Source organism: Lissotriton vulgaris, unplaced genomic scaffold (genome assembly GCF_964263255.1).
Source record: "Lissotriton vulgaris unplaced genomic scaffold, aLisVul1.2 SCAFFOLD_2302, whole genome shotgun sequence".
Taxonomy (NCBI): Eukaryota; Metazoa; Chordata; class Amphibia; order Caudata; family Salamandridae; genus Lissotriton; species Lissotriton vulgaris.
In genome coordinates this window covers 279,178-351,266 of record NW_028242786.1, presented here as the reverse complement: position 1 = coordinate 351,266, position 72,089 = coordinate 279,178, and the positions used below count along the sequence as shown (strand labels likewise).

The 72,089-nt window shown below is 41.7% G+C and overlaps 1 protein-coding gene across 1 annotated transcript; it reads right to left on the bottom strand.

Annotated features, from left to right (window-relative positions):
• Positions 1-19,747: 19,747 nt before the first annotated feature.
• On the bottom strand, positions 19,748-60,491 carry LOC147668842 (proto-oncogene Mas-like). The gene is made up of 2 exons (XM_086948409.1): positions 60,261-60,491; positions 19,748-20,890 (listed from the first exon to the last, which is right to left on the bottom strand). The coding sequence occupies exon 2, from the start codon at positions 20,868-20,870 to the stop codon at positions 19,950-19,952; it is 921 nt and encodes a 306-aa protein (XP_086804535.1). The 5' UTR covers positions 20,871-20,890; positions 60,261-60,491; the 3' UTR covers positions 19,748-19,949.
• Between the last annotated feature and the right edge of the window lie 11,598 nt (positions 60,492-72,089).

The following is a 72,089-nucleotide window of genomic DNA, read 5'->3' as shown; positions in this document are numbered from 1 at the left end:
GGGTGAAGAGAACGAATCGCACTTACTGTTTTCTTGTTCTGAATACCTAACTTCCTGCCGAGGGTGCATTCCCCCCTTATGCAAAGAAATGGGAATACGCCCATACCAGACAGCTCTTTGGATTTAAAAAAAAATGATACATCTTTTAAAACGGTTTTGGTCGTAAGTAATTGTTTAGAAGCTGCTTGGTATAAACGAAAAATAATTTAAAAAATAACTATTTAATGCATTGGAGGTAGCCCGCATGATCTCTAAAACTCATACTTTTTCTCTTTTTTGTCTTGCTCTGGTATATTTAGCAAATGTTTTATTAGCTGTCTGGTGTAAAACAAAAATTCTCTTTAGACCGGACAGTTATTATTTAAATGTTCATGTGACTATCCTTGCAGACAAACAATGTCCTCATTAAGTATATTTATAGCAAGTTTTTTGTATTGGATTTGTGTAAGATTTAATTTATCTATTGCATTCCAGATAATGTAATATTGGGGTTATTTATACATGGCGAAATCGGATCCACCGATTATTCAGGGTGGAAGGAAAAAATAAAGGGGTCTAAAAATATCACAACAAGCCCTGGCATCATGGAAATACCTGGTATTAGTGATAGTACAAATGTGGAGCGTGATGCACTAGTCCATGGGGACACGACACAACCGATAGGGGGCCATTCAACTATAGGGGTTACTGAAGGGATTGTGAATACAGAGTCTAATATCATGCTCGACACATTAAAACTCTTATTACGTCCACTTGAGGAGAGGCTGAGTAAAGTGGAGACCTATTTAAAACGGATTGAGAGGGACATAAAGGGAATTGCTGAATCTTCCGTAAAAAATGTCAACCCTAGTGCACTTCATACACTACCGAAGTCTAAGGCCACTAAAACTGCAGAGGCATCAGTACCACCAAAGGACCCACCAGTACCGAAAATTACTGATGGGATCCCTGAGGTAGCCAAAGATAAGGATGCAATGGAACCTAAAAGTAAGCCAAATAAAAATAGTGTTCCACAGGATAGTGTTCCACAGGACAGTAATGGTAAACATTATGGCAAAGAAAGCACTTCAAAGACCATTAATCTCCCCCCAGAGGTTTGCCCATTTGTGGCTATTCTGACTGGAGTGCCGGAATTGGCGCAAACATGAGGTAGAAAGCTCAGCAACCCTATGGAACAGGGTGGTTCAATGGTTGAATGTTAACAGACCATTACCCCCGCATATGATGGGCAGAATCCTTAACATCAGGCGAGTTCCCTGGGTAGGGCATTTAGCAAAAATATAAATGGGGACTGTATAATAATACATTTTGACAATCCTAGAGTAGTGAAACATATCTGTAACTGGAGGTTCCCTAGTTTAGGTACCACTATTCGTACTTTTCAACTGACCTACTTCTACCCACCAGGCCACTTTTCGTCTAGGGCAGATGGATGGACAATGGTGCAGCGAAATGGTAGGGGGCCACGAGGTGGAGGTTGGTTAATGCCGCCTCTACATCTAGATTATATCTCCACCAACAATCGCTTCAATTGCTTAGATGCAGTTGACTGACTGCAAGATACTCTTCTCCCTCTTCCCTCACTGTCACCACGTCAAGAGATTGTAGAACAGGTACCCGAACATCACAGAGCATCAGATTTAGAAAAGGTAGGAACCAGGGACACTAATGGAGTAGTACGTCCTAGTACAAACCAGGTGGTTGACCAAATGCGGATCACTGTTACTATAGATCAGCCCCCGAGTGAAGGTATAGTAGACGAGGTCATAGTCCCAAAGACAGGAACAGTCTGTTCAGACCTACCAGTAGTGGGTAGGTATGACGGTTCCCGAATAGGGGCAAATAGAAGCCCAACTACACCTCCACCATCGAGTAGTAGTGGTACAAACGAAGGGTTGTCCTTAGTTAAAGTAGTTTCATGGAACGTAGCAGGAGTGAGCACAAAAACAAGTGACCCTGAATGGAATAACTATATGAAAACCTTTGATATCTGTGTTTTGCAGGAAACTTGGGCTACAAATCAAATACACAGAGTTGGATACAAAACATATCAGATAGACGAGGTTCCATCAACCAGAGGACGAGCCTCAGGTGGCTTATTAATATGGGTCAGTGTATCTATTAACATTGGCATAAACAATTTAAATGTGGACTCTCTTGATTTACTTGGCTTGGAAATTACCACTGATGATAAAAGGGTGATATATCTTATTAATGTCTACAATAGACCATGTCCATCTTATAAGGAGACACCATGCATCGACAAATTAGAAAATCTTATGGACACCTTGGGACCAGAAGCAAGTGTAATTATATGTGGGGACATGAATTGTAATTTCGAACCCATTATAGGTATGTATAAATTGTATGAAGAAGAGGATGTTGCTAATGGAATACCATCTTTGGTTAGTAATGGGGCAGCTGCTGGAATCACCCTAGCTCTTCAGATTACAAGGTTACTCACTAGTCAAGGACTGAGAGCATGCAATGGGCGCCTGCCATCTGATAGCCCGAAAGCACCCACCTTCAAGAGGCGTACATGTGAAAGTAAAATAGATTATGTCATTGTCTCATTTGATCTATGGCCACACACAAAAGACGAAGGTAAAGTAAAGATTTGATAGTGATCACCGCCCCCTTGAAACTAGCTTTTTACTGAGTTTACTAAAGGGTTCAGAAGTTAGCGAGGGAGGTCAAAGCCAAATGCAATTACCCACGACAGACAACATTATTCTTAGTAATAATAGACGGTCAGTAAAATGGGCATACATCTTGGAAAAAGAAGAGCTATTGGCCAATATTTATTGCTCCCTTGCAAATATATTTGATTCATATAACCCTGTCGAATGCGATTCAGGTGAATTTATTAAACTGTATAAAGCCTTTTTTAACAAATTATTAGAACTCATGACAAAAAAGCCAAAAAAGGGTCTGGTGTTGTGAATGCATTGCCTACTGGTAAACCTTGGTTTAGCAAAGAATGCAGTGTCGCAAAATCTACTCTAATTGACGCACTTAAAACAAAAGGAGCGCTAGAAGTAAAAGAAAAAAGGAAATGATATAATAAAGTTCTGACTAAAGCTAAGTCTTCCTGGGACGAAGAGCTCTGGTCCAGTATGTTGTCAGCGGCTAAGACAAAGGACCAGAAGTTATTCTGGGAAATAGTAGCTAAGGGAAATAAAAGGGAGAAAGGCTCGAGAGAGGTCTTCCTAGATGAAGCAACGTGGATAAACCACTTTATGAACCTTTATGCGGCGCTAGCGCCCGGGGGAGTAGTGCAGGAAAAGGGAGCTTTACCTGTTGTAGATGATGTACACCCACAGATAGTCTTTAATTTACAGGAGACAGAGCTAGCTATTAACTCGGTCAAACAGGGGAAAGCCCCTGGACTTGACAAGATCCCTGGTGACCTTTTTAAGCATGACTTGGCTGTATGGGCACCATATTTAAATCATCTGTGTAATACTGTTGCGGCTGGCGAACCAATCCCGGATACATGGAATGGCGCAGAAATTATCACCATTTTTAAAAAGGGGGATAGGAGCGATCCAGCTAATTATCGCCCCATAAGTCTTTTAGATATAACCCAAAAAATATATGCCAGGCATATATTAAACAGTATTAATGCATGGTTGGAACAAGAATAAGTTTTAACAAAATACCAAGCGGGCTTCAGAGAAAAAACAGGAACCATAGATCAGGTATTAAGGTTATGCTGCTTGTATTGGAAATATGTCATCATTCGCAAAGGCCACTTGTATGTGGCATTTGTTGACCTACGAGCAGCATTTGATTTGATCTTATCCCCCGAGACCTACTATGGGAATCCTTGAAATGTCAGGGACTCCCGGGGGATTTATTAAATTTGGTGAAGGGTCTGCACAAGGAGAATTACGCTAAGGTTAGGTGGGGCCCAAATGGGGAACTTTCACAATCTATCCCAATAAAAAGTGGAGTACGCCAGGGATGCGTGCTGGCTCCTACACTCTTCTCCCTCTTTGTTAATGACATCCCCTCTTATATGGAGAAGTGTGACAATGATTCACCTAGATTGGGGGGTGAACGGGTTCTGTCTCTCCTTTTTGCAGACAACACCATCCTTATTTCACAAACACCGCGGGGTCTCCAGAATTTATTAGAAAGGTTCCAGTCATATTGTAATCTTAAAGGGTTAGAAATTAACATAAAAAGCAAAATACATGGCACTGAGCCCGCACAAAAGTTTTAGAAAAAACCTAATGCTAAATGACCAGAAATTAGATTACGAGCAGAATTTTTCATGTTTAGGTGTATTAATTGACTCACTACTAGCATGGAGACCGCAGCTAGAAAAAACGAAAATAGTGTTCAAACAAAACTGCCTACCAATTTTAAAAAGACACAACAACTGTTCGAACAAGGCAGTTACCCCAGCTTTGGAGATCTTTAGGTATAAGGTTCAATCAGCAGTATTATATGGAGCGGAATTATGGGGACCAGTATGCAGGAAAACCTTTGAACCTCTTGAGAATACGTTTTTTAGGGGATTACTAAAAGTGCCTACCAACACCCCGCTGACACCACTAATTTTGGATCTGAATATTAAACGTACCGACCAACATGCAATGTTGAGACCATTATTGTTGTGGGTCAGATTATGGACAACCCCCGAACTGAACGAATACAAAAACGGGTTGAAAGAAGTCATGGACCTAGATACAGGCAGCAAAATTTACTGGTTAAAGCACGTAAGATCCTGGCTAGTTAAATTAGGACTAGCCCATTTTTGGTGCGACCCAGAATCCATGAGTGTGGGTTCAAGAAAAATTGTTAAATTGTCCTTCTGGTCCTATATAAGTCATGATTCTGTATACATTAAAATCCATGGCCCCTTAACCGAAAGGTTTTTAATGGTTAAAGATGTGGCACATTTTGAAACATTTTTGGATGAGGTACAGCTGCCACTAGCAAAAACTTTGTATATAAAATATAGATATGGAATACTGAGAACTAAAGTCCTTGAGAAAAGTTGGGTAAAGACAAACAGTGATCTCTGCACTTTATGTCCTAATAATGCAAAGGAAGATGTCTTACATATATTATTTTTTTGTCCCAGTTATGCGAAGTCTAGTAAAAAGTGGATAGCGCCGCTATGTCGTATTATTGGTTCAAATTCCTATATGGAGGCTGGTAGAATCTTAAAAACAGACACCAGTCAAGTAATTGTGTTTGGCATCAGTAGATTTCTTCTTGCTGCTAATTTTATTAGATTGAAATTGGGTCTTCATTTCTAACCACATAACTTGTTGAAGCCCTCTTAAACTAATACTATTATGATCTTTACATATGCCATAAGCAAAGGATGACCGAGTACCCAACTTTGCGGTTGGGCATAACAACCATGCATTACTTTTTACTATTTCATCGTTATTATGCCATGGTGGTTATAAATTTAATTGTCTTTTTAGCTTGTAAATATGTTGATTATTTTTAACTTTATATTTATTCAAATTGTGTGATGACTTCTCTGACCGTAATCCCATGACTCAAATGAGATGATGTAGACCGGGATGAATTGAACTGATAATGTAATGAAATTCTAAGTAGACCCTCCATACCCCATTTGTATTCTTGAATATTATATAACTGTATTTTAATGTATTTTAATTGTATATCTTTTATGATGCAATTGCAACAAAATAAAGTTTATTGACTATACATGTATTGTTGCGAAGGCACAGGTCACCTTATATTTTGTATGGTAGCAAATGAGTACATGTCATATGTTTTTAATTATTTTAATCATGTGATACATTATTAATAAGTAAAACAAATCCATATATCATTCAGTATTTGACCTACAGGATAAGGTTGTGTTACAATTTTAAATGTTAAATGTTTTATGGATGTATACTTTGATGGTTGAAATAACTGAATCAGGGCTTCTATGGGAATTCACAAGGGCCTATTATCAAGCCCGTTATCGCCGCTTTAGCAGCAGTTTCCTTCCGATAAAAGCGGCAATAATGTATCGCCCTTTCTTGATAATACGGCCCAGAATTTCTATTTCAACAGAGACAGTACTCCTGGTCCAGGAAGATCAGTGCGCACAGGGTAAAAAGATTGTGTGGGGTTTCCTGATGACAAATGCATGTGCAATTCGATAAACATTGAATTATTTTTACAAATACATTTCCATATCTGACATTTTCATAAGTCAGATGTCAGGTTAACAAAAATGACATAGGCTGACTGAATGTCAAATTACAAATCGGACCCTGTTGCTGTGATGTCCTACAAATGGATCACACCTGATTCTGTGGAGCAGTCACAAGAGTGGTTCAGAAGGAGTCCGGGGGGGAGAGGAGTGGGCGATTTAGGGCTAGGCGAGCTGCTGTATTTTGCACTACCTGCAGCTTTGAGAGTAGACCTTCCGTTATCCCAACCAGTATGGAATTGCCATAGTCCAATCTACTCACTAATAGTGCCAGAATTAGAGATTTTCTGGCTGGGAGAGGTATCCACGGGAATATGTCCAAAATCCTCCCCTTGAAACCTGACAACTTCTGGGGAACCAGAGAAGAAAATATACAAACACTGGAAAAGTTATGCATGATTTCCTGATTTGGCAAACTTTGTGCTTTTTTGCTGCAAGAGTCGATGTACCTGCAGAAATGCAAAGAGAAGTTACCTGATTTCATTGAACTCTGTCCAGCTTTTTGACAATATTCCACAGGCCGTGTTTAATTTGAGCCGGTGACTTTTCATTTTTTAGGACTGCCATTTATTTTTCTGCATCAAGCAAGAGAGGGAAATATACAAAAATGGAAATGACAGAGAAAGTGAAGATGAAAAAAACTGTTCCAAACGGAGCAAGCAGGAGCCTGTCAGAGTGGAATAAAGACACATGAACTGGCAGGTAGTGGATTAAGGAGGCATGAAGTGGATTTTAGACCACATAGCCTTGGTATTCAGCCCACCAACATTGAATTGCACCAGCCATAGTCTTCTGAGTAGAGTCTGGGGCACCAAGCACTCCTTCTTTTACAAGTTGAACACTGTCTGTAGGACCTAGGAAAAATCCTAAAATGTGTTAAAAGAAGGTGCCACCTTGGTGCCTAATTTGTCTAACGTTGCCCCATTCGGAGACTTCTGCTATGAGATGCAAGGCCATATCAGGATAGCCTATTCACCTGCGGAAGCCAGCACAGTCACAGTATTCATCTTGCTTCAATGATCGATTCTGAAGGGATATCTTTTGAATAAGGCTGACTGTCAACCTGCAGCATCTTGCTCCATTGGTGTTCAGCTTCATATGGTTTCTAAATCTCTTTCATAAGTCATGAAATTGGCAAACAAACAACATTAACTATAATATTGTTATGGTGTTGCTGTTCCCTTACCACAAGCAATTTTCTCTAAGAAAGGCATTAAAGCTAGTGCTAAACAGCCATGGGTACACTTTGGATTCCTTTAAGAAACCTGTTTACTTAACGGAAAGAAGATATGACTTTATTGGGTCTCAGCTGCAACTCATAGGAGGACTGAGTCTCTTCTATTTCTTAACAAACCAACAACTAATGCTTGGGTCTGAACAACAAAAGAAACATAACATTTTTTGTATTTATTTGTATTTATTTGAAGCATTTGATTTATTTTTACCTAGCAACATGAGCAGTGCAATACTTAAGAATCATAAACTCTACATGAACACATGTTTAAAAAAGTAGGGGGAAGAGATTGTACAAGACAGGTAATTAATCATGAAAGGCTCCTTATATTACATTTCTGATAATAATTACATAAAAGAGATCACTCCTCAAGCCAAAACAATTTGCAATTGCATACATCATATCTGCTCAGTTCAATCTCTAATTTCCGCATATATATGCCAGGTTTGATCATGGCATTCAGTCAAAATATTTGAGTTGGAAAGGTCGACTTACACTAATATCGTGTTTTAAATATCATGACGAAGACATATCGACAGCAAGAATTTGTGGTCAGAAATATAGAGTTAAGAAATATATGTTGTTTAAAATATCGCTTTTTTTAGTGTTATGTATTTTAGTATATATTTTAAATGTATGTGATGTATTATTTTTGTATTAGTTTGTTTATGTTTTTTGATAAAAATGTTAAATCTTTAGTAAATATTGATTTTATTTTAAGTAAGTTTTGCGTTTTTTTGTTTCGTAGTGGGTTGTGGGTTTATAGGAGAATAGGGTGGGAAGTAATTTAATGATAACACATTATTGAATATTTTTCATTTATTCATATTTATTTAATTTAGATTTTATAGTGTAATTGTGTTTTTTTGGGGGGGTAAATATTAGGTGCAGGTTGTAGGGTTTATAGGGGTATAGGGTGGGAAGTAATTTATTTGTAATCAACACATAATTGGTTGTTAATTAATATTAAATAATTAATCGACAATCAATTACGGTAATTCTGTAATTAATTTTAGGTGTCGGTTGTGGAATTTATAGGGGTAAAGGGTGGGAAGTAATCTATTTTTAATTAATTAGGAAGAAGTTGTTAATCAATTAATTAATTGAAAATTAAATATTTAAATTGTACAATTAATTTTAGTTGTGGGTTGTGGTGTTGTTAGGGTTTCAGAGTGGGAAGTAAATTATTTTTGATAAATTAATACTTTGTTGATAATTAATGTTAATTAATTAATTTATAATTAATTACGGTCATTGCTCAGTCATTTTATTGTGTTTGGATTTTGGGTTCATAGGGGTGAAGAGTGGGGAAAAAACTATTTTACTTACTTTATAATTAGTTATTAAAAACTATTAGTTATTAAATTGAAATTAGCTTTAATTTACTTTTTTTGCTGTTTAATTTTAGGTGTGGGTTGTGGGGATTATAGGTGTAAATGGTGGGAAGTTAATGACATTTTATGTATTTTAATTTGTTTTTTAAATAATATTATTTGTCTAATTGATAATTAATTATTTAAATTATGCAAATAATGTATTTTTATTTTTGATGTGGTGTGTGAATTGTGAGTATTGATGTACTGAATGGAGTGGGAAAAGTAAATTTACCCCTCCGCTATCCAACACATTCCCTACTGTAACACTCACTGGAGTGGGAATAGAAATGTTTACCCCTCAGCTATCCAACACTTTCCCTACTGTTGCACTCATTGGAGTTGGAATAGCAATTTTTACCCCTACGCTATCCAACACTTTCCCTACTGCTCCACTGACTGGAGTGGGAATAGTGAATATGCAGGCACATGCATCAAGCGATTTGGGAATCGCAAACGGTGCGAATCGCAAAATTCGGCCGTTTGCGATTCCCAAATCACTATTTGGGATGCATCAACTTAAAAGTGAATAAATCGCTATTTTAGCGATTTTTTCAAGTGCGATTGCTTTTAAGGAATCGCAAATTTGCGATTCCTCAAAAGCAATGCATGAAACTAAAAAAAATAGCGAATTCGCAATTAGAGAGAAAAAATTACCATGAGGTTGGACCTCATGGTAATTTTGCGAAATGTTAGAAAAATGCAATTTTTTGCATTTTTTTAACTTACATGTTGTGCACACACATGCCCTTAGGGCATGTGTGTACACAACATATGTGCATTGTTTGATTTCAGGGGTGCAACAGGGTGTCCTTTGGACACCCCTGCACCCTTGAAATCGCAATCTCAATTTGCGATTAGCTAATTGCGAATCGCAAATTGAGATTGTCTTCCCATTCATTCCTATGGGCCTCTAGGCCCATAGGAATGAATGGGAAGGGATTCCTTAATTGTGATTCGCAAAATGCTAATCGCAATTAAGGAATTCTAAGAAATCGCAATTTATTTAGCGATTTCTTGATGCATAGGCATTTGCAATTCCTTAATTGCGATTCCTTAAAAATCGCAATTAAGGAATCGCAAATGCCGAGTTTGATGCATGTACCTGTTTATCCCTCTGCTACCCAACACTTTCCCTACTGTTGCACTTACTAAGTGGGAACAGTAATTTTTACCCCTCCGTTATCCAACACTTTCCCTACTGTTGCACTCATTGGAGTGGGAATTGTATTTTTTATCCCCCTGAAAGCCAACACATTCCCTACTGGTCCAGTGAAAGGAGTGGGGATAGTAAATTGTATCCTTCCGCTATCAAACACTTTCCCTACTATTGCACTTACTGGAGTGGGAATAGTAATTTTTACTCTTCCGCTATCTAACACTTTCCCTTCTGTTGCACTCATTGGAGTGGAAATAGTCATTTTTTCACATTCCGCTATCCAACACTTTCTCTACTGTTGCACTGACTGGAGTGGCAAATTTAGTTTTGAAGATTTTTGAATAGTTAGTTTAAAGATTTAACTTATATTAGATTTTACGTTATTGGTTTATATATATATATCATGTGATCAAGGCTATCACTAGCCGAAACGCGTCATGGCGGACTGGTGCTGGGCTAAAATCTAAAATAAAGAAAAACTTGCACCTTCTGTTCCTGTTGTTTTGTGTTGCTATAATCGCTGCGCTTGCCGGCTTTGGGAACTCAACATACCTCATATATATATATATATATATATATATATATATATATATATATATATATATATATATATATATATATATATATATATATATATATATATATATATATATATATATATATATATATATATATATATATTCGTTAAATTTGTACATTATTTTAAAATTATAAAATACATAAACATTGTTAGTTTACTAATTGTTCTATATTGAATATATATATATATATATAAATATGCAGACACAAAATCCCGGTACACGCTAGTACCCGCTCTCGAGTGGGTCGTCTCTGGGGTCCCGGAAGCCCAATTATTTCTCACCACGTTCTCCTTTTCAAAAAGTACGTAGACGACACACCAGGAGTTTGCTGTGATGTGGAAGTTTATTGGCAGCAAAAAAGCAAACAACGCGTTTCAGCTCACGGCTTGTTCACGTTTGCTGAGGTTTCAAAAACACAGTCCTTTTACATTATTTAACCCTCATCATAGAGGTAGGACTACTCCAAAAACACCAATAGTGCACAGTGTGGGGGACATTTTGGAACGGGAATTAGCAACCTTCAAGTCCGATGTCATTCACAATGATAACCAAAATAATTATAATAATTAAACCTTTTAGTATAACATCACAATTGTGAAGAAAATAAAATAAAATGGTTTAAATTAATTCTATTCCGCATGTGATACTGTTGGAATTGCATGATTTACTGTTTAAGGAGAACTGAGATAACGCCCAAGTGGGCATAGTCTGGTAGTAATACTTAAATAAGAGGTCTGACTGAACTGTTTAAGTTAATCACAGTAATATCATCGACATAACAATTTGCAGAAATTTTGCAAAAGATTGTTTGTTTATCCGAAATGATGTAGACTTGTCATTTGCTCATGACCCATATAATCAACATCTTGCCTGATAGAAAACAGATTATACCTGTCATTTAATAGATTTATGGGGGTAGATGGAATAAAGCCCCAGTGGGCATGGTCTTTGGATAATGATCTTAAGAACAGTCTACCAATGTGAAACAAACAGATCCTAAAAACATGGTTGTTTCTAGGGTATCAATTTATGAAGTTGATATAATTGTAATTTGTTCATGTCGATTTGATAAAGTTATTTCAGAGTCTTTCAATATGTAATTCAGAAATCCAGCCCAAGTGGGCGAGGCCATTAGTCATATATGAGTATGTACTTGCAGCGAATTCCACAAATGGTTGTCTTCAGACTTTTCCATCTCAGTTCTATAATAGTTCTCCAAAATTGATTTCCAACATATCATAATGGTTTTGGTTATGATCGACAATCTTGTGCGTTAAGGTTCCAAAGTCCAGCAATTATACAAACAAATTCTGTGAATTAAAACATGGAAAAACTGTTTTAAAAAAGACGACTTACAGTAAGCAGCTAAATATTTCTAAATGTCTTTCAAACTCTTTCATATTTACATTTTTACAGTATACATGGTTCTTTTATTGCTCAAGGTGTACAGATAATTCTTCATGGTTATTCAGACCCTGAGGGAACATGGTTTCGAAATCAATAATGTACCTTGATTCCATCTTCCTAAGGCATGTTGTTCTGTCACCACCACGTACTCCTAGATCTATCTTGTCCAGCACCACCATTTTAAGCAGATTCTCATTTTGGAAATGGTGCTCAAAAAAATGCCTGGCCACAGGGTATTGTACGTTGTGATTTCGAATTGCCCTTAGGTGCTGCAACACCCTCTCTTTTGCCCTAAGTGTGGTGCTTCCTATATACCACTTATCACATGGGCAGATAAGTAGATATACACAATATGTGGTGTTACAATTTAGATTCTTTCGTATTGAGAACACCCTCCCTGTACTAGGCACAGTTATCTCTTTGCAGTTGGTGCTGTTACGACAAGCTTTACACGATCTGCAGCATTTAAACCCAGACGTGTCAATGGGTTTGTTCTTGCTAGTTACAGAATTCGGGCTGAGCTCATCCCTCAAGGATTTGCTTCTTACACCTGCAACCAAGAAGGGAGAATAACAGAGGTAAGAGAGAACTGCAGAGCCACAAGCAGGACTTCCAGGTGTTCCTTTTCAGACAATCTGCTACATCACATATAAATGCAGAACATATTGGTGTCACAGGGATGGGCAAAATCAGTTTTGCATAATTCATACATTTACAGAAGTCTGTAATACCAAGACATTTGCAATTTCAAATATATCTTTAAACTTCTGCAAACCACCAAGTTGGGGAAGTTTCCTTTTATTTTAAGACATAGAAATTGTAATACTGGCCACTGCTCCTCAACAAACATACATCTCACTCAACTCACTGTCAATTCCTATAGGATGTGATTTCTGGCGGTGGTGGAGGGGATGGATGTGTTAAGCTTCTCTTCCTACCGAGGTGTGGGCTATCTGTGGTAAGCAGATGCGAAATCTGCAGGTACTGGAATAACACAAAAGGCAGAATGTGATGAGGGGCCCCGGAGTCTCCCATGTCTCACAGCTATTCATTGGTGGTAGCTTGAATGGGGGCGCCCCTAGCGTTTTCGGAGCCCCTGCAAGGGTGGGGCCTGCAATATTTCCCTGCATGGAGGCAAAGGAATTACACAGTCTCCCTCGCCTCCCCCCTCGAAAAGTTGCTTCATGAGCGCTTTCTCAGTCCTGGTCATTGTAATTCCCCTAAGGCAATAGGCATCATGATAATTACCCGACAGGGCCTGACAAGGCTCTGCAAAATGGTTTTTATTTCCTTTTTCAGTGTCAGAGGAGTAACTTCTATATCCTACTCAACACCAACTCCCTCAAAAGACACACCGTGAAGATCAGGTACCGGCTTGACTCCACCTTCCCAGATGTCACCTTCTTCACAGAGACTTGGATGAACTCCAGCTCAACCCCAGATATCGCAACCTCTATCCCCGATAGATACAAAATCATCCACAAGGACAGTGTTAACTACCCAAGAGGAGGCATCGCCATTGTGCACAAAAACACCATCTACCTCACAACCAGCTCCAATAACCACTGTCCCGACATGGAGCACCTCCACTTCCTGAGATCTAAACCAACCCAAACGCCACCCTCTGTGGCACCCTCATCTACAGACCTCGCAGGCCCCCCTTCATCGAATCCATGGCCAACTTCATTGCTCACCACGCTCTCGCCTCAACGGACTACATCCTCCTTGCTTCAACTGAATAATTCCAAAAACACAACACCTCATCCCTACTGGAGACCTTTGCCACCATTGGACTCAAACATCTGGTCACTATGCCAACCCACTCATGAGGACACACCCTCAATCCCATCTTCTCTGCAAGCAACAACATCTATGTTAGCCACACCTCTGAGCCACACTGGACCAACCACCACAGTGTCCACTTCTAATTCACCAAATCCACCATACGCCACCACGCCTACCATGATCCTTGAAGAAGGTGGAACAGAGACACAGAAGACCAGCTCACCACCTCCCTCAACAAGACCCCACCATAGACATCCCCATACGCCAACACCTCAGCACTTAATCCCACTGCTGGATCTCTGATTGTGCCAACACACTGGTCTCCCCTCAAGAATCCCTCAGGCAAGCAGTCCACCAATAAAGTCAGGTGGTTCTCCCCCGCCATCCAAGAGTCCAGGCGCACCTGCAGATGGCTCAAAAAATCAGCAGCAAGATCATGGCAGACTACGCAACCCTAAAATTCACTGTCACCATAAATCACCGCCTCATCAGAACAACAAAGAAAGCCACCATTGAGGAACGCATCAATATCAATGCACACAACAGCAAAGAACTCTTCGCCGTAGTCAAAGAATTTGCCAAACCCAGCACAGAGAAAGCAGACATGCCCTGTCCAAAGACCTCTGTGACACCTTCCCCACATTCTTCCACCCCAAGGTCAAGGAGACCTATGACACCTTCGCAAACCAAGACTCAACCACCCAACGCACAAATACTGCACCCAATGGCTCCAGTTCCCAGCAGACCTTATCCAACTAGACAAACCTCACCTCAAGATCATGAAGAGCATCCACTCCAGAAGCCCCTCGGATCCCTGACCTCACCACATCTTCAACAGAGCCAGCTCCTCCTTTGCACCAGTACTCTGCCTGCCATCAACTGCTGTATTGAGTCCACAACTTTCCTTGAAGACTGGGAGCATGCAGAGATCAACTGCCCACTGAAGAAACCTACTGCCGACCCGACAGATCTCAAGAACTATAGACCCATCTCTCTGCTCCCTTCCCAGCCAAAGTCATTGAGAAAGCCATCAACGCATGACACTGTGAGTTCATGGAAACAAAAACATCCTGGACCAGACGACATTTGCATCATCCTTGACTGAGGCAAGACTGCAGCCCTTCTCCTCCTGGACCTCTCAGCAGCCTTTGACGCCGTGTCCCAACACACCCACTGCACAAGACTCCAAGAGGCCGGCATCTGCGACAAAGCCCTAGGGTGGATCTGCTCTTTCCTCGCCGGCTGTCTGCAGAGAGTCAGACTGTAGCAGGGATTCTCTTACAGAACTGTGCATAGAGATCAGGAACATCAGTGAATTAGGGTGACCCAAAACTCACCTCAGTATCCAAAATCCCCTTACCGGGCTAGCTACAGTGTCTCATTGGTCGTAACAAACTACCAATGACTTAGACAAACCAGAACATGAACTTAGATTACCTCAGGTATCGTGGAACACATGAACACTCTTTCGCTCTATAATAATTTCAAACCAGAACGGGGAATAAAAGAAGACACGTGCAATTTTGAAATATTTATTATTCAATGCAAGGTTCTCAAACGCAGTATATTATATAATACCAGAATACATATTATAAAAATCTGAGTTATCAGCATTGTCACTAATCCATAATAAGCAAACGGTGATAGCATATTATAATGCAAAAATCAATAGAAATCTGTATCACCTATATTTCGCGCACCCTATTTAGCATACTATATTATATCTAAGAAGGTCTCATTTGGGTTTTAGCAGGGTGGGCCCATACCTCTAATTCTCAGTAGGAGGAGATCACATCATCAGCTACCAGCTCTCTGCATGTGAAGCACCATCAAGTGTGTTTTTGCATTCTCAGTAACTCTATCTTAAACCCGCTTAAAGCCCAATGTTGGCAGCAACTTTATTTGTGTTATGTCTAATGTGGTGCGAGGATCAGGCCTCCCAGCAACCTTGTGTTAGGTTATTCTTAGAGGGTTCCGCTCTCAGTGTGCAGACAGTGTACCAAGTGTACCAAGCACAACTGATATCAGAGCAATAACATATTATTCTCAAATAAATCACATCTTTCGTCTAGGTTGAAAGCTACAATAACAATTATGTGTCGTGTGCAAACTGAAGCCGAAGGAAAATATGTTGTTTAAACATTTAATAAACTCATGCTAACTTAACACAGTATAAAGAAAAGCAGTAACTATATGACAAGACTTCCACCATTCAAATCACAACCCACAAAGATCAGCTGCATTTTCCGAGCCTCACCCTCTTCAGCATCTACATGGCTGAACTGTATCCATCGTCAGCAGCCACAAACTCAGCATCGTATCCTGATGCTGACGACACTCTCTCACTCACAGACCAACCCACAACTGCCAAAAGAAATAGTAATTTTTACTCTTCCGCTATCTAACACTTTCCCTACTGTTGCACTCATTGGAGTGGAAATAGTAATTTTTTCACATTCCGCTATCCAACACTTTCTCTACTGTTGCACTGACTGGAGTGGCGAATTTAGTTTTGAAGATTTTTAAATAGTTAGTTTAAAGATTTAACTTATAATAGATTTTATGTAATTGGTATATATATATCCCTACTAACATAATAAAGAGAGAGCCCAAACCTTTGAGGCGGGTAGTCTCTGGAACCACAGTACCAATCACAACACCCAATACAGCGTTGGAAAGGCCAGTTGCAGCAGAAGGACATAGGCTATGCAGACGCCTACCATATACATTTAAAAGGTAAAAGAACCGTGCCAGCAAAGTAGTCCCTTGTGGGCGTGTCTGTGTTGTGCTGTGGGCGTGTGCTGGGGGCGTGTGGTACGTTCTGCCCTTCATGCCATGTCTCCTATTGTGTGCTAATCCCACCCTGCTCCCTTTAAATACCCCTGCACCCCATAATCATAACCCACCTTACTCCTTAAAATACCCCAACACCCTTAAACACTAACCCTATAAATATACCCTGTACCCCAAAAACCCAAACCTATCCCTAAACCCTAACAATACCCCTGTACCCCAAAACCCAAACCTAGCCCTGAACCCTAAAAATACCACTGTACCCCAAAACCCAAACTTACCCCTGAACCCAAATACCCCTGTACCTCAAAACCCAAACCTACCCCCTGAACCCTTAAAATACCCCTGTACCCCAAATCCCAAACCTACCCTGAACCCTAAAAATACCCCTGTACCCCCAAACCTAGCCCATGAACCCTAAAATACCCATGTACCCCAAAACCCAAACCTAGCCCTGAACCCTAAAAATACCCCAATACCCCAAAACCCAAACCTAGCCCTGAACCCTAAAAATACTCCTGTACCCCAAAACCCATACCTATCCCTAAACCCTAAAACTACCCCTGTGCCCCAAAACTATATCTGAACCCTTAAAATTCCCAAACACCCCAAAACATATACCTCAGTACCCCAAAACATATACCCCTATACCCATCCTTACCTTATCCAAACATATAAAAAAAACATGCTTTTACCATTCATGCATTTACAACGAATTTCGTTGTAAATGTATGCGTGGTAAAAGCATATAAAATGTAATGCCATGTGTTATAATGGCATTGCGGAGTCATGGTACTTTCGTAATGAAAGTATGCGGAGTGATGGTATGTGGAAAGAAAGTTGCGGAATGGGTGTTTACCTTCCCCCGGTAAGTACATTTGTGGCATGGCGGCCCACATCTCCAGCAACACTCATTTTTTCACCACCCATTTGAAAAATGCACAGGTCTCTCATTGATGGACAGCACCGACATACATTTTTAGACACCTCCCGCAACAAGGTCTAGAATTGCGAACTTTAGAGCAGGGGAGCTACCTTCAAATCTCCGCATCAGCTCAACATCCTGTGATTCCAGGCAAATAGCTCTGTCTCCCTGTGCCTACCACAAATGAATGTGTTCTTCTGTAATGTAAATTGTGCTCATGCCATGTTGTCGAGTTCGCGCTATATAATATTGCAAGGAAAAATAAAGTAGGGATACTCAAGTTCACACACTACTGAACGCGCACTCTTAAGTGCATCAGCAGTGCACTGTGAATCGGAGCGTTTCACAGGCCTGTCACAGATAAGAAATGCTATCAAAACAAAATCCTACAAAGCTATATACTACTGGCCGGCAGCACTTCATACCCGGACAACGTCGGGACGGGCTGCTAGTATGTATATATATGAATATATATATACATACTAGCATATATATATATATATATATATACGTTAAATTTTTACATTATTTTAAAATTATAAAATACATAAACATTATTAGTTTACTAATTGTTCTATATTATATATATATATATATATATATATATATATAATTATTATATATGTGTGTTTAACTTTTTAAATTAAGTTTATTTGTTATATTTGTTAACATGTATATTAAATATATTTAAATTGTTTAATCAATTGAAATTTTTAATATATTTAATATTTATTCATTTATGTTATATAAATATAAAAGCAACATTCTGTACAACTATATTTATGACATTATTTTATTGTTTTTGATATTTTTGTACTTACCATTATGAGTATAGGATGTAGATATTTTTAACAACACTATTTTGGTCACAATGTTTTTGTATGGGGATATTTTGAATGTCAGTATTTGGCAGTGTAGCTTTATTTATATGTGCCAGTTAGGTAGAGACTCAGGTCTGCCAGAACTTCTTTCTTAAAGACAATTGCTAATTTACTATCCTTTAACAACACGAAACGTAGAGCTCTTGAATAGTGAATACCCTTAGATCATGCACATATGTTTATGAAATGTGCCATAGCCCAGAGTTGTACCAACTGCAGTCAAACATGTGAAAGTGAGAAATTTGCTGGTTCCATTAAGAATTTGGTTAACTGGCGACTGTCTATTAGTGAAACCAATGACAGAACATGCTGAACAAGAGCTTTAATCAAAGTGATGATCGGCCTCAGTTAACTAATATTCATTCTATCTTTACATGTCAATTTTAAACACTGAGCCAAATGTAAAACTTTACTCCTACACAGAGCCATAAAACTAAACTTGCTTATACATGCTTAGGTTAAGACGTACAATGTCCATAACTGCTGAACTGTTGGTAAGATTTATGTAAAACCACCTAGAATTGACGTATCATCTTCATTTGACGTTGTTGTTCTATGTCCTAAGTAGACCTTTTTTGATTTAATATCAAGAATTTGTTTCTTAATGCCCTTCTATCATTTCACAAATTTTTGTTGGAACTTGATTGCGCATTTCAACATGTAATAGTAGTTTTGTAGTGTCATTTTGAGGTTAATGTATCAACTGCCAAGTAAATATATTTGATGTACGAAAGTGAGAACAATAAAATGAAGCAGTTGTAAAGGATACAAAGAGAATGGAGATATGTTCCATTTGATCCCAAAAACATATAAAGCTGCAACGTTAATCACACAATTTCACATCTGATACAAATAGTGTTTAGTCATCACATGTTGCAACCACTCTACTGTCCACAGTGTCTCCCGTCGTGTTTCTGAAAAACACACAATAACTCCAATTGCATATATTTCTCTGTGGCTACATAAGGAGACACTTTAATTGACACAACTTGCTCCCAGGATAAGTCTTGATCCACATTGTTATACAAACACTGCAGCAAATTCTTTTCTTAACCAGAGGCTCATAGATGGCAACCTCAATAGAGTATTATTATCAGACAATATTGAAACTAAACTAAACCAATAACTCCTTTCTTGTTTCTGAAGCACTATACTATCTGTCCTTGCATGGGATTCATTTACTACGTTGGCATACTACTAGCTCAATTATATCAAAGCCTATTCTTCTTTCCATAGTCAATCCCTTCACTACAGACTGTTCTTCATTGGTAATCCAGTCTGTTTACATGAAGTTTGTTACTTGTCACTCATTCATCACAAAGTCTTGTGCATGCTGGTAAATGAAATTAGAAGTTTCAGACAAGACAAGTTGATTTATTATCAGATTGCTTTTTTTGCGCCACACATATTTTCCTGGCAATTATTTTTTTTAAAGTCAATAACCATTTTTAAAAATTAAAATATTGTGTGCCCATAATCTGTCCAGACTGCCCCTCTCAAGTTGTTTTAATGTCAATCTCAGGGTATCTGGATAAAAAGAGGGGTGATTGATATATGATATATATGGACAGTGTGAAAGATGCCTAGAAATGTGGGGCACTGCATATTATTGTTGCTAGAGTGACTCAGAATGTTCTTTAAATGCCCTCTTTAGAGCAGTAGGGATGGAACATTTGATCAGTTGACCTCTGAAACTTCCCACAAGGAAATAAATAACAGGGTTTAGACAACTGTTTATGGTGCAGGATAAAATGGCTATGTGTAAATATTCAAAATAGTAGATATCAAACCGGAGCAGGAAGTTGAACAGTGACAGAGGAGCACAAAGAATCAAAAAGGCAACAACAGTGCTAAGGATGAGTATGTACACTCTTGGTGGATGATGTCTTTGAGATTTCCTGCAGATCTGAATGGCCAATGCCATGTTGCACAGAAGAATCAATGGCAGGCAAATCATTAAATTTAAAATTGTTTGTAGCGCAGAAAATATTAACTGAATCTCCTCACTATCACAAACATACTGCACTGTAAACGGAGCACAAGCAAAGACCCAGGTAGCAGCACATACAATGGTGGACTGGTGCTTGTTCCTGCGGCATCTATACCAGATGGGGAACTTGACCGAAAGCCACCTCTCCAGGCTGATGGCAGTAAGAAGGACCTGGCTGGTGATGTACCCCAAAAGAAACAAATCCCCCTGAACGTCAGTAAAGAGATATTTCTTAATGATTCCATGAAAATGCAGTATTAACAATGTTATCAACAGGATGAACATGAGGAGGTAGATTAAATCTGCAATTGCCAGGTTTAGAATGTAGACGGTGAATGGTCTCCTACGGATCCTGAAAGCAAGGTACCAGAGAACCACTGCATTCCCGAAGACCCCAAATAGAGCGATGCCAGCAAAGAAGCAAAGGAGGATCTGATATTTGATATCAGCTTTGGGTCCTGTGGCATTATATCCCACATCATACATGTAATAATCTTCCAAGTCTGGAGCGTTGGTAGTGGTGTGATGAAGGTAGGACATGGTCATAACTCTAGGGATTCTTTCACCTGCAACCAAGAAGGGAGAATAACAGAGGTAAGGGAGAACTGCAGAACCACAAGCAGGACTTCCAGGTGTTCCTCTTTAGACAATTTGCTACGTCACATATACATGCAGAACATATTGGTGTCAAAGGGATGGGCAAAATCAGTTTTGCATAATTCATACATTTACAGAAGTCTGTAATACCAAGACATTTGCAATTTCAAATATATATTTAAATTTCTGCAAAGCGCCTAGTTGGGGAAGTTTCCTTTTATTTTAAGACATACAAATTTTAATACTGGTCACTGCTCCTCAACAAACATACATCTCACTCAACTCACTGTCAATTCCTATAGGATTTGATTTCTGGCGGTGGCGGATGGGATGTATGTATTAAGCTTCTCTTCCTACCGAGGTGTGGGCGATTTAAATTTAAATCTGTCGTAAGCAGATGCGAAATCTGCAGGCAGTAGAATAACACAAAATGCAGAATGTGATGAGGGGCCCCGGACTCTCCCATGTCTCACAGCTATTCATTGGTGTTAGCTTGAATGGGGGCCCCCCTAACATTTTCGGAGCCCCTGAAAGTCTGGGGGCTGCAATATTTCCCTGCATGGAGGCAAATGACTTACACAGTCTCCTTCACCTCCCCCCTGGAAAAGTTGCTTCATGAGCACTTTCTCAGTCCGGGTCATTGTAATTCCCCTAATGCAGTGTTCTTCAATCTGTGGGGCGCGCCCCCCTGGGGTGGCGCGACACCATCCCAGGAGGGGCGCGCACTCCACGCCAATCTAACCTTTGTTCCCTGCAAGTCTTCTTGGAGGACTCCGGTGTGTGGAAGGGGGAGGGAGGGGAGATGAATGAGGCATGAGGTGCCCGTACTTTTGTCTTGTTAACTGTCCCAGGAGGGGGTTCATTACAGAGCTGACGGCTTCAGCTGCAGGGGGAGGCAAGGAGTCTCCTCTGCTAAAACAAAAACAAACAGACACGCTTTTGGTTTTAGCAGAAGAGACCCCTTGCCTCCTACTGCAGCTGAAGCTGTCAGCTCTGTGAAGTAACCCCCTTCCTGGGAGAGTTAGCTCTTCTCAGAACGGAGACAACGTTTCCAGAGAAGCTTAAGGCATGGGCAAAGTGGGCTCTGGCTCAGGGTCCCAGCCTTTCAAAGGGGGCGGAGGGGGGCGGGGGTTTGAAAGAGCCAGCTCTGTTCTACAGTCTTGCCTCATGACCTTGAATCATTTTTAAACACAAACTTGTAAATAGTGTTTTTCAATCATTAATTTGTAATGTGTAAAAGTCTATTACAGACATTTTGCAGACAAAAGGTGTTTATGCGTCATGCGACATCCATATAAAAAGTATATTTTAGATCAATACATGACCTCACATATGAGAAATTGAAGGGTGTCACAGATTATTTGCAGTAATATTAGTGAACTGCTGTTGTGGTACATACTGAAAACACACAACACTATCCTTGAATATCTGATATACACACATTTAGTATTTGACCAAAGAAGGCATGAAAAAGCTAGTCTTAACAGGGGCCCCAAAAGTACATTTGGCCGACAGGCCCCAAAATCCTTAAAACGTCCCCGAAAGTTTCTTTTCAAATTACACAGGCAGGCGCGCAAAATGCCAGCCAGCCATGTGTTGTTTAAACAGCTTGCAAATTGCTAAATATGGTTACAAATAAGAAGTATGTATTCATTTGTAATGTGAACGAGCTCCAGGTCCCCCTTTCTTTTTGTTGATTCATTTGTAATGGGACTTTTCTATCTTTCTTCCCTTTTATTATTAGTCATGGATCATTCATGCAGCTCTAGAAAACAATTAAAAGTTCTTTCTATTTATATTTGCTGTTCAAAGTATGCACAGACAAGTGCTGAAAATACAACTTTAGGTAACTGCTTATTTTTATACTATCTGTGACATTATGTTAATGTTAATGTTAATGGTAGTTGGGATTTGTTAAGCGCTCGTACGCCCGGAGGCTTCATGGCGCTGCAGGAGGAACCAGGCAAGGCAGTCAAAGAGTGAAGCTGTGCTATCAGTAATAAGCTTGAGAAAACAGCCAGGTTTTCAGGGATTGTCTGAAGCTGAGGATGTTATCATTCAGCTTTATATGGAGGGGAAGAGAATTCCAAAGAACAGCAGCATGGTGGTCGAAACAGCTACCTCTGAGGCGCTTCCTTTTGAATGGAGGTACAATCAAGAGTGATTTATAGGTGGATCGAAGGTGACGGGAGGGGCAGTATTTTTTAAATAAATCTCTGATAAATGAAGGGCCAGAGTCATTCAGAGACCTGAACAGAATACACCCGGCCTTAAAGGCCACACGTTGCTCGACTGGCAACCAGTGTAACTGCTTAAGGCCAGATCTGATGGATTGCCTCCTGGGTATATTCAGAAGGAGCCTGGTGGCTTGGTTCTGAACAAGCTGGAGACGTTTAAGCTCTCCAGTTTGGAGGCCAAGATAAAGGCTGTTAGAAAAGTCCAGCCTGGACAGAACCAAGGAAAGGACGATCTGTGTGAGGGCTGCTGAAGAAAAGAAGCAAGCAATTTTTTTTATTTTCTTCAATTGAAAGATACTGGAAGATACCACCGCTCCAACCTGTCTTTTTAGCGAGAGATCCTCGCTGATGAAGATACCTAGGCTTTTAACCACGGAAGACTTAGTAGGAGGCGCTCCCATGTTAGTAGACCAAAAGTTGGAATTCCAACTAAGTGAGCTCTGTCCGGGCAGGACCAGCTCGGTCTTGCCCGGGTTGAGCTTCAGATGATTGCAGCTCATCCAACTCAATATGTGGGACATAGTTCTTTGGAATTCGCCCACTGAGTCCATGGTGTTAAGAGGGAAGATGAGCTGCAAATCGTCCGCGTAGTTAAAGATAGTTACATTAGCATTGCGCAGGGAGTGCAAGAGAGGGCGTAGGTATACATTAAAAAGAAGGGGAGATAACGAGGAACCTTGTGGTACCCCGCAGGTGGTTGGTATAGTGGGAGCAGAGAAGGAGCCCAATCTGACCGATTGTGTACGGCCAGTAATGAAAGAACGGATCCAGCTCAATGCGGGGCCCCTGAGACCTGCCTGCTTGACACGGTCGACCAAGATGGTGTGGTCGACCGTGTCGAACGCAGCAGAGAGGTCCAGTAGCACAAGCGCCTGATGGATTCCTGCATCTGCATTCCGCCTCAAAGTATTTAACACCGAGAGGATGACCGCCTCGGTGGAGTGGCAAGGACGGAACCCTGCTTGATTCGGTGCCAAATACTCAGATTTTTCCAAAAAGTTGGAGATAATTTCACAAACATGTGACTCCATCAGTTTGGCACAGTATGGCAGCAACGATATGGGTCTATAATTGATGGGATCTAGCGGGTTAGCTCCTGCCTTTTTTATGAGGGGAACGAGGAGAGCTTTTTTCAGGTTGCATGGAACTTTGCCCTGTACGAGTGACCCATTCAATAAAGAAAGTAAGCACCCAGGAAGATTGGTGCCCACTTCTTTCAAGATGTGAGGGGGGCAAATGTCATCAGGGGAGCCAGTTTTAACTTTGGTTAATAGTTTGAGTAACTTGATATTGTCTATGAGGGGATAGGAATCTAAGGTGGCAGGGTTGTACAGAGATGTGAGATTGGCTTCTCAGCACTTGCGGTACTAAAGACTAAGTACCATTCAAGACTGGGTGTGGAGCACAACCAGTGGATGGCAGTAGCAAAAATTCATCCACATATTGACCGTCTCTGAAAAACAGGCACACCTGTCACATTTATGTTGGTGGTGTTATTATTAATCCGTGTTATGTGTAAAACAAAGTATCCTAGTGAAAACAATTTGCACACATTTCATCTTGGAAAGTGGTGTTTTCAGCTGTGCAATAAGACTCTTTCATTTCACCACACCCACTCCCAAACCTGCAGTTTACTAAACACTCTTATTGTATTGAATGTTATTCGCTGAATATGCCCGGAATGTGCACGTGGCGGTCGAGTCCAGAAATTCCTGTCAGGTGGTGGGGGGGCCTAACATCTAAAAAAATTCAGCAGGGGGGCTCAACCTACAAAAGTGTGAAGACCTGTGCCCTAATGCAATAGGCATCGTGATATTTACCCAACAGGGCCTGGCAAGGCTCTGCAAAATGTTTTTCATTTCCTTTTTCAGTGTCTGAGGAGTAACTTTTATTTTGCTCTACAAGTGGGGGCAGATTTCACACTTTTGATTTTAAACAAAGCCTTTACCCTAATTGTGCTTTCCATTTCTTATGGCAGGCCTTGGCGAGGGAGAGAAATGTAAAGTACACAACTGTTCCAGTATTTCCCGTTGCCACTCAAGGCAAAGCAGACTCCTGAATAGTAGTTAGGAGAACTCTGCAGTCAGATCTCTGTGGCCTCACATGCCAGCTATCTGGAGTTAGACAATCCAATGCAGGGAATACAGACCAGAGAAACTGGACTTAGCCTCAGGTAAAGTCAAGAAACCTTACCACCTAGTAATATTGTTTAAATATCTCATACTCCTTACCAGAAGGGACCCATTTCAAGCACCACACAAATATGACACAATAGTAAGCCTATTATCACCTAATTCGAAGACATATTATTCAACTGCATGGTCCAACCACCCATTATTGAGCTTGCTTTTGATATACATGAAGAAGCATTGGCAGGGAGCTGATGACATCAACTAAGACAACAAAAGTAACTTTGGAAAACAGTGCTGTGCAGTCAGCATTGTGTAGTTTGAGACATTCAACACCGAATGGTCAGAAACATTACTGATGGAAATCAAAGGATGAGGCAAAGCATTCCATCACCTCCAGAACAATATGGGGGTCAATGCAGCCCAAAATTCCAGCTTCTAACAAACTTTTGACTGCTGGTTTCTCAGAACCACTTGGCCCAAGTGCATCAGTGTGGTATAGGAAGACCTGGAGTATACAGGCCTAGAAACAGCTCTGTGGACCATATATTGTCAGTATGTAGTTTCCATCAAAGCACTGCACCATCTGGTAGCTGTTGCCCCCTGACCTTTCCAGGTCCCGAGTTCAACGCCCTTCTCCACCACAGGCACCTATCTGCACCTCATCCCTGGTAGTCCAGTGGGGAGCATCTCTGCTCTTGCCTCTATTTCTCTGCCTTGTGACTTTTCTCCTCTCTATCTTCTTTTCCCTAATTTCATCTGTTCTACCAGTCTGACATGTTCTTTTTCATTCTACATTTCCGCACTTTTTGCGCCTTTTTTCTTGCCATGTCCTCTCCGCTGCTCGTCCCCTATGGACCTGCTACCTCTTCAGCTATGTTTTCTCACTTCCTGCTTTTCCCGCCTCCCAGCTGTCCAGCCCTTCTTCGCATGCTACTTAATGGCAGCTGCCAGCATGCTGAAAACAAACATGTCCGTGCCCGTCTGCTTGTGGCCCTTGCCTAGCGCTACAAACTCTGGCCTTCAAGCCATCCACCACTACAGCACCAGCACCCTCCACACCCTTAACATTGTACGCCACTCCTCCTGCCACCTCACATCGCTAGGAACACCCAAAACACACCTGCAACTGCACCTTCGTTGGCCTCTGCACACCCAGACCGACCAACCGCATGACCCTCTAGAACCTGACCCGTCCACCTCAGATGCATCCTATTCAACACCCACTCCCTCAAAAGACACACCATGAAAATCAGGTACCTGCTTGACTCCACCTTCCCAGAAGTCACCTCCTTTACAGATACTTGGATGTACTCCAGCTCAACCCCAAACATCACACCCTCTATCCCGGATAGATACAAAATCATCCACAAGGACAGTGTCAACTGCCCAGGACGAGTCATCGCCATTGTGCACAAAAACACCATCTACCTCACAAGCAGCTCCAATAACCACTCTCCCGAAATGTAGCACCTCCACTTCCTGAGATCTAAACCAATCCAAATGCCACCCTCTGTGGCACTCTCATCTACAGACCTCACAGGCCCTGCCCCCCTTCATTGAATTCATAGTTGACTTCATTGCTCACCACGCTCTCGCCTCAATGGACTACATCCTCCTTGCCTCAACGGACTACATTAAACCTCGAAGACCACAACACCTCATCCCTACTGGAGAATTTTGCCACCATTGGACTCAAACATCTGGTCACAATGCCAACATACTAATGAAGACACACCCTCAATCCCATCTTCTCTGCAAGCAACAACATCTATGTCAGCCACACCTCTGAGCCACACTGGACCGACCACCACTGTGTCCACCTATAATTCACCAAATCCACCATACGCCACCATGCCTACTTTGATCCTTGAAGAAGGAGGAGCAGGGACACAGAAGACCAGCTCACAACCTCCCTCAACAAGACCCCACCTTAGACATCCACATACGCCAACATCTTAGCACTTAATCCCACTGCTGGATCTCTGATTGTGCCAACACACTGGTCTAGCCTCAAGAAACACTTAGGCAAACAGTCCTCCAAGAAAGCCAAGTGGTTCTCCCCCACCCTCCAAGAGTCCAGGTGCACCTGCAGATGGCTCAAGAAAAGATGGAGGAGCAGCAAGATCATGGCAGACCACGCAGCCCTCAAATTCACTCTCATCAGAACAACAAAGAAGGTCACCATTGAGGAACGCATCAATATCAATGCACACAACAGCAAAGAACTCTTCGCCGTAGTGAAAGAATTTGCCAAACCCAGCCAAGAGAAAGCAGACATGCCCTGTCCAAAGACCTCTGTGACATCCTCCCCACCTTCTTCCACCCAGAAGTCAAGGAGACCTATGACACCTTCCCAACCCAAGACTCACCTACCCAATGCACAATTACTGCACCCAATGGCTCGCGCTATCAGCAGACCTTGACCAACTAGACTACCCTCACCTCTAATGACACTTCAAGATCATGAAGAGAATCCACTCCAGAGCCCCCGCGGATCTCTGACCTTACCACTGTTGTGTTTATATCTAGGACCCTAATTCGATATTCCCGATTTATGTCCTTGTGAGGTTATACTCAATAATATCCTGAAAAAGGCATAAGAATCTGATCCATATTTCAGTAATAGCCCATGCAGTCCAAAGCACAGCACGGCTACTCCCATCGACTCCTAGAAAGCACAACACGTTCTTTAAACAAACCAAGCCTCCAGCAGCCCGGGAAATTCCCCCTGCTCTTGTTTTGATTTGAACAAAGAACTCCTGAAGTCCGGCAAGAGCTGTTAGTTCTTAGTGACGTCTTATGTCCAACCTTACGTCAAACCCGGCACCTTCCAGGTATAAAATACCAACAGTTGCCTTAAGCAAACACAAGGTGGTTTGGAGCAGAGCGGTCCTCTACTTGTCCGAGAGCCCAGCTGATGCGAGAGGCCACGGAAGCCGCCCCTCCCGTTTGACGCACTGAGAAAGACGCTGTCTTTTTCTCCAGCCGAGAAAATCCAGCTCTGGTGTTTCCAGCCTACCCTTGCGGGTTACTGGGATGTCGAGTCCTAAGGAAAAGAGATACCAGACCTCCTACATTCTATTGCCAAGGTACGGAGTTGACTAAACACTTGAGAGAACTCTTGTTGCAGATTCTTGGCCAAATAATCTTAACCCACTTAACTTAAACTGATACTCACTTATCCCTTCTCCCGTATTAGGCTAAGGTCAGGTACACAGGGGTAGGCTTAGTTAGAAGCACCAGTTGAGTACGCTAGTCAATGTATTTATGTATGTATATATTTTATCCATTTTAAAGTGTCATATGGCTAAGAAACCATACCAATGCTTTTACAGTATTATTTCATAATACTACTTTTACTGTACGCACTTTATTTCACCTTAAGTATTGCAATTGTGGCAATTCATTTATCTTGCATGAGAAGGAAGACTGCCCGATAAATAACACCTTTTTATTGAAAACGCCCGTCTCTCTATTTCTCTGCATTCTGGTGAAACTAAGTATGCACTACTGACTGAGTGAAATAATTGTCTACTGTTTTCACACTACTCTAGAGATATACTCTTATTCTGAGGGAGCAAAGTTGTCATGTTTATGCGGTTGTCGGAAACTGAATCCCTTCTTGTCGGAGCCAGGGAAGTTCATCCCTCGCTATTCATTCAAGAAAGTTTCCAGTGACCTCTGAGCTAGCTGGTGTAATCCTAAATTAAGTTTAACATAGTCAGTAGAGACCTAGATGACCTCAGTCCTACGTCTACACTGCTGTTTATGTTATTCCAATGCGCAGAGCCTATTGGGAAAATAGGAACTACACTACATGGCGCCCAACGTTTGGTAAGGCGATTATCTAACGCAAGACACTAGAGAAACTCAGTCGTGCTTTTTCACACAGACCCCTTTCTCCCGTAAAAACTCCAATAGATGTCTGGAGTGGGTGAAAGGTTAATATCCACCGAAAGTTAGTAGGATGAGAATCCTATGTATTAGTTTTGGTTTGATCAACGTTGAAGGATACAGTGTTCCAAAATATTGTGCACCTAATCTTTGTTTCCTTGAAACTCGATCTGCAACAGAAAAACTTTCAGTCAGTTAAATGGCAGAAAGTGACGAAGAAAGGGAACGAGCTAGACTAGCAGCTCAACTCTTAGAGGAAGACATAACTCTCCAAGAAGATGATCTGAGTGCTATAATCATTCCGGTCAACGTAAGAAGAACTATAACTCTTAAACTTATAGGAAATGGACTGACACCAAGAGGTAATACAGTCATATTCGTGGTAGAGGCCCATGAATATCGGCAGACAGAGGTGTTCTATTCATGAATACATTTTCCAGCAGCACACCCTGCGACAAAACATTTCCACTATTACAAAATAGAGGAACCTCCGAATGAATACACTCCCTTCGAGGAGGTTGAAATCCCACTAAATTACCAAGAGCATCTGCTCTGGTTTAATGCCGCCCTAAAACATAATAATCACATCACCAGGCTCGGTCCACTAGGTAGACCAGGAGCAACTTGGCCGGTTCTAGCCAGCTACACACTACATCCAGACATTGATAAAATGTCAGTTCCAGAACTTTTAGCTCAGCTAAAACTCTTATTTAAAATACATAGACAATTAGTCCAATATGTCATGCGGACTGGAACAGTCCAACCGACAATTAACATCCCACAGCTGACCCCTCATCAGGGGAATACAAACAAAATTACACCACAGAACATACAATCATGTCTTGGTAAAGTACCCATAAAACGGGAATAAATCCCATTCTGGTTAGCACAAAAAATTACTCAAATAGAGGCAGTATTTCCAGATAGTACTCCTCACGAAAAACACAGAATCCTGACTATCTGTCTCCCAATGGGGATCGCACCACATGTGGAAGATTGCGACACTTGGGGCACAGTCTTTGCTTCGATCTACACAAAAACACATGGTGTCCTATCCATGGCGGTCATACCAGATATATTAAGACAAATTCAAAATGAATACGGTCTAGAACCTGCTTTAACTCTGGGTATGAAATTACTGAAAGACTTCAAGCAGGTCTCGGCTATATTATTAGCCAATATAAAAGGAGAAGCAGCAACTGTGGCAATCCGCCAGAAATTAAAGGAAACAGATATATCAGACCAACCATTTGAACTTGCCAGAATCATAGAAAAATCCTATGAGGAACTAGGAAAAGATAGTTTGGGTGGGAAACCGGTAAAACCCCAACTAACTGAAAATCCTGAAATACATTTTTTATTAAAAATAATGTAAATACTCCAAAAAAGAGTTGGGATGGTAATAAACAAACCACTCCCAGGGCAAAACGTTTCCAGTCCAGAGGAAGGTCTCCTCAGCGGAGAGAAAAATCTCTAAACCGAGAAGACAAGTCTCCCCAAAGGGAACCCTCGGAAAAAAGATACAACCTTAGAAATAGGGATAATCTGATAGCTATCAAGATGTTGAAACCCGTCCCTCTCGATCTTTTCAGACTTCCTCACAGAAATCGGAAAGAGGAGGACAATCAGAAGACAGAGAAGAGCGCGTCAAGTCCAATGACAAAGAACCTGCTCATCAAAGTAAAAAATTAAAATTTCCCAGAAACAAGGTAGAAAGTATTAAGATTAAACATGCTGAGAATTCTGAGGACACAACTAAAAAATGGAGAGTGGGCTCAGACAATGCTAGACAGAGCAGCAGAAATGACAATAGCTCGCAAGATCCTGATGAATCTTCTGGAGACAGTGGACACGCATGAATGCATTCAAGTGGAAACTGCAGACACACGAGTTAGTGTGCCCCATAAACTATATGAAATAACATTACGTATAGAGGGAGATAAAACTAGGAAAATTAGAGGTATCTTTTGGGAAAAACTTTCAAAAGGCTATGACATTCTATTAGCTGAGAAAGACTGGCCACCAGAGTTTGTCAGGGAGTACCCTCATGGCGAAGAAATGGTTATGCCTGCCTTCTCGAATCATATCCCGATTCATAAAAATATACATTAGCAAGAAAATGGGCAGTAGCCCAAGCTCCTGCTTTATACAAAAATCATGTAGGATGGAATGAGGACTCACCCAACCACAAAATCCAGTTAAAAATTCAGCCCACTGCACAAAGGCAGTATCCAGTTAAACAAGAAGCTAAAAAACAAGTCAAGGAGATCTTAGATAAACTTGAATATCAAGGGGTGATCAAAACATGCACCTCACAAATGAATAATCCGTTCTTTCCTGTCTCCAAACCAGATGATTCATATCATCTAGTCTTGGACTACAGGCACCCTAACTCCTGTTGTAAAACATTTGCAGTACAAAACTCACATAGTGCAGCACTAATAAATAACATTGTGCGCAAAAAATATAAAACGACATTAGATATCTCTAATGGATTCTTCTGTCAAAACATTGCACCTGAAAGCAGGTATTTGACAGCTTTCTCAATAATGGGGTCGCAAAAACAATTTTTCCGACTCCCACAGGGATTCAAGAATAGCCCAGGATTATTCTCAGCAAGAGTAACAGAGTTACTACAAATATATGATGATGAAGCATTATCATATGTTGATGACATTTATCTCACAGATGATGACCTGGAGACTCACGTAAAAGGGTGAACACCATAATACTTGGGTTCGCGTCAGAGGGTTAAAAATTTAACTTTAAACAGTCAAGAATTGCTCATCTAACTGTCCTATTTTTAGGATATGAATTATCAAGTGAAGGCAAAAGCCTTGCAGACAATTTCTTGGAGAAATGTGCTGTACTCCAAGCACCAAAAACGCTGAAGAACTTACAATCAATACTAGGTTTCCTGAATTTCGAAAGGACATACATTCTAAATTATGCAGAGAGGGTTAAACCTCTCTATGAATTAATAAAACCCGATTTTAAACCAATACATTGGACTCAAAAACACACAGAAATTCTGAGATCGTTACAAACAGACATGTTAACCAAAACAAAATTGCAAACATGTGAAAACACACGCAATCTGGTAATCTGAATCATCCCAGGAAGATGCAGATTTACATACCTGACCTCTAATGAGGGAAAAACGGTACCTATAGCTTACAAATCGCACTTGTACACTCAAGCTGAAATGAAATTCAGCTCTACAGAAAAAATTCTGACAGCGGTTCAAACTGCTGTAGCAAAAGAAAGAGCCCTTGCACAAGGGAAACGAATAATAATCGTTACACCGGTACCTGCCCTAGAAGCAGTAACAAAAGCAAGCATTCCAAATGAAAAAGCATTACATCCGAGGTGGATACAATGGGTTAATTCTCTTGCTGCAACAGACGTAGTATACGAATTTGATCCTAATTTAAAAACACAAGAATTTCTCCAATATAAATATGAATGTCCTCTGCCGACTGAAATTCTGCCTCTGGAACATTACGGTTCTATAATATATACAGACGGATCAGCACAACCCGCAGTTGGGGGTAAACAAGCATATAGTGCTGCGTGCGCAATCGTTAAAGGTCATTGGCGTGAAGGGAAATTTAGACCAATGGTTACTAAAACCCAATCTCTAGGAGATTGTACAGCTCAGCGAGCTGAACTATTAGCATTTACGATGGTGCTTGAAAATACTGATCGCGAGTTCCCCACACTAATAGTGCGCGATTCATATTACTGCGTTCAGTCTTATAATGAATATTTGCCGAACTGGGTTCAGAATGGCTTCAAAGATGCAAAAGGTGGCACCATCAAGCATAAAAAGCTTTGGGAACAAGTAGTTTTTTTACAGAAAGAACTACAAAAGACTCACGTGATACATACACTGAGTCATCAACGTGATGGCGTTCACGTTGCAGGGAATTCATTGGCAAACACAGCCACAGCGGCAGCGGTTCAACCGGCTTCCGTAGTCACTAAAAAGCGTTCAGAAAAATACATAGATGGGGAAACGAGGCTGGCGGTAAAAGCATCTTTAAAAGGCGACTACTCAGCATTACCTCTAAACTATCCACTCAGTAATACATACATAATTGATGCAAACTCTGTTCCTTTTGCTCGAATCCCTGGAGTGGGGGATAGAGTAATTCCAAACACGAATCGGAGGGTTTTCTTGATTGAAGACGCACACATGGGATTGGGTCTGAGGCACCAAGAGATCCTGAAATCTCTGATGGATTTACAATCAGAGTACTGGTGGCCGGGAATGAGCTTAGATATCTACAATTTTGCAAAAAATTGTGAGAACTGCAGCAGAGATCGCAGTTGTGAACCGGACCAGCCTGTAGCCCAGATACCACTATTAGATAGCATCAGACTATCTATAGCGCAGAAATCCAGTCGGAGGAATGCGTCCCCATAATTATTAAGACTGATTTCACTAAAAATGTAGACCCCAGCGCTCGGCTGACGCCAGAACTGTTATAAAAGATTTGCGTGTCTTTATCGGCACATACGCAATTGGCATGCTACATTCTGATCAGGGTTCCGCGTTTAGCTCTCAAGCTTACAAAGAGGCCATGAACAGCATGGGCATCGCATTGCGGTAATCTTCTCCCTTCCATCCTGAGGGAAATGCGGTTGTGGAAAGAAAAAACCGGGACATAAAGCAATCTATAACGGCGAGGGTATTAGGTTTGGGTGATGGGTGGGTAAAACATTTAACAAGTGTCCAACGTAGTCTTAATAATCTGCCAAGAAATTCTCTAAAAGGTCTCACTCCATACGAACTATTGTTCGGGACTAGAATGCATTTTCAGGACCTTGATAGTAATACTTCAGTGGTAGAAGAAAAATCTTATGATATCAAAGATCGTTTGGATTTTTTACAGGAGTTAAATGTAGCAAGAAAAAACCTGAGTAACATAAAGTTGAAACAACAGCCGACAACCACTGAAGAAAAACCACCTGCCCCAGCACAACCTGTCTCGATTCCAAAAATTGGGGATCTTGTCAGAGAGAAGATCGCAGTAAAGAAGGAATTTGGGCCTTCTTACAGAAAAGCAGTACCTGTCTTAGCTATCAGCGGAACAAGATCAGTTGTACTACCGCCCCTTGCTGATAAAAAGGACAACAGAGTTGTATCTATCGACCTGGTAAAACCACAATCATGTGGCCAATAATATGTAGTAGGCCCAGTGGATTCCCAAGAAATAACATAACACCCAAATTTGCTACAATCCAAGAGGCTCACACTGAGAGACTGATCACATTTGAAAAAGCTGCAGTAAATAACAATGGACTATGCAATAACACCATAGAACTTGTGCCTTTTGAAAATCAAATCACAACAGCTCGTCAAGAAACACCAGTCTACAATGATGTAGCTTCAAACTGTACTAATGCAAGAAATAAAAATGAAAATTCGGCAATAATACCAACAATTGACAGAACTGCATCTGGCTACTTCATCAACTTCGACGACTTTTCTGAAGATCCAAGCAAACATGAAGATATGCCAGCTACAAAAACTTTTAAAGACAAAGTAAATGAACTTTTTCATCAACTGAAAGAAACATATCTGATTTCACCATGGATTGAATTATGGATTGTGTTACGTGTACTTACTCTCCTGCTTTGGCTCATCATGGTTCTATGTGTAGGAAACTTCATAGATGGAAAATATAGTACAAAGGACACAGCAAGTCAGAACATTCACTTGGTCCTAAAGCCTCACACATCCTCCCACATCGAGAAAAGAGAACTTTCGACAGTAAACATCTCAGCCAACCTAATACCCGGTGGGGTAGCATGGGACAGAACTGATAATGACATTTTTGGCCCGGTGGAGCTCCTGAAGTATCCACACCAGTTCAAGGTTTCATTAAGTGACTTTGTGACACCAAGTTCATTTTCTGATGATTGGGACTTTGAAAACATTAATAACATGATGTCTGATCTAGTAATGTCAGCAAAATTCACAGAACATGATTATTTACAGGGTTCATCAAATTATGAAGAGTTATATTGTTACACACATTATGGGGATCACTATTTACATAAAAGTGCCCAGCCTAGAAATGTTTTGTCTTTCAACCAATGGGAACACTGTCCAACTCCGCCAAAAGGCAGCTCGAAAACATTTTATGAGAAATTCCAATACTTCTCAGGGTTTAATAACAGTGATCCAGAAACGTTTTATTTTAAAATGCCAATTAGGACAGCAATGAAAACAATGTTGACAAATACTAAATTGATTTATTCTGAAAATTTTTATTACAAAATGTCCACATTTGGTTTCTAATTTTGGAAAAACACCATTGAAACTAAAACTATCTGGGGTACAAAAGATTGGCAAGTACAAGGCCTAGAAGCTTTATTTAGGACCTGCATGATCCCAGAACAAATGATATTCCTGAATGACACAATTCAACAAACTACTTGTCTTGGTCTAGCTAAGATAAAAGATTTAAATAAACCGTCTATTCCAAAACCCATAACTGATAGTGAAAGCACTACTGATAGTGAAAGCACATCCTGATTGGAAAAAGTGGTTGATCTGGCCAACAGACACGAATAACTGTCAAGATAGATTCATGAACAAAACACAGGGGTTCAAAATGACCAGACCAGACCCTAGATACTCCCTGAGACAACATCCAGGGATAGTTACAACATACAGTGTAGGGAAAATATGCCTTGAGTGGCTAGAGAAATCCACACTGGCTGAAATTAAGCAACACTTGACTTTACTTAAAGAAGGTGCTGACTTGCGTGATTTCATTATGGGACCACGCAAACAGCGTTAAAAACGTTTCATAGCGGCCGGTATATTTGCTGCGAACAATGAAGCCTGGAAAGTAATGCAAATTGAAACAGCAGAAAAAATACGAGAAATTGAAAATCACTTTCTGTTGTGGACAATGGGTTAACGACTCTGTCTTCCAGAATATATTCACTGGACAGCATTGTATCATCTGCCTTTGAGATAGTACAACATGGTCAGTCTCTATTGCGTTCTATTGTACAACTTGGCTGGACGTTGCAAAACCTACGTTCAGGCTACGTACCATGGCGTTTAATCAACACAACATCATTATTTTCTATCTTTAACCTTACTGATAAACAAATCAGTTTGGCACAAAAAGGAGCAGATTATACTATCCTGAGCATTGAAAAGCTTGAAAGATTACCATTGTCAATGTCAGAGAGACCTGTCATTGAATGGATAATACATGGAACAATTACAATTACAATTACAACTTTCCAGTTTAAATATTGCCAAGAGTATATACCAGCAGGCCAGTATGAAAGGTTGGGTAAAGAATACATCAAAACAACCTGCAATTTACCCTATACACACACATGTTATAGTGAAGGGAACAAGGAGGTATTCCTTAGTGGTAACAATTGTAAGAAATCACTAAGTGGTACACTTTTGTGTCAGGGTATTAATTTCCATGGAGCCTGCGAAGGGTCTTCAAATAACCTTTCATGTCACCTGCATGGCACTCCTGTAAAACAGATAGAGCCATTTTTTAGACCACTTTATAACGGCAGTTACGTTTTAATAAGTGACCACAGCTGTTGTGGCATGCAGCCAGGAAAAGCCTATCTGACGACTGTAACTTCCAGGGCCATTTGCTGTATGCAAGTATTGTATCCACACAGCAATCCAGATATGGGGGCTGCGTTATGGCCTTCTGTGAATATCTCTTCTATTCGAATTGATACTTTAAGCAGAATGAAGTCTATTCTTTTACAGACAACTGTGCCTTTAACGTCATCAAAAAAATACATATGATCTGAAAGTTGCAAGGATGGCTGCAGAGATACATACCCTTTCATCGACAGATTGCCCCGTGCATTTCGCAGAAATGTTAAGACAAATCTTAAACATGTCTGATACCAGTGGCATCGCACATGTATTTAGGACAGTTTTTTCAGGACTGTTAGCACCCTTTGAAACAGTTCTGGGCATTTTCCCAAATGTTGTTCATTCTGTCTTTGGTGGCCTACCCTAAATCCTGGGACTTGTGGCAGGAATTTTATTTTTGCTCCTACTGCACCGATATGGCAAGCCAATCCACAGACAAGACTCAAGCAACGATGGAAGAAACAATCCTAGCAATACGATACCGAGACCGTATCACTAAGGTCCTCGGATTGGCCCGGCTAAGAGATCTGAATAAAGCCTGGTTTCTTTTGTTCAGACCGATCTGGAAAGATTGTATCTTACCTGTGCTTCGATGTCTGCTATACGGAGAAGAATGCGTGTTGGACATCTGTCTTACACTACAATCAGCAGTACCAATGGATATCGATACTTTGCTAGGTCCGGTAACGACTCATGCATCGTGTTGTCCCCAGCTGCTACCGATTCTGATGACGGCATTCGTTGAGACTTCACCACTACGAGTAAGTGGCGGTGAGGTACGAGAGGAAAGCAGAACCGAACAGGTACAGCCTTCTGTGAGAATTTCTGACCCAAACATCAATGATAGCAATCACGCAGAGAACTGCACAGTTGCAGTATTTTCAAACTTGGTCGAACTTTCACCTGATGTGGTAGATCAATTTTTAGACGGTCTGTCTGAAATTATGTTCTCTCCAGTCAATGAGATTAACTCTTGATAGAAACAATGAGCACACAGTGTTCCCTGAACTCTGAATTCGGCCTTCAGTTTTGAAAAACAAAACTACAGAAAATATTTGGATCTATTTTTTTTCTCCCCTGAAAGTGAGATTATTTTTGTTCCGTCTCCTAAATATTTACAAATTTTTTTGGGCACACACTCTGCTTGAAGTAGAACTATTCTTAGAGAACAGTGCTTCTATTTTAGGATACTAGAGACAATTTTTACCTCAGCCTCTGGAACATATACAGCAATTTGTATAAATATGTGATAGAATGGTCTCGACCTTCTTTTCTGTATTCAGAGCCATTTCATGTGTAATTTTCGCAAATCATTCAGCTGATATATCTATGCATTTAACTGAAATGATGACACTGCTTTAAAAACTTACAGTACCAACTCTCATTTTCGTGTATTTACCATATACCATTTCAAATGCGGAATATGTATTTTTGAGGTGGGTCGGAAAAAACACATATGTACTGTTACATGTTTATTATTGCTTAGTTTTTAGTAATGATGGACATCAATCCATGGAGTGGGTGTTGTGTTTATATCTAGGACCCTAATTTGATATTCCCGATTTATGCCCTTGTGAGGTTATAATCAATAATATCCTGATAAAGGCATAAGAATCTAATCCCTATTTCAGTAATAGCCCATGCAGTCCAAAGCACAGCACGGCGTCGACTCCTAGAAAGCACAACGCGTTCTTTAAACAACCCAAGCCACCAGCAGCCCGGGAAATTCCCCCATTGCTCTTGTTTTGATTTGAACAAAGAACTCCTGAAGTCCGGCAAGAACTGTTAGTTCTTAGTGACGTCTTATGTCCAAACTTACGTCAAACCCGGCACCTTCCAGGTATAAAATACCAACAGTTGCCTTAAGCAAACACACGGTGGTTTTGGAGCAGAGCAGTCCTCTTCTTGTCCGAGAGCCCAGCTGATGCGAGAGTCCACGGAAGCCGCCCCTCCCGTTTGACGCACTGAGAAAGACGCTGTCTTTTTCTCCAACCGAGAAAATCCAGCTCCGGTGTTTCCAGCCTACCCTTGCGGGTTACTGGGATATCGAGTCCTGAGGAAAAGAGATACCAGACCTCCCACATTCTATTAACAAGGTACGGAGTTGACTAAACCCTTGAGAGAATTCTTGTTGCAGATTCTTGGCAAAATAATCTTAACCCACTCAACTAAAACTGCTACTCACTTATCCCTTCCCCCTTATTAGGCTAAGGTCAGGTACACAGGGGTATGCTTAGTTAGAAGCACCAGTTGAGTACGTTAGTCAATGTATTTATGTATGTATATATTTTATCCATTTTAAAGTGTCATATGGCTAAGAAACCATATCAATGCTTTTACAGTATTATTTCATAATACTACTTTTACTGTACACACTTTACTTTATCTCTTAAGTATTGCAATTGTGGCAATTCCTTTCTCTTTCATGAGAAGGAAGACTGCCCGATAAATAACACCTTTTTATTGAAAACGCCTGTCTCTCTTTTTCTCTGCATTCTGGTGAAACTAAGTATGCACTAATGACTGAGTGAAATAATTGTCTATTGTTTTCACACGACTCTAGAGATATACTCTTGTTCTGAGGGAGCAAAGTTGTCATGTTTATGCGGTTGTCGGAAACTGAATCCCTTCTTGTCTGAGCCAGGGAAGTTCATCCCTCCTATTCATTCAAGAAAGTTTCCAGTGACCTCTGAGCTAGCTGGTGCAAACCTAAATTAAGTTTAACATAGTCAGTAGAGACCTAGATGACCTCAGGCCTACGTCTACACTGCTGTTTATGTTATTCCAATGCGCAGAGCCTATTGGAAAAATAGGAACTACACTACACCACATCTTCAACAGAGCCAGCTCCTCCTTTGCACCAGTACTCTGCTGCACCATCAACTGCTCTATCGAGTCCACAACTTTCCTGGAGGACTGGGAGCTTGCAGAGATCAACTGCCTCTTGAAGAAACCTACTGCCGACTCGATGGACCTCAAGAACAACAGACCCATCTCTCTGCTCCCCTTTCCAGCCAAAGTCATCAAGAAAGCCATCAATGCCTGACTCTGTGAGTTCATGGAAACAAAAACATCCTGGACCAGAAGACATCTGTGTCCTCCTTGACTGAGGTGAGACTGCAGCCCTTCTCCTCCTGGATCTCTCAGCAGCCTTCGACACCGTCTCCCAACACACCCACTGCACAAGACTCCAAGAGGCCTGCAGCTGCGACAAAGCCCTACGGTGGATCCGCTCCTTCCTCACCGGCTATCTGCAGAGAGTCAGACTTCCACCATTCAAATCACAACCCACAAAGATCAGCTGCATCTTCCGAGCCTCACCCTCTTCAGCATCTACATGGCCCCACTTGTATCCATCATCAGAAGCCACGGACTCAGCATTGTACCTTGATGCTGACGACACACAGCTGATTCTCTCCCTCACAGATGAACCCACAGCTGCCAAAAGCAACTTTCATAATGGGATAAAGGCAGTCACCACCTAGATAAAGGACAGCTGCCTCAAGCTTAACTCTGACAAGATCAAAGTCCTCCTCCTGGGCTCCTCACCTTCCACCTGGGAAAACTCTTGGTGGCCTGGAGCACTCAGAATCCCCATGCACCCACAGACCATGCAAAAACCTCACCATCATCTTGGACTCCTCGCTCTCAATGAGCCGACAACTAAACGTGATCTCATCCTCCTGCTTCCACACATGCTTCAAGTTGATCTCCATCGAGTCCAGGAAAATGTTCACCCATGAACTTGTCAGCAGCAGACTCAACTACGGCAAAGGACACTATGCAGGTACCACCCAGAAAGTCCGAAAGAAACTGCAGACCATCCAGAACGCCTCCGCCGTACTCATCTTGAACATCCCACACCACAACACCAGCCACCTGAGAGACCTTCACTGCCTACCAGTCTGTTATCATTCTAGTGCAGGGATTGGAACTACAAACAGGGCCTATTCATAAGGCACAGTAATGCACTTTAGTACCCTTTTCCTTAGATCAGGGCTTATAAACTTAAGTTAGGGGATAGATTCATTAGTATTAGTGATAATCCGTCCTTTTGCAAGAGTGTTAGTATACCTTCTATGGAGTTATGCTTATTTCGGGCCTTGTAGGCCTCAAACGGGAGAGACTCCATCTTGCTTTCTACCCCGGCAGCTTGAGATGCTTTTAGGTCAAGTGTAATGTTTTAGTTTCGAAGTGTTGTTCGCTTGGAGAGAACCGGCTCAGGCTGGCCCTTATCGAAAGACTGTATTTTTCTCCACTCCGAAGACACAACATCAGGCCGGCCGGCTGGGAACGTGTCCTTGGTACGGGGAGGTACAAGAATTTGGTGGGCGGCAGGTTACTGGCCGTAACTTTCCATGAAAGGACAGGCTTCCATATTAGTGAAAGCGTTAGGCTGTGAGTCAGTCAGTCTGTAGACGGCAGCTAGCCGTTAGCATCAATGCCATTAATTATTTCCAGGCAGACAGTCGCCATTTTGAAGTCTGAGAAAGATCTTAAAGCTGATACTCTCTGAGAAAGATTGAAGAGGAAAGAGGAGTAGTGCAGAATGACCAGAGACAGAGAGAGAGAGACAGCAGCTAATAAAAGAGGAAGGTTCCAGTGACTTGGAGGAAAGCAGAGGAGACAGAGCATAGCGGTGCAGACGTGTACTCGTGACTGCTGATGAGGTGTGATTCTAAGACGAGCCAAGGCACAGACGAGAAGGGAACCTAGATGACTGCTGAACCCCGACTTCGTGTTCATAAGGTGACGTCAGCCCATATTTCCTAGTGTGCACATTCTAACCTTTTACTTTTCTTTGCAGGATATATGTTATAGTATAGTATTGTGTTTTCATAATCATTGTAATAAAATACCCCAGTTCTTAGTGAACCAACATGTGCCTTGTATTCTTGTTCAATCAGGGTAACCTGGTCTTCTAGTCAGACATCGTTTTCATGAACGGATGTAAATCCCGGTCAGGTAAGAGGTGACTGAACAATGAGGGAGAGAGGGACCATTTGATGTCGAGAACAGAGGGTACATCATTCAATTTGGCAAGTTGTGCTAATTCCTGTTATTGTAGTATCATCCCGAATAGCCAATGAGAGATTCCTTCCAAAAGGTATTTATAGGACAGTGATCGTCGTTGGTAAGCTGCGTTAATGAGAACACCAGGGGGGACACTGGTGTGTAGATCCACCGGATTGCGGATCGGGCTATGAGTGAGAGAACACTGGGGGGGAATACCAGTGTGTAGGTCCGCCAGATTGTGGACCGGATTGTGAGGAAGAGAGCACTAGGGCTGCAGCCTAGTGTATAGGCACGTCGGATTGCGTGTCGAGTGAGCACTGAGGGTGATCAGTGCGTAATGGAAACCAATCAGAATTGCCCTAGGGTAGATTAGTCTGGGCCTGGGTTGCCGTGAGACTAACTGGTATGAGTGATATACCTTAGAAAACCTATGCATGTATATTGTTATTTCCCCATCCTTAGGTACGAGATATAAATATATATGTACATATCCATTGTAAATACGTTCTAAGGAGGGAGGTGATTACGTTCCGACTGGGTTGGAGGTGCTCTGAGGAGCTGATCCCATCTGGTTCGAGAATCCGGTCGTTACACTATCCCAGGAATATGTATTGAAAACCTACACCTTGTGCAGCTTTCCACACCAGTTCATTACAATGTTTGTGAATCTCAAAAGTATACATTTAATCCTTCACATAGATGTAAATCTGAAAATATAGGTGCCCTTCTTTGTTAACCTTGCCCATTTTTTTATCATTTAGGCTTTAGAAAGCTAATGTTATTGCATGCCCAGAATGGCCTCTTTGAAATGAATATTGTGCAACTTTTTATTCCATAAAGCATTGACTTTCTGCTATGACCTTTGCCATACCTACTTTGGAGACAATTTGTGTAAGCATTTATGAGCATGGGAAGTAGTTCTACAACAATAGTTTTTGACATTCTTTTTAATTTTTTGGTGAATTGGGCCTGAAATATCCAGCTCTGTATTAGTAAAAGTACAAAGAGAATAAAAGTCCTTCCCTGAATATCCCCATTTATATCCAATTTTATATGTTTTGTGCCAATTCACAGAGGCATGTAAGAGTAGGTAAACGATTACTACTTTATGAACTCTGAAATGCTTGTGGAAAGAGGCCCCATAAACTAAGAATCTTAATTTTACGTGTAATGTTTAATTGCCTGTAATGTCAAGTATATTTCCGTGTCTTTTCAGAGTGCTATTCTATAATGAGAACTACCTTTTCCAAGTCAAGGGTCCCGACTGATCAGATGGCTAATATTATGTTTGTAAAGCCGAACCGAGCACTTCAGTGCATCACCAGAGTCAGAAAAATTGTCATAAAGGCTGCTACACTACAGTAAAATCCATCAGTACAATAAATTACATGAGCAAATAATTCTAGGATCCTTAAACTTAGAAAACACGGGACAGACCTTGGGCCGTATCATGAATATGGTGTACTTTCCCTATTTGCACCACAGCACACATTTCAAAAGGTGCGCCAGGCACAAACAGGGATAGTGCGCCCTATTACAAAGAGCATGCTGTCCTTATGGCAGTCGGAAACTTTCGCAGCCCTTGGGGAAGCACATTCAAGTAAAATATGGAGCGGCTGCTTCAAAGCTGCTCCAAGTTTCTCATACAATATTAAACAACAGTAGAGCCGACAAGCAGCCCCTTCATTGTTTTGTGCAAAAGCATGAAAACTTTTCAGATCCGAAGGATTTGCACGTTTGCAGACAACATCAAATTTGGGTGAGGTTCCTATACTGGTTCCAAGCAACCCCACAGGATATGTTGGCCTAAAGACCAGCTAGCTCACACTGCCACTACTAGCCCCCTAACACTACCAGGGAGCAAATGGTTTCTGGACAACCGTGACCCCTCAGGATCGTGGTAACAGATCAGAACCTCTCACTTAGTCAATTATGCTCTTTTGTTCTCAGAGAAATATACAGGGAATGCACAATTAGACTTTTTCATTATATTTATTGAAATAACGCTCTTCTTGTATAATACATATACTGTGAAAACCAGTAGACAGAAGCAGATGAAAGTGATTACAAGTGATTACAAGCACCAAAAGAGTAAACAGTAGATACAGTTCTACCAAGGAGCTAACATATTGTGCAGGCAAATAAGCAAGGCAGTAATCAGGTGTGCTCCTACTATGCAAACCCTACTCTGTGGGTGTAGGTTTTAAGCCAAGAATCCCCACAAGGGAAAATCCAACCCCATTAACTGGTGAGAGAGAATGTACGACCCCATCTTGGTCATGAACTGGACACCTCTCATGGAGATATCAGACTGCTGTGTGGTGAGGTCTCAGCAGGCAGAGACCCTCGGTGTCAGCTGAAATGCTTTGTCTGCTAAGGCCATGAGAGCATCCTTGCGATGTGAGTATAGATTAGCAATGTTATGGATATGAATATGTTGTGTCGACCCATGGTTCAAGATAGAACAACATTTGTACATATGTGTGTAAAGGCCTTTTACTTGGTATTCGAGGCACTTTGAAAAAGTAATGCAAAGCCTAATGTGAAAACAGAAGTAGGTTTCGAGAAACTAGTCCAACATTGTCACATACGCAAATATGTGCAAAAGGACACAGCAGAAATGTTATTGTAGAAAAGAGGACAATGTAAGAAATGAGCAGCTTCACTACATGGGTCTAACCCAGGCGCATTACACTTTCAATCAGGAGAGGTACTGCAACAAGAATGCAATCACTACAGACGACCATACATGAATGCTTTGCAATCAGCCTGATGTGTATATTTAAATATACCAAACAAGAATTACTCTATGAAATTCAAGTCCATGTGAAGGGCCCTTGAACAATGACACCTGCATTGAATCCTGTGCGAGTATTCTGTAGCCTCTGCTCAGAGGACTCTAAAAACTTTACCTGCCCTTTTAGTTGTTACTTCACACTACGAGTACTTTTACTTCGCCAAGGCTTTCTAAGCAAACTCTGACTGCTAGGGCTCCCTTGAAGAAAAAGAGGGGAAAAATTAAAAGCGCCTGGTTAGTGCACTAACCTGAGGTCCGTATAAGGGTCGCTGCAGCATTGAATGGCAGTGAGAGAATGATGGTCGCAATCAAGGTGATGAGGGCGTGGTGGTGCTGGCTGAATGACCAAGATACAAGGTTGTTAGATGCTATCACACAGGACAGAGATTGATGAGGGGCTGGTGGTCCCCAGCTTCCAAGCAAAGGTGACTGGGTTACTTTTTGTCTCACACAGCAGGGCTCAGTACCCAAAGACAGTACTGAAGAGAAACACAGCAGACAGATTGACGAAGCTTGACAGGGAGCTGTATTTGAAAACAGCATTTATAGTCTGTCATGCAAATGTTAACCTGGAGCCTTCTACAAGATTACTGAGTGTTTGGTCTCAGTTAAAAGACAGTCTCCTGCGGAGAAAGGGGCAGGAAAAAGAGTGTTGAGTAAACAAATAAACTAAGTACCTAATCGTTACTGAAAACTACTAAGTGTTTTCTGTGAATAGAATACTGTCTTTGGCTGATATTTGGGACTGGAAATGGAGGCCTTTAGTTAGATGCTAAGCAGTTGAACAAAAAAGCGACAAGCAAGCAATTCAGGCAATATTGAGGTCAGCAGAAAACGGAGGCGTTTACTAATCATGTTTTCTCAAACCACAAATTCTAAGCATTTACACTTGGGTAAATAGGGCTTTTAACAGTGCATAGCAGAGTGCCCGACCCCTGCCTAACTGAAAAAAAGTGATGATAAAGAAGAACAAACAGCACAGGAAGACTGGGGTATGACAGGTAGCTTAGGTATTTAAGTGCATGTGGTAGTGGTAGTAGTGAGGGTTCTATTCATTGTGATAGTGGCAGTGAAGGTAGTGCTATGGATGATGATTGGTAGTAGTATAACAGAGATTATTGTGGTGGTGTTAGTGATAGTAGTAATATGGTTGGTAGTGGAGATAGTGGTGATAGTACTGGTGGTAATAGTAGTGACGTGTGAAATCAATAAGGACTAGCCTATTTGTGAATTTACATAGACTCAAGACTGTAAGAAATGGTACAAACCCTTTTGTTTGTTCATATATCCCTCACGGTGTACAACTGTTACCACAGATTTTTTACAACGGATTCCATGACCACGGATTTTTTAGAACGCAGGTCATGTTACAACGGATCCTTTTACAACGCTATTCACTACAACGCAGGTACTATTACAACGCAATACCATTACATCGTAAGTATAATTATAGGTAAGTTTATCTTTTTTGGGGTTTTGGGGTACAGGGGTATTTTTAGGTTTTAGGGCTGGGTTTGGGTTTTGGGGTACAGGGGTATTTTTAGGTTTTAGGGCTGGGTTTGGGTTTTGGGGTACAGGGGTACTTTTAGGTTTAGGGCTGGGTATGGGTTTTGGGGTACAGGGGTATTTTTAGGTTTTAGGGCTGGGTTTGAGTTTTGGGTACAGGGGTATTTTTAGGTTTTAGGGCTGGGTTTGGGTTTTGGGGTACAGGGGTATTTTTAGGTTTTAGGGCTGGGTATGGGTTTTGGGGTACAGGGGTATTTTTAGGTTTTAGGGCTGGGTTTGGGTTTTGGGGTACAGGGGTATTTTTAGGTTTTAGGGCTGGGTTTGGGTTTTGGGGTACAGGGGTATTTTTAGGTTTTAGGGCTGGGTTTGGGTTTTGGGGTACAGGGGTATTTTTAGGTTTTAGGGCTGGGTATGGGTTTTGGGGTACAGGGGTATTTTTAGGTTTTAGGGCTGGGCTTGGGTTTTGGGGTACAGGGGTATTTTTAGGTTTTAGGGCTGGGTTTGGGTTTTGGGGTACAGGGGTATTTTTAGGTTTAAGGGCTGGTTTTGGGTTTTGGGGTAATGGGGTAATATTACGTTTTAGGGCTGGGTTTGGGTTTTGGGGTACAGGGGTATTTTTAGGTTTTAGGGCTGGGTTTGGGTTTTGGGGTACAGGGTTATTTTTAATATATATTTACAATTTAAAAAATTTAAATTAATTGTATTAATATATGTTTAATTTTTTTAATAATAAATAATTTAAATTAATAATACATTAATAATTATTTACATTAAATATTAATTTTATTTACTTACCTGTAATTATACTTACGATGTAATGGTATTGCGTTGTAATAGTACCTGCGTTGTAGTGAATAGCATTGTAAAGGGATCCGTTGTAACATGACCTGCGTTGTAATAGATCCGTGGTCATGGTATGCGTTGTAAAAGGACCCGTTGTAACGTCATATATCCAGTCCTCACCCACCAACCTGGTTGGTGGCATGCTTCATCATCGGGTTCACCCAGTGGGGTCCACAAGGCCACTCTACATAGTTCCATGAGGGAAGCTCCCCCTGACTCAAAGATATCAAAAAAGGATCCTGTAGACTTCCCATGAACATTAACTGGCGTATCCGAAATTAGTTGATCTATCAGCCTGTTTAATTGCCATCTTGACTGATTGTGTTCTTCATAAATTAAGAATAATCTCTTGGGATAGATGGAACTTGGAATGTATTTTTGGTACAAATTTCGTGTCTGGTGTTAACCCCTTCGATGCTCATGACGGAACGGTTCCGTCATGAGCATCGGTTGAGCTGTGCTCATGACGGAACCGTTCCGTCATGACCACGCCCGTTTCCATTAGGGCTTAGCACCCGGCGGTAAATCATACCACACGGATGTGGTTAATACCACTTGAGCAAGGAAATATCGGAGATAAGAATAAGATTTTACTAAAGCATAAATTGTACCAGTCTCCTCACCAAAGTTATGGCAATTAGGAAAGCAACCCTTGCTTATAGCCAAGTATGTTTAGGTCACTCCAATGGTGCAAATGGTGCTGGCTGGAGCTCCTTCAAAGCAACTGATAGGTACCAAGTTGAGACTGGGGAAGATGCCTCTAACCTCCTAAGTCTAAAACTTTTAAGCAGTCAACTAACCAATGGTGATGACTTTATTTAATCATCCGTAGGAGTTTGGAAAGACATTATTGCTGTCCATTGTGCTAATAAATATGCTGGAGTTCGACCTTTTATGAATAAACCCCTTAAGAAACGCCAAATTTGGAAAGAACCCCAATGCTTATTATAAGATGTTAATGCAGACTGCTTTCTCAAAGTTGGGCTATCCAAGACTGCCTAATTTGAATACCCTAGCTGCTCTAATCCTACCTTTTTAGGTTCTAAGCCACTAAGCTTAGCTGTTGAAGAGGTTCCGATTGCAGACTAAGAGATGTGATAAGTAATTGAGGAGGGTAGATTCCAACTGAGGGCATCTGCTTGAAAATGTTGACCTGAATATAAACCACCTTCACAGCAAGAAAATGTTTTCCTGTAAAAAAAGATATTTGTCACAGTTTGTTGCACTTGAATCTCTTCTATCCTTGTTTTCTGTTGAGATGTATATGGCAACTAAATTGTCATGTCTCACTAAAAGATTCATCCCTTCCAACTGTACCTTGAAAGACTGAATTGCAATCAGCTCTCTCCAGTGTGACATGTAACCCTCTCTAGTTCACTGGCCCTTTTACCTGCAAATGTAGGATAACGTCCCTGACCCCAAAGGCTCACATATGTTGTTAGCAGAAACGGGATAGGAAGATTTAAAGGAATTCCTTTCAACAAGTTCTCCTCCACTAACCAGAATTGAAGGTCTTGGCAATGTGAGGTGTGATTTGGTCAAAAACCCCAAAATCTAGGAATACCTGATCCCGAGGATGTAAAAGGTGATTTAAAAAGAAGCTTTTTAGAGATTGCAGGAGCTCTCAGACAGAGGAACAATTGGGAGAGATTGACTCGTAGGTTGGACATTCTTTTCTGCAGAAACACTAAACCCACTTGTATATCCAAAAGGTTCCCATGAAAGTTACACATTGAGCTGGAGACAGATTGTATCTTGTCTCCAGTCCCTGTTTCTGAACCAAGTTGCACACCATTGTCAGGTTTTAGTGTGCCTTAGAGAGAGAGGAATGCAAAAAAGAACAATTGATGGACAGAATGCAGAACAATTTCATGTCAATGTCATACATTCACCCCCGTACAGAGATCTGGGCCTAAATCCATTTTTTGTTTCCTCACCATGCCATTCCAGTTTGGAACAGCCATGTGCAAATCAGTCTTGACCTTGCGCCCAACGAAAACAGTCCAGCCCGAACTGCCAGGCCAGGTCCTCCCTGGACTGGAAACAAGCATCCTAGGACCAGTTTCGGGCTTTCAGCCCTCATCAGCCAGGATAGCTTGACTCCAGTGCATGGAGAGCACAGGACCCACATCTATGCATACCCGTTCCACTTGAGGGGAGACAAATGCAAAAAGAACAATTGATGGACAGATGGGAATTGGAACATGAGGCGGTGTTCGCTTTGACTTGGGAAGTCATGTCGAGTTTGCGGTTGATGATAATGATTCGGAGGTTTTCAGCATGGGTGGTGGGTGTGGATGTCGGTCCCAAATCAGTTGGCCACTAATTGGAGTCCCACAGTGCTCTTCCTGAAGATCACAAATTTGATCTGGTTAGCTTTAGACAGCTGGTAGTCATCCAGTGAGTGATTTCAGTCATGGAGCATTGAACAATAATTCAGGTACTGGACTTCTTGTCTGTAAGGGAGGTAATGTCATTGGCATAGGAGAGGACACTGATCTCGTGAGAGTGGATGATGCTAACTAGAGGGATGATGTCAGGAAGGAACATATCCATCAGAGTGTGTGTCCTTGGGTTCTAAAGTTGTGTAGGTGTTGGATGAAGATGGAGTGGGAACGGTGTCAAATGCAGCAGATGGGTACAGAGGATGAGGGTTGCTGTGTCTCCTCTGGCAAGATGTCATTCATGGCGGCGATGAGGGCAGTTTCCATGCTGTGGTTGGGTCTGAAACAAGACTAAGTAATGTTGAGGAGTCGGTGGGTGTTGAGGTATGAGATGCTGTGTCTGTTAAAGTGCAGTTGCATAGAGTAGAGTGGTGCAGAGTGCCCTGGCATTAAGTAGAGGCGTGCAGAGCAGAGTAGAGTGCAACAGCATATAGTGCAGTGGTATAGAGTAGAGTAGAGTGCAGTGAAATAGAGTGGAGTAGTGCACATTAGAGTAGAGAGGCATACAGTGGAGTGGTGTAGAGTAGAGTAAAGTGGCAAAAAGTGCAGTGGTGTACAGGGCATGGGTGTGGAGTGGAGTGGTGTGATGTGCAGTTACATAGAGTCAAGTGTTGCAGAGTGCATTGGCAAAGTTTACCATTGTGTAGAGTCATTCAAAAAGTGTGAAATGGTGCAGAGTGGAGTATCGAAAAGTGCAGTGGCATACAGTAGAGTGGCATAGGGTATAGTGGTGCAAAGTCTAGAGGCATAGAGTGGAGGTCTGCAGAGCAGAGTAGAGTGCTGCAGTGGCAAGAGTGCAGTGGTGTAGAGTAGGGTAGAGAGGAGTAGAGTGCACTGGCATAGAGTTGAATGGTGTGGAGTGGAGTGATGTAGACTAGAGTGTAGTTGTGTAGAGCGCAGTGGCTTAGGGTAGAGTGGTGCAGAGTTGAGTAGAGTGGCATAGAGTGCTGTGGCATAAAGTAGAGTGGTGCGGCATAAAGTAGAGTGGTGCAGCATAGAGTTGAACAGTAGGGAGTGCAGTGGTGCAGAGCAGAGGTTTTTAAACTGTGATTCAGGGACCCCTGTGGTTCCACAAAACATGCTAAAAGGGACTGTGACAGCTTAGAAAATGAAATAATATTAACACATTAATAAAGTCAGTAATAAAAAAGAGGCAAAAGTAGACCCTTATCATATCCAGAATAGATTACGGCAATGTTCTATATCTGGGCACTACTGAGACAACAATTCAACACTTATAGCTAGTACAGAATGCTGCCGCTAGGCTCCTGTTCCAGCTCCCTAAATTTGCCTCAGTCTCCCATCTTTTTTTGTGAGCTGCACTGGCTCACCATCTCCACGTGCATTACATTTAAAACCTTATGCTATCTGTTCAAGGCTAATACAATTCAAATACTTTATTTGAATACGTATTGTATCCATAAAAGTACAATTAAAATTCACACAATCGATTACATTTAAAGTGATCATAGACATATCAAATATAACATACAATCATTAAAATACGCCCCCTCAAAAGTGCATAAAGTGCATAATCAGACTTCAAACCTATGGAGCAGCGTGCTCTTACAGCTGATTTAAGAAAGGCACTCATAAATGGTTTCATCTTCATCTATCAGGTGAAAAAGCAATCCTAATGCATCTTTCAGATGTTTGACTCTTCTTTTCTTTAAGAAGAGGACTAGAACATTTTTAAAATACAGAAGATAAGACCCACAAAAAAACATAGGGCCTCATTTATGAAGGCCTTGCGCCAATGGATCGTCACTTTTTCCCATTTTAAAAGTGACGCACTGGCGGCGCAAGACCTTCATAAATAAGGACCTTACAATGTGACATTGATTATCCGGTACATGGTAAAGAGTCCAGAATATGATTATAACCCAACGGGAAACATAACAAATATTTTGCTGACTGGCCCTATTTTGAAACAAAAGGCTGCGTTCCCACCACCCTTTGACTCTGGTCAACTACATTGACATGCTATCTGCTGGGGTAAACACCATGGGCCTCATTTATGAGGCTGTGCGTCACTTTTACGCCGCCGGTGCGTCACTTTTTGTGACGCACCAGTGGCGTAAAAAATGCGCCTTGTTGCGCCATATTTACAAAGTGATGCATCTAGGTAGATGCGTCACTTTGTAAACCCCTGCAAGACATTATACCTGCGCCAGGTATAATGTATGCAAGGGGGGCGTATTGACGCAAGGAAGGGTCGTAGAAGTAACGCAGTGAAATCTATGAGATTTCACTGCGTCACTTTTAGGATGGCCGTTGCGTCAAAATCTTGCGCCTGCCTCACAGCAGGCGTAAGACTGACGCAGGCCCTTTCACATGGGGCTTGCCCCTTGTGATAGGAAGCATTGCTGGAGTTGCGTCACTTTTGTGACACACTCCAGCAATGCGTCCCTTTTACGCTTACAGATATGTCAGAAATACTGACGTATCTGTAACTCATTATGTAAATTGATACTTGTATAGCGCACTACTCACCCAAAAGGGTCTCAAGGTGCTTGTACAAATACCGCTGTGGAACCCATCCTGGCTTTCCCTGTGAGGTGTGCACTCCTGGGCACCCCCAAGGTGGAGGCCAGACATCCTTAGCGTTGTGGGGGCCATTGTGGAGATTAAGCAAGCTATTGCCCAGAGTTGCACTCCATGATTGGAATAGGCACCGAGGCAAGAATTATCAGGTCCGTGGAATATTTTGAGCCCAAGACCCGCCGAGGCGGGGAATTGAACCCTGGTCCCGGGCTAGACATCTGCTTCAGGGTCTGCCGCTCTAACCATTGAGCCACACTTCTCCACTCTTCTCCATCATTGCGACATGATGTGTCATACATTAAATATGACGCATTAGGAATGTCGCAAGGAGTGCGCACTGAGCAGTGACGGATCGCTGCTTTCACGCAGCGATGCGTCATTTCTCATAAATGAGGTCCCATCTAGGTTTCCAAGCTCTTCTTCACAGATTCCTTGTGTAGTCTTTTGGAGGTTGCCTAATTGTATAGTACCTGCTGCAACTGTTGTTTATTGATATCTAAGGTATTGAGTAGAATGGCAAAAAGCCTATTGAGTCTGTATGAGGGACACGCTACATTCAGGACTTGGTGGTGCCCTATCAGCCTACACGAGTGTTGATATCTATGAAACGAGCCGTGTTTACAGTGCCTAGATTGCGTTTGGCTCACATGAAAAAACACTCCTTTGCCTACTTAAACCCGACGCTTTGAAATTCCCTTTCAGAATCTCTGAAAACTGTATGTCACTAATTGAGTTCCACAAGGGCCTGAAGACCCGACTCTCTAAATCTGATGCACCTAGACTACCCTCCTTTCTTGCTGTGTGCCGATAAATCCTCTGGGTAGCTGTGAGCATGACATAATCTTAAATAAAATAAATAAAGATTGAAAACTGAACATTTTAAAACATCCTGCAAATGTGGAGGAATTTGAAATTGGAGAATAAAAATTCTGAGCAGTGTAAGTGCATCAAACAAAATGTATTATGGACAATGAATGTCCTGGAAATTAGAAAATCTTCAATGTTCCCAGTAAAATGAGTACCTATTTGCAGTTTGTTTACAAATAAAATATATTATTTTATTGTTTGTGTATTTGTTTGAGGAGTGCTTGTTTCTGTATTTTTTGTGTATTTTTTGTGGTCCAAATCAGTGAAATTCTTAGGCGGTGTCTCAAGATTCCAGTAATGTCACATCTCTACAATATTTTAAAACAATAACATTCATATATAGAATTTTATCACGAAAAATTGAATAGATTTACTAAAGCACATTATAATATTTAATAAACAATATTTATAACAATTATATTGCTGAAATTATGTTAAAAACATCAATGGGCCAGATGTAAAACATATTTTACTGGCTGGTAAAATGCATTTAGCCATTCAATCAGGACCCCTTTCCCTTTGTGAATAGGGGTTGCAGCTTTTTTCAGAGCATGCGGTGCTGCCACAGATCACTGTCAAAAAATGAAAAGAAAACTTTTAATTATAATTTTTGAAAAGCATCCTGTTTCCCTTTAAGGGACAGATGAGGTATTTTTTTAAAACAGCTTTATTTATTTAAAAAGCAATAATCACACAAACAGAAGGGACAAGAGATTACTCCTTCCCTTGTTCTTCCAAGAAATCTTTATCACTCACTAAGCGACAAGGATTCCGGACATGGGGAGAAAGAGAGGCTGGTCCCTGACTTAATATGGGCCAGCTGTTCCCAAAAGGATGAATGGAAAGAAAAGGACAAATCATAGGAAAATAAGAGAGGAAACCTAATTGGGAAAAACCCAAGAGGTTGTAAATACTGCCTTCACCCATTATATAGTGCCATGCTTTATAATAGTGCTGCTGCAATACCCTGGCGTAGACCAACATACAGGGTGGAAAGCAAAAGAAAATCTTTTTTTTGTATAGAAAAAAGAGTCATCCAAGAACAGGGATCCCTGTTGCAGAAAATAAAAAAACTGTCTGAGTAGGTACCCCTCTAGTTTATTCTGGATCTCACTTGGCAGGGTTAAAAGAAATATGGGGTATATGAGCAAGGCAACGTCCCCATTAACCTATCAGCTGTTTAAACATGTTTCTGCCCTTGTTTGTCACCCGGTTGGGTCGATGGCATTCATCAGGATACAGATCCCTTAAAATGTCTTATTAGTACTTCCCTTCTAGTATTATCACTGTCTGGTAGGGAATCTTTTGGTGGTAGACACACATCATCTGTATTCCAAAGTTCCATCAATGATGCTCCAAATTCAGGGGTAGAGTGGGGACACCGCCCTGTAGTCACGCTTTCATCAGGGTGCGGGTGTCGCATAATCAGCCACTCTACTCCTTATTATTTAAAAAGCAGTCACAGACATAGTGGTCTGCTGACCCCAGTAGGCCATCATCCTTGTGAGTTCTGGCCATTCCATATGAGTGAACTGCCTCATGAATATTACTGAGTCAGGTCCCTTGCGACTCATTAGGCAATCATAAACAGTGTCTCAGACACTGTTGTACATCAGGTTTTACAACTAGCAGATTGTGAGTTGATAAAAGTCATGATTTGCAAGTCGCAAACACTGATGGTTGTATATCTGGCCTAATATCCTTTAAAACAGTATTACTTACCTCAAAAAACAATATCCTTGTCAACGATATTTGTGCATCATGATATTTGTGTGTCACATTATTTAATTTTTTTTATAGTTATGTCTGACGATATTTTAACCTTGATATTTTGTATGAACTTCACTTATAGCAAGCACAGCTTTAAATACCCATTCATTGAAAGAAAAAAAACTGACAGTAAATCCTGATTAGCCCTCACTCATTACTCTAACAGCTGAATCTGATGAAAAATTGGTGAAAAAATCGGGAATGAGCCCCAAGATTCCTGAGTCCCCGGAGTAATAGCAACCACAGTGAAAATTATCATAATTCAGCAAAAATTGAGTCTCACTACTAGCCAACTGGTACTCTAGGCATCCTAGAGTCATTTTCACTACATCAGAAAATGGGAAAAGTATTCAGTACAAACCCAAAGGGAACTTAAGCTTCTCACTGTCATAAAACTCACTGCAAGCATATGAGACGCGGAGGTCTAAATCATGATTAATCAAAGTCCACAAAAAGGAAAACATTCCAAGAACACTTGCACAAAAGTGAATTTCACTTGTATTTACCTTAACATTTTGCAAATGTTTACTATCAGAATGACAGCTTTTAAACCCCCTACTCAAATGTTTAGAAATGTTGTCTCATGATGGTGTTTATTTGCACGTTTACATTGTTCCATGCATTTAGTTTGGAGTTTCAATGAGCTACTGTTAGAGATTGGGTTCCTGGTTCACTGGTCAAGCAGTAATCAAAATACTAGTCAGGGTAAGGCACAAGCAATCTCCTAAATTAACCTGTGCTCACCTTCTGGTAGCTTGGCACAGAACAGTCAGGCTTTACTTAGAGGCCATGTGCAGAGTATTTGTGCAGTGCTTCAAAGAGTAAAACAGTCAAAACGGCACACAAAAAATTCCACACCATGTTAAAAATTTGTTTTAATAAATAAAATAAGACCAAAACGACAACAATCCAATAAGTAGAACTTTAGATATTGATTTTTAAAGCTTAAAGTGAAAAATAGCATCAAGAATATTGCAGGATATTTGGCCACGCCGGACCAGAGAAAGTCAAAGGTTCAGGCCGACCGTGATGGAGATGGGCTTGCTACAGGGACCCAGTTAGATCCCTTGACCAATAGTACCTTAATTTATGTTCTAGCTGAGAAGATGTGCCAGTTCCTATGAGTGGGAAAGCTCTGATGTGTTGGTTTATCCTTGTCGAAGTGGCCGCGGATGAGGGATGTGAGGAGCTTCCACCCAGAAAAGCATTACACAGTGTCAGTTCTGAAGGTGATGCGTCAGTCCTAGATGCAGGATGTGGCAGCTATGTGAGTCTTATGCTACGGGACTATTCCATGCAACAGCAGCAATGTATCGGTTCTGCTCGAAAATGTGCCACTCAGCCAAGTAGATACACCGGTTCTCCTCAGAGATGCATTGCTCAGCAGAGGTTGTATCAATTCTGCTGGAGAAACACCTTAGACTTACTTCCAGGTGTTAAGGACTGGGGTTGCACCACTTGGTAGGGCAGACTCACAAATTGCAGAGTCCAGGTACAGAAGCAGGTTGGCTGGTTCCTGAGATTTCAGATCAGGAGGCTTGCCAGTTAGCCCTTAGACTAATTCTGGGTTCGAGTGATGCAAGTCCAGCCCCCTCACCCAGGCTAGAGGGCAGCAGGTCAGCACAGCAAGGCAGGTTTACAGCAAAACAGCTGTCCAGCAGAGTGGCAGTCCTTTCAGCAGCACAACAGTCCTGCTTCCTGGCAGAGTCTTCAAAGGTCCAGATGTTTACTGAAGTGGTGGTTTCAGAGGTGAAGTACTTATAACAAGTTTGGACTTTGAAGTGCACAGAGGTCCTGCCCTGGCTCCAGACTCACAACAGGGGTTATGCAGCCCTTCTGTGTGAGCAGGACACAGCCAATTCAGGTGTAAGTGAGGCTGGGTCCAGCTCCTCCCTCCCATCCTACCAGGATGGTCCATGGAAGCCACACCTAAACTCCCATTGTGTGTGGCTGTCTAGGGGGAATACACAAAACCCTACCGTAATTCATGCCAGACATATGATTAGAGACTGGCTGCAGGACCAAAATGGCTCAAGTCAGAAAATGCCAACTTTCTGAAAGTTGCATTTCTTCAATTGAAATTTAAACTACGACTTTACCATAAATTAGGATTTCAAATTAGGATTCCAGAGACACCAGACATGGGGGTTTTATCTGTTCCTAACTGGAAAATGCACTTATAAAATGTAATAAGTTAATCCTAATATGTTCTATGGGAGAGATAGACCTTGCTATGGTGAAAAATAATTTTGAGAGTTTTTTATTACCAGGACATGCAAAATGTTACATGTTCTGCCTTTTAAATACATTGCACCTTGCCCTCTGGGTTGTCCAGGGCCTAGTTTAGGAGTGACATATGTATGTAAAGGGAAGGTTTAGTCCTGGTAAAAGGTTTATTGTCACAGGTTGAATTAGTAGTGTAAATTGCACACACAGGCTCTGCAGTGGCAGGTATGAGACATGGTTAAAGGGAAACTTACGTTGGTGGCCCAATCCGTGCTGCAGGCCCACTAGTAGTATTTCATTTAGAGATCCTGGGTACATGGGATACCACTTTACTAGAGACTTAAAAGTAAATTAAATATGCCAATTTGGGATAAATCAATATTACTATGTTAGGGGGAAAGAGCTCAAGCACTTTAGCACTGGTTAGCACTGGTAAAGTGAACAGAGTCCTGTTACCAGCAAAAACAAGGAAAAGATGGGAAGCAGGCAAAAACTTGGGGGGAAGACCATCCTAAGCCTGTCAGGTCTAACAGTTACTGTGACTTGACCATACCCAATATCTGACTTGTGAAGCACTGCTCCGACTGTGCTCTGGTTGGATCACATGCACCCGCAAGAGCTCTGTGTGCGCTTAATAATAATTTGTCAAGAGTTGGTGCTACGTAAAAGCTAGGCCTGGGCATAATTTTAATGAGGCTGGAATAAGGAGGATCGTTTCGGTAATTCTGTGGTAATTCGGCGTTGTATTTGATGCAGAATTACCATTAATAACGCAATTACTTCTGCTCACGTAATTAAGAGTCATTTGGGAGAAAATAATCAAAAGAGCACATTTAGCAATCGCAAGCACTTGATTTGTATTCTGATGTATTGTATTCTGATGCATGTTTTGCTAATTCTGAATTCAAAATACATCCACGCATTCATTTTTGACACAAAGATACATTTTACGCGAATAAAATAGCACTAGATGCCAGGAGTAAGTTGGGAGGGAAATTCTACACTGACAGCACTTTTAACTGTATTTCTTAACTTAAAATGCCTTCTCCCTGGCATTTTGGACACAAAGGAGGCAGTTTGTGACAAGAAAATAACACTAAACGCCAGGGGTTAATTGGGTGAAAATCCTACCCCAAGTGCACATTTAGAGAATGGGAGCAGCTGTCTGTGATGGCTAATCATGTTAAGTTGCATTTAGCACTATTTCCTAGCACAAATTGCATTCTTGTACCAATTTTGCGCGCGAAGGAGTATTTTCAAGTTAAGACTTAGCGCTAAATGCAGAATTACTCTTCTTGTGCAATTATGCATGATCTTGCAAATGTCTTAGGTATTGCAGCACTGCAGATTAGAGTAGAGTGACGCAGAGTGCAAAGTGCAGTGGCATACAGTAGAGTGGTGCAGAGCAGAGTAGGCTGCAGTGGTGTAGAGTGCAGGGGCAAGAGTCCAGTGGTGTAAAGTAGAGTGGTGTAGAGTGCAGTGGCAAAGAGGGGAGTGGTGCAGAGGAGAGTGGTGTTGAGGAGAGTGGCTTAGAGTGCAGCAGCATAGAGTAGAGAGGTGAAGAGTAGAGTAGAGTGCTGTACAGTAGAGTGGAATAGAGTGCAGCAGCATACAGTGGGGTGGAGTGGTGCAGCCTAGAGTTCAAAAGAATTGAGTACAGTAGTGTAGAGCACTTGTTCTTAACCTGTGGTCTGGGGACTCCTAGTGGTCCGCGAAGCCTACTCAAGGGGCCAGCAACTGCTTAGAAAATGTAAAAATAATATTGATTAATAAAGTGTATAGAAATAAAGAAGCAAAAACTAAAATTTAAAAATGTTCTGTAAATATGAAGGAATTTGGAATTGGAGGCTGGGAATTCAGTTAGTTTCATCAGATAGATGTGTGGAAGCAGTGCAAGTGCATCACACAAAATATTGTATGGACGATTAGTGTTGTTGAATTTAGAAAAGCTTTAAGTTTCCCATTAAAATGTTTACCTATTTACAGTTTTTTTATAACTAAAATATGTTATTGTTTGTGTACATGTTTGATGAGTACTTGTATCAGAAATGTTTTGTATTGTTTGTGGTTTAAATCATAGGAATGCTTAGGCCGGGCTCCCAAGATGTCAGTGATGTCACAGTTGGACGCCGGATTCTAATATGATTAACCGGGGTGTGGCGGGGGACCCTGATTCCAGTAATGATTAAGTAGGGGTCCACAGAAGGCAAAATGATAATACTACTGGTATAGAATGTAGCAGAATAGAGTGGCTTAGAGTGCATTAGCATGAACAGAGTGGTGCAGAGTATAGTTGAGTGTTGCACAAGGCAGTGGCGTCAAGTGCAGTGGCGTCAAGTGCAGTGGTGTAGAGTGCAGTGGTGTAGAGTGCAGTGGTGTAGAGTGCAGTGGCTTAGAGTACAGTGGCATAGAGTGGGATGCTTCAGAGTAGAGTGGTGTAGAGTGCAGTGCTGTAGAGTGCAATGGAGTAGAGTGTTGCTATTATAAATACTATTAGTAGTAGTAGTATATCACTAGTAGCTATGGTGTTAGTAATAGTAATAGTAGGAGTGGTAATAATGTTATTGGTAGTAGTCATATTAGTAGTTGTAGCAGTAATGGTCTTAGTGGTAGTAGTCACACTAGTATTGGTACCAGTAGTAAAGGTGATGGTAGTGATAGTCGTAGTCACACTAGTATTAGTAGCAGTAGTAAAGGTGATGGTAGTGATGCTCGTAGCAGTAATAGTAGTAGTAGGAATACTTAGTATCTGCATTAGTAATGATAGCAGGAGTAGAGCTGATGCCACAGGCTTACTCATCCTCAGTTCGAGTTCTAAGGGGTCCTGAGGAGAAGCCACTGTGATGGGTTGGGTCAATGTTTCACAGAGGCCCTGCACTGGCAAGGAAGGTATTTTGGAGAGAGAAAAACAACTGGGCAGAGATAACGAGATAACGTTGCAGTGTTCTTTATTTAGAAGGCATGCAGAATCACGGACACAATTTACAGTAAAATGATATGTGTTTTCTGTACCACAACAATGGATCTATCGGCTGTTATAGATCATCCGATTTGCTTACATTTTTGGGCAGATGGGTGGGAGGGAAAAGAAGCAAAGTGTAAGGCATGGCATTTTTATGTTTCTAGGTTTACTAGTTCTTAATAAATCTGGAAATGCGCCAAAAATCTATGGGTGGATGCATCAGAACGCCCAATCTCCACACATGAAACGTCTTCCCACCACAGAGTAAAGAAAGGCAGCGACTTGTGCTGCCTCGCATTAATCTAGACATACTATGCCCCGCTGAGCCACGTACGGTGGCTCTGCGTGGCATAGTGAACCTGATTTAAAGGATTGCGTCACTCATGTCCCTGATAAATCTAGCCCCGTTTTAAAGCATCGCCTCTCGCCACCACTTACCGTCTAAGGCAGAAACTCCTCGGCTGGAAGCTGTAGGCCTTGAGCTCTGAAATGAGAGAATCCCAACGAGTCCTAGAAGAGAAGGATGAGGCTGCTGATGTCTGTCCACAGCACAAAACCATCTCTAGGCAGAGTCACACCCTGAACCCTAACATGAGAAGATATATCAGCCTTGAGCGGACGCCTCTGCTCCTGATACAAATCAGGCCCCCCAGAGAGAGGCCATTAACTCTCACCCTTCCGGCCTGGGCAGCTTTCAGACACAACTCTTGGTCTGCCTTCTTCAGATTAAATTTCTCTTCAAACAAAACTCTCTCTTCCACAGTTTGGGTGAATTTGCTCAGCGTGCCACGTTAAAGCGGCTTTATCAGCCAAAGAGATTGTAGGAGATCGGACGCCAAGATTACCCCACATTTAGATCATCTGGTGATGTTTCCACTTATAGTAAAGTCAGAGTTGCAGAAACTGACGTTGAAGCATCAGCCAATCATCCTTCCTGAGCGGATGCACTGACAGCAACATGATTCATAAAATGAGCAGCACTGACCTTGGCAATGACACACGTCCTTATTCCCGGGTGTGCTGTTAAATACTTATATTTATTGTTACTATCACTGTGTATGTGTGTATTTACGTGATTATATGTTAATTGTTTTTCTACACAGCACCAACTCTCGATAAATTGTTATCACTAGTATTGCTATTATAATTACTATTAGTAGTGGTAATAGCTATGGTATCAGTAGTAATAGTAGTAGTGGTAATAATGTTAGTGCTAGTAGTCGTATTAGGAGTAGTAGCAATAATAATGGTGTTAGTGATACTACTGATAGCACTAATGGTAGTAGTAGCAGTAATGGTAGTAGTAGCAGTAGTAGTCATGGTGTCAATGGAAGTAGTAGAACTAGAAGCAGCAGTAATGGTGTTAGCACAAGTAGTTGTAGCTGTAATAGTAATTGTCTTAGTGGTAGTAGTCACACTAGTAGTGGCAACTGTAGTAGAGATGGTGGTAGTGATACTCATAGCAGTATTAATAGTAGTAGGAAAAGCAGTAATGGCATTAGTGGTTGTAGTAGTAATTGTGTTAGCGCTAGCAGTTGTAGCAGTAATGTCTTAGTGGTAGTAGTCACACTATTAAGGGTGGCAGTAGTAAAGGTGGTAATAGTGATACTCATAGCAGTAATAGTAGTAGTAGGAATAGGGGTAATGGTGTTAGTGGCAGTAGCAGTAGTTATGGTAACAGAAGTAGAGATGGTGTTAGTGGTACTCGTAGCAGTAATGGTGTTAGTGTAGAAGTCAAACTAGTAGTGGTAGCAGTAGAGATTGTGTTAGGGGTACTAGTGGCAGTAAGAGTACGAGTAGCAGTAATGGTGTTAGTGGTTGTAGTGGTATTATCATTGCATTCCTATCAACGCCTTCATCTACCATAGTGTCATTAGACCATTGGTTAAACATTATTGGGCACACACAGAGCTCTTCCAAGTGCATGTGATCCAACAGGTGTACAATCAGAGCAGTGGCTGGACAAGTCAGGTATTGTGTATGGTCAAGTCACAGTATCTCATTGATTTGAAACTCCATACTGGAAAGCAATTGACTATGTACAAAGTGCAAACAAACACTATTATGATGCATTACTTTTAAACATTTGATTAGGGGGTTTAAATGCTGTCATTCTGATGGGCAACTTTTGCAAAACGAATGGTCAATACAAATGCAATTGAATGAAATTCACTTTTTGCATGTGCTCTCAGAGTTTTTTTCCTTTTTGTGGACCTCGATTACTTGTGATTTAGACATCTGGGGGCACATTTATAAGAAAGTCACGCTGCGTGACAGGAAAAGAGCAGGAATGTTTCATATTTAAAGGAATGCGGCGCATCCTTGCCTTTAGCCCTGCCCTGGCGCCTTTTTCACAGTCTTGCAACAATCAAGGCACAGACACCCTGGCACCAAGGGTGTCTGCATTGCATGCAGGATTGTTTTTATGCAGAAAGACGCACCTTCTAACACAAAAATAGTCCTGAGAGGCATATTCTCCTTTCTATACGTGCCACAGAGTGCAGCAAACATAGAAAGAGGAAGTAACGAGGAGAAATAAAGATATTTCTCCTCATTATGCTTTCCCTGATACGGCATAGCTTTTTTGCAAATTGCTGCCATGTAGTTCCTATAAAAAGTATGCAGGATCTGTGCATTTAGACAACATACATTGTAGGATTGGTGTCAGACGAACTCTGATCACCCCCACCGGGTATGCTGGCCCTTTTGTACCAACTAGTGCCACTAGAGTCTCCTCTAACCAAGGAGATCAACCATTGAACATGACAACCCTGATCCATTACGACTGTGGAATCAATATACTACCTTTTGTTCAGTTACTCATGCTTACTTAGTATGTCTCAGAGATATACAACAAATAAAACAGGCTGGGAGTTTTCAATGAGAATTCATTGAACAGTTGTTATTCTGGTGTAAAATAGATGTGCTCCAACAACCGTTAGACAGTATAAGATATAAATGATTAGCAGTATTATAAAGGTAATAGAATGGTATAGTTCTACCATCTTACTAAATTTATTAATACAGTCAAGTATATAAAACACATGATAAAAGATGCGTACTTCTAAGATGCCTCCCTAACTAGATGTACCTAAGTGTACCTTGCATGGGTGTAGGTGTTTAGTCAAGAATCCCTCTATTATTTAGTCAACCCCATTACCTGAAGTATGAGACTGTGGGACCCCATCCTGGTCTCGAGCTGATCCCCCTGCAAGGAATGTTAGACCACTGCAAGCTGGAGTGTCTGCATGCAGGAACCTCAGCATCTCTGGTCAGTGTGTCGGTTGAGAAGTCTCGGTCTCCTCAGTCTATCAATCAATCAATCAATCAATCAATCAAAGCATTTATATAGCGCACTACTCACCCGGAGGGTCTCAAGGCGCTTGGGGCGGGGAGGGGGGGGTCCGCTACTGCTCGAACAGCCAGGTCTTGAGCTGCTTCCTGAAGGCGAGGTGTTCTTGGGTCAGGCGGAGGTGGGTCGGGAGGAAGTTCCAGGTCTTGGCGGCCAGGTAGGAGAAGGACCTTCCTCCTTGGTGGCTCTTCGGATGCGGGGGACGGCGGCGAGGGCATGGTTGGTCGATCGAAGCTGGCGTGTGGGGGTGTAGAAGTTGAGGCGGCTGTTGAGGTACCTTGGGCCTTGGTTGTGTAGGGTTTTGTGTGCGTGGTGAGGAGACGGAAGGTGATTCTCTTGTTGACCGGGAGCTGGGCAGGTCTCTCAGGTGTCCGGAAATGTGGCTGTGTCGGGGGATGTCGAGGATGAGTCTTGCTGAGGCGATCTGGATCCGCTGGAGTCTCCTCTGGAGTTTGGCGGTGGTTCCGGCGTAGAGGGAGTTGCCGTAGTCCAGGCGGCTGGTGACGAGGGCCTGGGTGACCGTCTTCCTGGTCTCGGTGGGGATCCATCGGAAGATCTTACGTAGCATGCACAGGATGTTGAAGCACGACGAGGAGACGGCGTTGACTTGTCTGGTCATGGAGAGGGAGGAGTCCAGGATGAAGCCCAGGTTGCGTGCGTGGTCTGCGGGTTTGGGTGCGCTGCCCAGGGCGGTGGGCCACCAGGAGTCATCCCAGGCGGAGGGTGAAGAGCCCAGGATGAGGACTTCCGTCTTGTCTGAGTTCAGTTTCAGGCGGCTGTTCATCATCCACTCGGCTACATCTGTCATCCCTTCGTGTAGGTTGGCTCTGGCGGTGGCGGGGTCGTTGGTGAGGGAGAGGATCAGCTGGGTGTCGTCGGCGTAAGAGATGATGTTGAGGTTGTGTTGGCGTGCGATGGCCGCGAGGGGGCTCATGTAGACGTTGAAGAGGGTAGGGCTGAGTGAGGAGCCTTGAGGGACGCCGCAGATGACTTCGGTGGCTTCTGATCTGAACGGGGGAGGCGGACTCTTTGTGTCCTTCCGGGGAGGAAGGAGATGATCCATTCTAGTGCCTTCTCTTGGATTCCGACGTTGCTGAGGCGCTGCACTAGGGTGCGGTGGCAGACAGTGTCGAATGTCTATCTTAGCAAGACTGATGTAGATATACCCATTGGTCTCCCCAGGAATCCTACATTGCTGTATCATTGTGTCAGCCTAAGGATGACATTGGGCATGAACTTTATAGATAGATATTTACACAGGAGATGGCAGTCCTTCTGTGCTCCCAAGAATCCTCATGCATAATGTATGAGATTTCGATCTAGGGAAAATCAATTTTCTGAATGCAGTGTACTATCTAGGCAAAAGGTCAGTCCCGGTAAACCGTGACAAGTTTAATGTAGGGAGAGAATATTGGTGAAGGGTAAGAGTTAACCGAGGCCTATATTATGGTACCTATATGAAATATAATATTGCCAGGTCTACCACTTTTGATAAATCTAGGAAGGAGTCAAAATATATGGGAGTTGCCTTGGAACACCCACGCAACCTCCATGGAATGCCATCCCAGGTCAGAGTAAAGCCCACAGCGATTTGCCCTGTGTTGTGTCAGTCTGGATTTATGAAGCCACTCAGGGTCATGCAAAGTGGGCGTGCTTGGCTTCATCCTCATCGCATTCTGGGCTAGTGCCGTGCATTCACAATGTTGTGTGGTGCAAGAGCAACAAAACTGCAGTCATAAATATGTCCCTCGGCTCTCATGTGCTTGTAGTGAGCTGTTGGGCTCCAGGAATATTCAACCACCCTCCATTTTGTACTCAAGCTTTTGCCCTTTTGTGGATGTTGGGGAAATGAGTCTGGAGAACAAGTTGGCTAGGAGTGAGACTCAATATATGCAGACTTTTGGAAATTTTCAGTTTGGTTGCTATTACTCAATGGACTCTGAGAAATGTGGGCCTGACTCCAGATTGTTTCATCAATTTGTCATCACATTTGGCTTTGGTAATGGGTGAGGGATGCTTGGTGTTTCCTGTAAGGTTTTTTTCCCTTCAAATTATGGGTATTTTCAGCGTGCGTGCTATATGTCTGAGCAATGTGAGTAAATTGAAATTGCCCTCACACTTTTTTCAAATTGTATATTTAACTGAGGATACTAATAGTCTGCAACATAGGGACTTAGTCCTGTCTCAAGATTTTAACTCAAATACTGCACATCTTCTGCTATGGGTAATGTGCTATCAGCAGTTTAGGCAAGACATGACAACCATCTTTAACTATATATTTCCTAGACAGTTCTGGATGAGCATGGGCTAATTAGAAATGAAAGGCCTACTTTCAGATATAACATTACAGGTACCTTGTCAAGCTAAACACATTTTTGAAACATTCTGTGATATATCTACATTGCATTTAATCTTTTGCATTGGTAAGGTCCAATAGAGGCAGAGATTTGGATTTCTTATTCAGTTTAGCCTGTGGTTTCTTCCCTGACCTGAGAGAAGTTTGAAAAACTGAAGAGGGTCCCAAAAAAGAAGATGCAAAAAAGTGGCCACTACCAACAATGCCTTTAATACTAATAATGTGCCACTTGTGACCAGATTTTGTCTGTTCTTAAAGAGACTATACATCAAAAATAAATGAATATCTTCCTGGTAATATTTGGAGTCAAGAGCCAGGGAGTCCAAAGAAATATTATCTGGGACCGAACAAATAGTTAAACCTGTGGGAGAAGAAGGGCACCCTGCTTCTGATGAAGATGCAAGTAGTGGTCAGGAAAAGGATAAAAGTTCTGCTGCACCACCTTTACCTTCTCTTTTAAGACCCCTGCATCTCCAAGCACCCTTTCGGAAGACGGCTCTTGAACATGTGATTGCTTGGCGCAGTTTTCCTTTAACCTTGTGCCTTCCTTCGTCCTGTTTTTGCTGACATCGTTTTTGCTGGCCTTAGGACTCTTTGCACTTTACTGCTGCTAACCAGTCCTGAAGTGCTTTTACTCTCCCCTTTACACATGGTTACATTTAGTTACACCCAATTGGTATATTTAATGTACTTGTAGCTCCCTAGTAAAGTGCTACTACATATACTTGGAGCCTGTAAATGAAATGCTACTAGTGGCCAACAGCACTGATTATGGCACCTACTTAAGTAGCCTTTTAAGTATGTCTCAGACCTGCCATTGCAGCCTGTATGTTCAGTTTGAATCTGCCATTTTGGTCCGGAAAAATAAAATAAAGCTTTTGCCAAGCCAAAACATTCCTTTTTACATATAAATCACCCCATATTCATCCATAAACAGCCTAGAGGGCAGAGTGCAGTGTATTTAAAAAGTTGGCTATGTACTTATTAGGTTTACATGCCCTGGTGGTGAAAAAACCCTTAAGTTTGTTTGTAGTAAAAAAACTCCGAAATTAGTTTTCACTACTGCAAGGCCTGCCTCTCCCATAGTATGACATTGGGTTACCATACTAAATTTAATACATGTTAACTTTCAATTGGGAGCAAGTATGCACGCAGTGTTTGGTGTCTTAAAGAATTGTAATTTGAATCCCTCTTTAATGGTAAAGTCAGATTTTAAGTCACAGTTTTGAAAATGGCACTTTTGGAAAGTTTGCATTTTCTTCTTTGAAGCATTTGATCCCTGCAGCCTGTATCCTGGCTCACATGACTAGGTTAAGATGGCAGTTGACCTTTGTGTATTGCTCCAAGACAGTGAGACAATGGGAGAACATGTGTTGGCAGGAAGGGCCATCTCTGATTTGATAGGGGGAAAGAGCTGTCGCCTTCCATGCTTCCTCATCACAAATACTCTGCTTGAGCATACTCACAAAAGTACCCCCAGACAAGCTGGTGCATGGAGGCAGGACGTCCCAAGCACCTCTGGGAACAGGGATGCAGGAAATTCCAAGCACCTCATGGGGTAGAAACGTCCAGAACCTTCTCCTACTTCAAAGCTGTCATCAAATATAAATATTGGAACCTCACAGCCAACTCTTTATTACAACTCTAGACCTGCGGAAGACTTAGAATAACTGTTGTGTTGATCTGCAAGAAGCAGTGCTCCTCAATTTCCTTGCTGACCTGATGCCTGAGTGAAAAGGACTGGGCAGGTGATCTCGTGGAGGCTCTGGGGCTGGCCGACCAGGACTCCGGCTGGTCTCATGTGGCTCGGTGCTCAGCAGGGGCCAGAGGGCGGTGGCTCGGCGCTCCATCCTGGGCAGCTAGAGTGGCTTGGGCAAAGGCAGGACAAGCGCGGGAGGCAACGTTGAGAGTTTGCCAGTGTTGTGTGCAGGACAGGAGTCTCCTGAGCCTGTGGACCGGGAGGTCTACTAGGTACATGTCGCAAGAGGCAGGTCAGTCACACTTAGGTGGGAGAATTGATGTGGGAAGAAGTGCTGGGGAAATCTGGAAGGGGAAGGTTGTGATGCTAACAAAGCCACGATACACCGTGTTCTCCAAATGAGGCATAAAGCAGCTCACTGAGTATAAAAGCTAGCGGTGACCCAAGTGTGGCAGAGCTAGGGGAGAAAATCTCTCTGCTTGGCAGATATAGTTTGAGAAGGTTTGAGGCAAGAAATTGTACAACGAGTACTCTGAATAGAACCCATAAAAACACTTGTGGGTCAGATCCCGCCCCTTCTTTGAAAGCTAATGAGGGAGAGTTGGTGACACGAAAAAAGAGAAGGTCGAGAGGGCTAAAAAGGGAGCTACAGACATTGAACTTAAAAATGACCCCCTCAGTAAGGACTTTCTTTAAAGTGGTACTAAAGACTTTACAGCTAAAAATCCCAACTTTGGTTTATCTGGGGGAAAAGCTTGAAGGAGAACAAGATATTGTGAGTCCAAACAGATTTCAGGTGTTGGGAAATTCTTTGGAGTCTAAGGTAATACCCTGCCCAGCCCCCCAGGAAGACAACAAATATTCCGGGACGGCTCAGGGGTGTCCTTCCCTTGCGGCAGTATGGATCCTTATGTCTCCCACCCAGAAATAACAGTTAGCGAAGGCCCACTGGAATCTCAGGAGTGTGGAGAGGGAGGGTGCACGAATAATGTATGCCAAATGCAGACGCAACACAAGCTCCAACTACAGCCACAACTTCAGTCAGTTTTGGATCTTATTCAGTTGTTAACCACTGAGGTTAGGAATAGATTTGAAATTTCCGAAACTAATCAAAAAGAGATTAGAGTCTCCTGTGATAGTTTGGAAAAAAGCTAGATGACATCGCAGTTAGGATATCGCAGCTGGAGAGCTCAGTAAGAGACTTAACATTGTAGTCCAAGGCCAACTCGAAGGAGATCACTGTCCTAAAAGGGAATGAGATTCTACTGAAGGAAAAGATGAAATCATTAGAGAACAACCAGAGAAGAAATAACCTTTGCATTTTAAAAATCCCAGAAGGTACAGAGGGAGAGAATATTAAAGCCTTTATGGCACGATTGATTAAACTGGGACGGCATATGAATGATCCGAAGAAGACCTGGTTAAAGACATGCAGGGGGTCCATAGAGACCCTTTCAAGGAAAATTCAAATACACCAAAACCCAGGAGAATCCTGGTTAATTTTCTTACCTACAAAGTTAAGGAAGAAATACTTACAAGACCCTTAAGACAGAAAAATCTATCAGTAGATGGAATCAGCTTTGATATTAGATCTGATGTCTCTCAAATTACAGCTAACAAGCAATGGGAGTTCCGTAACCTGATTGAACCTTTTAGAAAATGGGGTGCGAGGGCACAATTAGGATTTCCTGCTTGTTTGAGGGTGAGGCATAACAATAAAATGCAGACCTTTCGCAGGGTAGGTGAAGCCGAAGAATTCCTTAGATCTTTGTCAGGTACTCGTGTGAAGTAGGAAAGTTGAGATTGTTACTCTCTGTATGGTCTTGTTTGAGTACTTACCTGCAGAGTCTCTATCCCCCTATTTGTATGTTTGTTGTTTTTTTCTTTATTGCTCTTGTTTGCTTTTTTTTTTTTTACGTATTCTGCACTTAGTCCTGAATAGAGAATCACTTGTTCCACTGGGGAGTATATATTTTTCAGAATAGGTCTCTTAACTTCGGAAAACCTCCTAAGACTTGGGCTATGAAGAAGGAAGAGGAGAGTTTTCCAAAGGAGGGAGGAGGGGGGCCCAGGCTGAGTTGAATGTACGGGTGTGGGAGCAGAGGAAAAAATACAAAAAAATATTTGTCCTGAATTAATGTTCTGGAACTCCAGCCGTAAGAGATTTGCGAGAGTAAGAAATAAAAAATGACTACCAGCCGAGAGGCTCAGATAGAGTTATTATCATGGAATGGTAATGGCCTCAGGGTGAAGCAAAGAAAGGTACAGATCCTGCGATATATAAGAGATACCCAGGCCAAAATTATAATCCTCAAAGAGACTCATCAAACCAGCAAAGAAATTACTGAGATTTTTAAGTCTAGAAGATGGCTTCAGAGAGTCATATGTACAGACCATCAACTCACGATAAGAGGAGTGGCGATCCTTATAAAAACTAACCCTCAGATAATCATTGAAGAAAGTAAAGTACATAAGTCTGGTAGATGGGTAATTGTTAAAGTGAGATGCTATAACCAGATTTACACCATCGTTGGCTATTACGGCCCAAATGTAGATGATTCTACCTCGTCTGGTAATCTCCTCTTGGAACATTTGGACTTTCCAGACCATATTATAATGGCAGGCGATTTCAACGTGGTTCTAGATAATAAGTTAGACCGCTCCACCAAAAGTAGAGCGCCTGCACATAATAAATCAAGCTCCTTAATAATAAATTCAATAAAGAATCTAGGCTAGTGTGATATTTGGAAGGAAAAGCAAGGGTTCTAAAAATCTTTCCTTTTAACAATAAAGAATATGGACATCAATTGAGAATAGATTTTTTCTTGATCAATCAATCTATAAAGCATCTGGTTAGGGATGCCTGTCATGTGGGATCTCATCTGTTGGATCACTCTGCCATAACCAAACTTCTGTCCCCTCCAAACACGGTGATCTAAAGGAGATGGACTATCGATCATACCATACTGTCTGATGAGGAGAAATTGGGGCTGGAATCTCAAAAGTTTTTCGAACATAATTTAGATAGTGCCACAATAGTAAGAGTATGGGATGCCTACACTGCATTTTTAAGAGGTAGAATAACATCTATCCAATCCTATAAAAATAAGCAAGGGAGGACAGAAATAGCTAATATTGAAGATCAGATTAAGCAGCTAGAACAACAGATACAGGATAAAGATATAGTACAGGATTCTGGGGTAGGTTTTATTGAGGCCCTTAAAATGGAGTTAGTAGGCGTTCAGGAAAGAAGACTGTAGGAGAGATAGCAAGTGGGCAGACTGGCCCATTTTAATTATGGAGAAGGTTGTGGCAAGTTGTTTGCCTGGAAGATGAAAAACAACCAAGTAAAAAGTTTAATAAAAGAACTAAAGTATGATTGGGACAGGATGCCTAACTAGGTTGAGGGAGGGCATAGCAGAGGCTTTATTAAACCATTTTGGGGAGGTGTATTATGAAAATCTATTTACATGGGGAGAAGAAGTGGAAGAGTGGTTGGGTCAAGAATCTCCCAATAAAGTGTCTGAATCTCGGAGGGAAGCAATTAATAGCCCAATTACATAGTCCGAAATTAGAAGGGTTATTAAAACAGGAAAAGCGGATAAGGCTGCAGGACCAGATGGTCTTCCAGTCGAAGTTTATAAAAAAGCTGGGGAAATATCTAGTCCCAGTAATGGTCAGGGTGTTTAATGAGATTTTTTAATGTGGTATGGAATTATGCCATTGTTACTCTGATCCTCAAAACAGATAAACCATCTAACTGTTGTGACTCCTACAGGCCCATCTCACTGCTTAACTCAGACTATAAGATCTTTACGAAAATATTAGCAGATAGGCTGAGTGGGGTGTTGGATGTGCTGCTAAATGAGGATAGGAAAGGCTTTGTGCGTGGTAGAGGAATTAAATAATTAACATATAACTTAATTGGAGCTATTGATATAGCAACCACATTCAAAATGCCACTTACTGTTATTACCGTGGATGCGACTAAGGCATTCAACTGCGTCAATCGGACTTATCTGCAGGAAATTTTGTGGTTATATAACTTAGGGCACAACTTCTGTAGGGCAATAGCACTCTTATATAAGAACTCAACAGCCAGGGTTTTGGCGAATGGAAACATCTCAAATACTTTTTACATCTGTAGGGGGACTAGGCAGCAGTGTCCATTATCCCCCCTACTTTTTAATTTGTACATTGAATCACTAGCTGAAAAGATAAGAGAACATAATAGCATACTTCCTTTTAGATTTCGGGGATGGGAGAAAAAAGTAGGGCAACTGTCAAGATTTGAATATCTTCAAGTAAAGAGTTGGACCGTCACTGATGGGTCAGGGGCAGGACATTTCAATGAACTAGAATCCTCAATAAAATCTGAAAGAACCTGTAGAAAAGAGGTTGCAAGATGGTATTGGATCCTAGTGGGAAGTTCGGAAGCAGACTTTAAGTTACCAGCAACACTGTGAGAAAAGAGTTTGCCGGGAGCGCAGTTGACAGACCTATTGCAAGTATCTTGTGACATGCTATACTCCACGGTACGTGCCACAAATTTAAGACAGAACCACATTTTCTGTCTCCACAGGGTTTACTGGACGCCATATAAGCTGGCAAAATAGCCGAAAAGCATCATGCTAAGTTGCCCTGAATGTGGGAAATAAAAAAGTGAAGACGAACATATGTTCTTTGATTGCCTGGAGCTCCAAGATTTTTGGCTGGATGTGAGTAACACGGTATCTTTAATACTTGAAGGGTCGATCCAGGTAAGAAAATCTCTTGGTTTTTTTTGGTCTCCCGGATAACTATGAATCTTTGTCACAAACTATAAAAAAATATATTTTTTATTTAATATTGCTTGCCCGT

Bases quoted from the DNA above. Each gene is read 5' to 3' on its own strand.
- LOC147668842 (XM_086948409.1), bottom strand. From the start codon at position 20,870: ATGACCATGTCCTACCTTCATCACACCACTACCAACGCTCCAGACTTG.